General features: G+C 51.2%; 3 protein-coding genes across 3 annotated transcripts; 2 read left to right on the top strand and 1 right to left on the bottom strand.

Moving 5' to 3' along the window:
• Positions 1-10,001: 10,001 nt before the first annotated feature.
• CYTIP (cytohesin 1 interacting protein) lies at positions 10,002-21,478 on the top strand. The gene is made up of 8 exons (XM_035566053.2): positions 10,002-10,242; positions 12,642-12,691; positions 12,919-12,973; positions 15,220-15,322; positions 15,458-15,551; positions 15,856-15,925; positions 19,146-19,212; positions 19,907-21,478. Exons 1-8 carry the CDS (start codon positions 10,078-10,080, stop codon positions 20,377-20,379), a joined length of 1,077 nt encoding a protein of 358 aa, XP_035421946.1. The 5' UTR covers positions 10,002-10,077; the 3' UTR covers positions 20,380-21,478.
• A 7,171-nt stretch (positions 21,479-28,649) lies between these two features.
• ERMN (ermin) lies at positions 28,650-31,925 on the top strand. The gene is made up of 3 exons (XM_035566092.2): positions 28,650-28,896; positions 29,225-29,311; positions 31,513-31,925. Exons 1-3 carry the CDS (start codon positions 28,650-28,652, stop codon positions 31,923-31,925), a joined length of 747 nt encoding a protein of 248 aa, XP_035421985.1.
• Positions 31,926-35,892: 3,967 nt separating this feature from the next.
• On the bottom strand, positions 35,893-51,111 carry GALNT5 (polypeptide N-acetylgalactosaminyltransferase 5). The gene is made up of 11 exons (XM_050711675.1): positions 50,965-51,111; positions 49,754-50,397; positions 45,714-45,880; positions 44,197-44,316; positions 43,619-43,754; positions 43,124-43,243; positions 42,533-42,650; positions 41,653-41,976; positions 39,422-39,502; positions 38,721-38,903; positions 35,893-36,380 (listed from the first exon to the last, which is right to left on the bottom strand). The coding sequence occupies exons 1-11, from the start codon at positions 51,109-51,111 to the stop codon at positions 36,240-36,242; spliced, it is 2,181 nt and encodes a 726-aa protein (XP_050567632.1). The 3' UTR covers positions 35,893-36,239.
• Positions 51,112-69,335: the final 18,224 nt, after the last annotated feature.

The raw sequence follows: 69,335 nt of genomic DNA, 5'->3' as shown, positions 1-69,335 counted from the left end.
TGTTCGAACAGGCAGCACAATTTATGAATGTGCGGGGAGGGGGGAGGGAGGGCAGAGGAGGGTGAAAGCATTAAGAGGTACAATATATTTCTACAGAATATAAGAAATGTGCAATAAATTGTAACCAAAGGCTATGAATGTATTTTTTGGCATAAATAGACTGAATGTATTTTGAATGTAGCTATCACATTTGTGTCTAAATCTGCTGTGGTTTTCAGTCCCCAAAGAGAAATGTGTAGTGTTTTGTCAATCTAAAAAAAAAAAACAGTTTGTCGTCTTTTTTTTTTTTAAAGAAGCATTAATATTTTATCTGGAAGTACTGTAATATTTTAGAACTTGGTATAGCAGTAAAGGGATGAAATTCAGTCTACATATTGTGAAATATCTAATTTAGTGTACATTGCAGCAAGTTATTTTTAAAACTATTGCTCAAGTTACTGCTTGAAATCTCAGCTGCCCCTGGATGTAAATAATTTGTTGAAATGTTGTATTTTGTATGCATATTTTACATACCAATATACTTTCAGAAAGATGTGGAGATTTTAATAAATTAAGCACACACTGTTGCTGTGTTCCCATGAAGTATAAACCTCTGTTTGTTATGTCCATTTTGTGAGGGCTTTGAGGGCTGTTTCAGGTAGCCTGTAGACAGCGAAGGTGTCAAGCATGACCAAAGCTCTCCCGCAGCAGCGTGTGCCCCCAGCCCCGGCTCTGCTGTGCTGTGGTCATGCTGGCCGGGGGTGCCGCTGCCAAGCACGGTGCTCCTGTCCATCTGCAGGAGCTGGGGAAGGCCAAATCCCTGCAGCTCCCGAAGGGGGAATTGGCTCTGTCTGGAGGGGCACCTGCATGCCGTGGGGGCTCCCGCTTGGGAGGGCAGCGGGCAGCAGCAGTGGTGCAGTAATGCTGCTCGCCAGTCCCTCCCGTGCTGCTCCTGCACGTGGCAATGCACGGTGCGTTGCATCAGCCTCTACTCCGTAAAGGAGATGGGCAGCAGGGGAGCCCTGTGGTGAACCAGCGTGCTATGTGTGCCTTGGCACCTCTGGTCTGGGCAGCTGCAGCCTGCTCCATGCCGGAGCAGCCGGCTTGAGATGAGGGGCTGCCTTCTGGCTCCCGCGGGGAGGAGACATGGCCTTGGGCCTTGTGCGTGCTCCTGCACCATGGCACGCTTTGCTCGTCAGCGCTGGCTGGGCTTCACTAAATACAGAGGTCATGGGACCCCATCCTCCCAGCTGTTCAAGTTCTTCAGTTCTGAAGTCCTTGCTTGAAAATCCCTGTTACATAGCCATAACCTGGGGTTTTAAGTCCGGCCGTGTTCCAATTAAAGGCACATCAGCATAAAATCCACCACCCTACTATAAAGCAGTAACGAGATGTTCATGACTCTTGAAGGGTATTGTGGACTTCTGTTGCTTCCTTACAGTGAGCACTGTATTGTAGGCAAGTGCTTGTCAGTTCTGTCCTGCAACAGACAGGAACTCAGGTAAGTGTGTTCTTACTTTTTGGTAACTGCCCGTTTCAAGGATGATTTTTCAAGTGTGACGCTGTCTGTGACGTGTGTTGTGCTTGCTTTGAGGCACACGGCAGCAACCACCTTCAGCCACATAGGGCTTGCTCACAGGTGTGGGTTGCTGTCGCCAGGTGAGTGTGAGCCCGCTGCCTGCCAGCAGAGCCCCGTGGGCAGCCACGGGACAGGCGCAGCTCATCCCGCAGGACAGACGCAGCTCATCCCATGGGACAGGCGGGCGCTCCCGTGTGCGGGCGCTGTGCCCCAGCCTCTGCAGCCACGCTCGGCGTCTGGCTTGGTGCTCAGCATGTCAGCAATGTGTGGGCTTTCACGTGGGGGGGTGTTCAGGACAAACTAGTTGGTATGCTTGGGGTCTAAAAGAGAAAATGCTAATGCTCCATGTCCTTGTCTTCAGGTAAATGGACTGCACTGGAGTCATCAGTGTACACCTGGAGTCAAAGGTGAAGAGCCAGCTCTGCAGATGCATGGAGCTGCAGGTCCACATCCTGCAGAGGATACCTCCCTTTGCTTTCCTCCTGCCTGGGTAACGAGAGTGCAGGCAGAGCCCTGCCGGCAGCTTGGAGCTGGAAGGATGGGCTCTTCAGCAGTGAGTGGCTTCACACGAGCTCTGATCCCAGGAACGCTTCCCACTGCATTCTGAGTGTTTCAGTTAGATTAACGGTGAACTCAGCTGCAAAGCCATGGTGAGATGCTAACCACTGCTCTGTGTCCACGAGGCTGTGACTCTCTTCCAAGATCTGTAGCTGATGTTTCCTGTCCTTGTTGATTACACAGTGAGCTGAATGCACAGCAGTGACTGACTAGAAATCACTGTGATGCAGCATGCAGTGCATAGAGGCTTTGTTTTGTAATGGAAGTTGTTAATGAACGGCTCACCAGGGGAGGTTTAGGTTGGATATAAGGAAAAACTTCTTTACTGAAAGGGTTGTTAGGCATTGGAATAGGCTGCCCAGGGAAGTAGTTGAGGTCTTTAAAAGACGTTTAGATGTAGAGCTTAGTGATATGGTTTAGTGGAGGACTTGTTAGTGTTAGGTCAGAGGTTGGACTAGGTGACCTTGGAGGTCTCTTCCGACCTAGATGATTCTCTGATTCTGTAATGAAGTTTAAAGATTTCAGTCTTTAAGAGGCTGAAGGGTGATGTGTACATGTGCACTAATTCATGTAAGGAACTTGCATGCCTGCGCACAGGAGGAGCAGTTCATGTCTGCACAGCATCTGCCGAGCCCCTGCCAGCCGCTGGGGGTTGGATGCAGGGGTTGTCCCACAGCTATGGGAATGGCATAGTCCCACCAGCAAATGACTCAGGCTTTTGGAAAGCCGAAGCACCTCATTTCATTCTTTCCTGAGCCTGCTGGACTGTGGGAACACAAGAAGTGTGTCAGTTCAGGAGAGCCAGGGAAATGTGTAGGCAGTCCATAAAGAAAGCTAAAAGGAAGAAAAATAGCAAGAAAACAAAAGCAAAAACAGCTAACCAACCAAAACCCAAACCCAACAATCCCCAGTGAAGAGGCCGTAGTGCTATCATGTTGTGAAGGCAGGACCTCTTCCTCTCTCATTGCGTTTGATTACGTCTTAGTTGTTTGGTAGCAATTGCATTTCACTGTTTGTCATTGCGCATGTGTCCTGTGTCTGCAACAGACTGGGTGGGAGGGCACTACTTTACCATCTGCCTCACAGTTTGAGGGCTGTCTTTGGAAGCAAGGGACTCTCTTTTAAGGTTCTGTCACTTAATATTAAAGAATACACTTCAGATACTGCTGTTGTTAATACCATAACGGGAATAGGATCTGGCATCTCACTGGAACCTGGGTTCAAAGTACATGTAAAAGAAACTGAAAGATGCTTGGATTTTTTCCTTGCAGTATTTTTATAAAGTTTTTCTTTGCAAATAACATTCTAAAGCTTTGCAGTGGACTTTAAGTATGCCTGTAATAATTCAATAAGCTCATGTTCCAGACCTGATATGATGTGTCTTACAAATACATTATTCTCCTGCTTCATGCTAATCCTTTCAATAAAGCATCTAAGGGGAAGGAAGGGGTGATTTCTGCACTCCGAGTGGGATGGTTATGAGCTTACTGAAAGATTTGCTTCAAGTTGCTCAGTGCTGGGTATGTTTGCTGTAACTCTAGAAGCCTCCAGAGGTAGAGGAGTACTCTTGAGAAGCACCCATTTCATAGGACTACCAAAACAGTAGCGGCTATGTTTGCCATTTAGAAATTTATTTCCTGTGAAACAGAAAAAAAAAATCATAGGGTAAAAATAAGTGTGTTAGCTTTTCAGGCCCTCTCGTGGATGAACGGTCCACTGCAGCGGGAGTAAAGCAAGTAGAAAAAAAGCCCTGAAAACTACTCTGTGCTGATTTTGTTGTGGTGGTAACATAAAGGACAACAGCAGGTTTGGAGCTTAACGAGATTTACATAATTTGCCTAGGCCTTCTCCCCTAGTGTGGAATGCAATAGCTAAGAAGCTGAATTTTCAGAACTGTGCCATAGGAGGCATTTGGTCTGATGTCTTGGTACTGGCAAAATTATGGGAAAGTTTAATATGAAATTGATACTCAGCTGAGCTAGTGTGTGTGGGGGGCGGGGGGTGGGGGGGGAGGGAATGTAACACTGAAAAAAATGTTTTAAACACAGGTTATTCTGAAGAGTATATAAGGTGGACACATTAAAATTATATTTTAATAAAACAAAACCAGGTGGGGTGCTACAATACAGTGGTACTGAAGTTGTCTGGGGATCTTCCATTGTTATAAGCAGTTATTTACATAGTCATGCAGCTGAATGCCCTGAGAGCTGGTAGAAATGTGAAGCTGTGTCCCCCAGATGTACTCCAGTGATAGGTAGCAGAAATCTTCTTTTACATGACAGCCTTGCTGAGAAACATCTCAACCTGCATTTTACCCCTGATATCATAAATGTGTTGTTCTCAGATACCCAAACACCTGCGCAGTGGTGCACAGCCATTGTGAAATCCTGGTGTGCCCAGGGGTTTATTACAATGGTCAGATGACAGCAAACAATCAAATTTGTCTTTCAGGATTTCTCTAGCATGGATTGACAAAGCTCTTGTTGCTGTCATGGGGAGGACACCAAGGTCATTGTGAAGTTGCACACACACTGTGTATCTTTGATGTGTCATCTTGTGTGAATATAAAAATCTTCCTCTATGTTTTTATACACATACACGTTAACATATATCAGATGGAACCATACAAATCTCTATACTGCATTGAAAAAACTGAGGATTTTGTTTTCCTCCAACTAGTTATTTTCATTAAATATACTGCCAAGTACTTGGTATGTATTTGTTTAAAAATGAACTGTACAGATACTTGGCATACTTCTGGACTGCTGCTCATGCAGCTGAAGCTGCATTCAATTAGATCTGTTTTAAAACACCTTTTTGATTTAATTGATAAATTAAATGAGAGGTGCTGGAAATTTAATGGCTATAAAAAAAGCCACCAAGACTATTACTCAGGATCATTATCTTGCATTTTTGCACGTGTTTGAAAATCTAATGTAAAACCATGGAAACAAAGGTTAGAAATCTAAGCTTTTCAGGACAATTTCAACTCTCAGCAAGAGGGCTGTTCAGGATTTCTTGAAAATCAGCCTTATGTTTCACGAGTATTGTTAGTATTCTGCAAATTTCATGTGTTGGTTAGGAAAGCAGAGAAGAGCATATGGGATGGATTAGCAGCTAAGGGGAGAGGCACATGGGGTGATACCCATTTGGGTATGCAAACCGTTATTCTGAGTCATTGCATGGCTTGCCAGCTCCTTGTCAAGTGGAAAATCTGGTGGCACAAAGGATTAGCCACTTATACAAAATGGCTTTTGTGGTTTTTCTATAATTTAAAGTGTGAAAATTCATAACTTAGAAAACTGTCTTAGAAAAATATAGAGAGAGACTATTTGTTTCAAAACCATGCAGCAGATTTCATGCAGGCCTCAGGATGGTCTATGCATGCTCATCAAACCAGTCTGTATTACTGCAGGTAAAGTCACTCAGCTTAGACTATCTCACAGGGACACCCTCCTGTTGCCTTTTCAGCAAGATCACTTAAGAACCAGTTCTGGTTTTGTGCTATGCATGCAAACCCTTTCCAAGTCTGTGGTGGTCCATCTAATTATCGAAATGCAAAATCAGTCCCTTAACGTCATGTGAGTTTGTTAGTTTCTTTTCACAACAGCTAGAACTTTGCAGTGAATTAGACCAAGGAAGCAGGGTGAAGAATATGGGGGATAGATGTCTGCTGGGAAAGGCCGAGCCTGGATGTGCCTGGGAAAGCCAGGCCAGGCCTGATGAGATGGCACCGAAGAAGCCGCTGGCTCTGCCCTTTCTGTCAGCACAGAGGAACCAGTGCCGTGTGTCTGTCCAGGCCACGTGGAGGTACAAGAGTGTCCCATGTACTCACGGCAAATGATGGGTAGGGTGGAGGGGCTGCTGGTGCGGGTCCCCCGTACCCTGACCTGATGGGAGATTTAATTTGTTTCTCTTCTTGGCTTGTTTGGAGATGAGTCACTTGGTTTCAGAAACGTAAAAGAGGGTTGCCTGAGGAACTGAAATGCACTTTGTTTGTTTTCAAAGGCACTCGGCAGGGTGAGGGTGAGCAGCGAAGAAGGAAGAGGCTTTGAGTCACCACAGTCCCTGCATTACTCAGCCTGCTTTAGGCACTGAGCTGTTGCCATCCCTGGGGCACAGATCACTTTGCTCAGGAAAAATGGGAGAGCTTTCCTCCTGTCATATTTTCCCCTTTTCCCTTCTTCCCTCTCCCCCTCCCCTTTCCCCCCTTCTTCCTTTTCCTTTTTTCTCTCGCCTGAGCAAGCTCCATGGAGAGGAGGTGGGAGATGCCTGCGCTGCCAGCACAGACAGAGCAGTGCTGCACCCTGCTCTGTAAGATGCTGTTTTTTTCAAGGGATGGAGGCTTAAGATGGGAATTTTCCACTATTTTTAAAATTCCAGGGGCACAAATGCATGCCCCTGGAAGGGGAAAGCCCCGGGCCCTTGTCCCCCGACAATGAGCCACTCTGCTCTGGTGAGCGCCCTTCCTTGCTGGCATGGAGGACAGAGCATGGGGTAGCTCGTGAGGTGCAATTGGGATGATAAAGAGGGAGTGGATAAAGAGGGAATGTTGACTGGAAACATGAACTTCCACAGAACTTTGACAGCACTTACAAACTGAAATGGTTTGAACTTGGGCCAGAAAGGTGTTTGTTTTTTTTTTCCCCTCCAGGGCATTTGATTAGTTTGTAAATACCTGCCAAATATAAAAACATTTCAGTGGCCGTGTTTCAAACTGGTTATACTAAATAGTACTAATGGTAACTCAACCACTGGCTGAAGAAATGACGTTTGTCAAGGTCCCCAGGGAGATACAGGTAGGCACCATCCTTCACACAGACATTCAAAATCATGAGGGTTAACTCCACAGAGCATTACAGCTCATTCATCACCAGAAATCAGGACTTCTATGAAATGAAAATAAAAATCCTTTCATTTACCATTGTATCCCAAAGCCTTGTCAGTACTTCTTTAAAAGTGGAAAATATTGTTTTCCTGCCAGCTGTTATCACACACATCACCTGCAAAATATGGGGTTTATCTGGCTTTTGCTAGACTAGAATTTTGGTATTGGGAAACAAAAGTTTTGGTGTGCTGATAGTCTTATCATTCAGGGTTGACATAAAAACCTACCCCTAAAGCCAGGATATGTGCACCATTTAGCTGCAGAAGCCCAAGCACATGGTCCAGGAATCCAAGCTGCAGGGCTGGGAGGCAGCATGACATGTCAGGAAACGTCATCAATGCACTTGTGTCTTTTCTAGTCATCTCTGTTTTTTGGAGCATAGGCAGGAAGTGTCTTGATTGTTCAGTTTTACCTGGAGCTTAATCATGCAACTTCTGCTGGGCCAAGAGGAGCGCTCAGGTTGCTCCAGCTGGCAGGGCTGGTGGAAGGGGCAGACCTCCCTGCATCTCCTGGGAGATGCTCCAATTTTGACAAAAATGACTGGTGCAGCTTAAGGCCATGGCAGCTTTTGCTTTTACTTTTCAAACTAGCCATTGTCTTTAGTAAGCGTAAGATAAATGACAAGATCAGAATTCAGGGTGTGTCAGGCAGGTGGAGGTCTGCCAGGCTGCAGGGGGCCAGCAGGGCCAAGCTTTGGCTGGGGAACCATCGGTGTCACCTGGCGGTGGTGGAGCTGCACCCTGGCAGTGTCCCCCAGCCACATGCTGTAACTACTGCTGCCAGCCTGGTTCTGGGAGAGTTCTGTTTGGTGGAAAAAAACAAACCAGAACAACAACAACCAAACAAACAAAAACACCAGAAAAAAAACTATGCTAGGAGTCAAATTTTACTTATCTTTGAGTTTGAATGGCCCATCCCACCATGCTCATGGTTTTACTTACCCTGAGTTTCTGCTCAGATCCTGGTGTGATTTATACTGCTTCACAGTCCAAAAATGAACTTGTTTACAGCATGAGAGAAGACACAGGTTTCTTTTTTTAAATGTTACTTATTTCAAGAACTCATACTGCTTCTTTCGTAATCCTTTACTTCAAAGGTTTTATTTTTTCTGTGTGTGAACACTCACAGCCGCAGCCGGACACCCATACGTGCTCCTCCTCCGCAGCCACTTGTGAAGGCAGAGCCCTCATAAAGGCGTTAAGACCAGCTCTGAACTGAGATGCTGCGACAGCTCATGCCGGGCTGCACCCAGCTTCCACAGCATCAGCAGCAAGCAGAGATCACTCCAGCACCGCGCTGCTGCACCCCTGCCTGCCTCGTCCCGGGAAGCTGGGTGCCTGAGGTCCGGTACTGCGGTGTTCTAGAGGCACAAGAGATGTCTCTGCTGAGAAAAAGGAGTGCCACTTTTGGATTTGTACTGCTTCTCTGTTTTAAGGGTCAAAACTCCCCTCAAAGATTCAAATGCAAGCTAGAGTTAACTGTGACACACTCAGTTCCTTTGTAAAGTTATTTTCCCTGATATTTGTCCAGCCTTCTCAACTGAAAAATCAGGTTTCCAGGTGAGTCCCATGCAGACGTGCAGCCCACCACTCCTGCTGGTGCTGGCCACCAGCAGCTGGCAGGGGCAGAGGGCTCCCGTCAGCTCCAGAGCGGCCCTGCAGTCGTTAACTGGGGCAGAGAGGGGGCTCTGGGCTCGGCCTCTGGGCTCGCTGCCTGTGGCCGCCAGCTGCTCCTGGGCTGCCTGGAGGGCTGGTGGCCAGCACAGCCAGCGGAGCGAGAGTGCAGCACTGGTGCTCCCAGGCTTCCAGTTCTCCTTTTTAACCACTTCTCTATCGCCAAAGGGAAGCCGAGACAGACCCTGCTCTGTATTTCCTCCCGGGCTTGTCTGTAACACCCAAGGAGCAAGTAACCCACCTGAAGATTATCAGCGCCTCAAGGGTGCTAACAACCAAGCTGAAATGAACTACAGGTTGCAGGATAACTGGAGTGAAAAAACAAAATAGCCTCAAATTCCACAACAGTAATGAATCCTCCCAGATATGTTTGTTGCTGAGATAAAAAACCTTTCAAATAAAGGAATCTTGTGCCAAACCTTGAATTTAAAGCTACTGCACCATGTTCTGGCAGGGGCAGGCATTGCCAAGGTGCCCATTCCACCTTGCTCCAGGGCGGATCGGCAGCACTGCCCCACGCGGCACCCTGCTGGGGCATCGTCACACGGCGTGCGCAAGGAGGGGTGCAGGCATTGCCCCCTTTTTGCTCAGTGTGCAGAGCCTTGCAGGCACAGTGCTTCTGCTGCTGCATCGGTTCACCCGCATGCAGCTCCCATGGCTCTGCCTCGGCCCCCAGCCAGCACTGTAACAGCCAGCGAGGAGCGGTGGCAAGGAGCGCTTCTGGCCGCACTCCTGGCTCCGTGCTTGCCCCTTGGTTCTGGGGCAGCACCTCATGTCCCTGTCCTCTGACCCCATGCTTATGTTGTTGTTTGCTCACAAACCCCTTTTGCCAGGTGAGTCAATGCTCCTTACTGAAGCACGAGCGCTCTGCTAACAACGTTGTGGAGCAAGAGCAGAGCAATGGTTTCAGCTTCTACTTTCAGGCTGTGGCCTTCAGTTCTTGCTTCTCTCCCTGTGGCTGGAAAGTCACATATTGACACGGCTGTCCAGAAAAAACATTATTTTCCTGTCTCTGCCCAAAGGTAATTTGAGCAAAGCAAGGGATGCCAAACAAGTGAAAGAATGAGCAAGCTGAATTCAAGCAAGTGTCTAAAGCAAACAGTTGTTTAAGGACAAGAAAGTAGAAGCTGTTCAGTGAAAATTATTACTGTGTGCAGGAATGGAAAAATTAAGCAGATTTCTGTAGTTGCCAAGCCTAGTTCTTAACTCTGTTCTGAGCACAAAACATGCTGAGCAGCCCTGGTGATCTGCAAGAAGAGATTTATGTAATGTGCACCTAAACCACAAGTCACATGGCCCGCTTTCCGTTTTCATACTTGTTGATCACTCAGAGAGCATATCTGAGCTCCCTCGGACATGCCAGCATTCAGCAATGCCTCTTTAGGCACCCTTCCGCTGGCATGTCTTTAAGAAAGCTCATTCAGCAAAACCATAACGCCAGCGCCGTGGGCTTCGGCGTGGGGCCAGCGTGCGTGTCCCATGGGGAGCCGGGGCTGCAGATGGACAGCAGGCGGCTCCAGCACCTGGCCAGCACGGTGGGCACGCTGCCGCGGGGCCGCAAACAGGTAGGGCACCTCGCAGCCCGGCCGGAGCCCTGGGGGCACGAGCTGGGCTGCCACGGCCCCGGGGTTTGCTGCGCGGTCCCCCTGTGCTGGAGTGGTTGCCGTGGGCTGAACGGGATTTGGGGCTGTAATGAAATCTTTCCTGCAGTGACCTTGCAGGGTGCTCTTGAAAGGAGACGTGGGAGGAGGCTGCCCACAGGTGCCTGGGGGCCAGGAGAGCTTCTGCAGCTGGTATCCTGCCCGGGCTGCCTTTCTTCTCCATTTGCAGCTGTGCTGCAAGGCACAGAGGCTTCTGCTACTGGGGGTACGCTTAAATTTGGGTTTGCTTTGGCATGGTGGCCTGTCTGGGCTTTCCTTTGTTCTGCATCTCTGGCAGGAAGCTCATGTATCGTGAGCTGCTTCCTCCCAGACTTTGGAGTATTTTGCTATGACTATTGTAGCTACTTCGGCTGTCTATTTCACTGTGTTTTTCATGCAGAACAGTAAAATTCTGCAGTTTCCAACCAGAGTCAAACAAAACTCTTTTGCTGCTGCTGCAAATTGCCAGCTGAGCAATTCTAGCTTGTCTGTCTAGTGTGAATACGCTTAAATAGAAAGTGCTTGTAACACATAATTTCAAAGTATTATCAGAAAACCGGAACAAATGTCTGTACACTTAAGGCTTTGCTTTGTACAGTAACAGAAACGCATCTCGTTGTACAAGCCTGGGAAGATAAAGGAGAGCCAGAAGCAGACAAATGCTGGGAACGCTGTCAATGCATTGGTTCAGCCACCACCAGCAGTGACAGGAGCACTTTGCGTGGCGATTGCTCCAGATGTAGAGATAAACAAATGATAATGGCCGTGACGCAACTGTGTGTGTGTTAAAGATAAATTACAGCACGTACATCAGGCATGGGAACTGCTCTGCAGAGACCTCGCCTAGTGGGGCTGAGCAGCCCAGGTTTACGCCTGCAGTTAACTCTCCCACCTTACGCACAGTTTATTATTACTCCTTCCTCTCCTTTTCTCTCTCCAAGTAAATGCATATTTATGAAATGGAGGTTTTATAGGTAGTCTTACAGTGGCATGACTTTATACCATTGAAGCTTGGGATGTTTTATACATCGATAAAGTAATTCCTTATTTGTTGTTCACTAAAAGTGAAAGGAAGAATTAATATTTAGCACTGATCTTTTTTTTTTTTTTGCTCCAGGCCTCTTTAGTCATGGGTCTGCCTTGCCTGAAGCAGGGATGCCAGGTGCTTGTTGCCATGCCCATGCATCAGCTTGGAAATGCTATGTGGCCACCACTAGAAACTGCTGAGAGCTGGCTGCAGTTTTCTTAGCATATGTGTGTGTGTGCTTTCTGCTGTTTCTCATAGGTGTTAAGTTTATAAATGCCCACAGATTTTTAGGGGAAAGGTGTGAAAGAAAGGTGAGGTCTTAGCATAACAGAAACATGATTTAGGCACCATATAGGTAATCGTTACAGTTTTAATGGAAGTGATGGCAATCCCTGGCTTTTAGTCTTGAAGCCTCACTCTTTTAGAGTTAATGTGATGGGAGATCCATCTCTGAAGCCCTACTGAATGCAGGGTTTCTCTTTAGTGGTTGTGCCTCTTCTTCTTCCAGTTTCTACTGTCTTGAGTAGTTACACTGATTTTTTTTTTTTCAAATAAAGTTGGAACTGGCACTGCAGTACTGTCTCCTAGTGAGGATACCTCGATCTTCACTGGAGGAGAACAAATGAATCAATATTATTATGTGCTAAGAGTACCTGTTTTTTTTTTTTTTTATACTCTGTAATGTGTAATGTTAGCACCACAGTAGTGCTTCATTTTGCATTTAGAAGGTTGGAAAAAAATGCAAGAGCTCATTTTTCCAGGGCCTAATTTCCAACATAATAAAAATACACATGAATTCCTTCAACTATGGCCTCATGCAGGCGAGTGCCGTGCTTTGCACCAGAACGTGCTGTGGCCACCTGCGCCTCGCCGAGCTTGCTGCCAGCATTGAAAAGGGCTCTGAGAGCGGTGCTGAGCGCTCTTGCAGTTCTGCACTTGGCTCTGCCTGACGCTCTGAGCATTTATGCTCGCGTTTGACTGATGGCAGTTTTCTATTTTAAAGTGCAAACTTTCATCTGAAGTTGGGGCCCGTTTGCTCACAGTTTCGTCGTGCCGCATGTGTTGCCATTTCAGGAAGCCTCCAGTGGCTGTGCAAAGTGGGGAGATGCTTCTCCTGCCCCCGATTTTGTCCCGGGGCAGGGCTGCGGCCCCTGGGCTCCTGAGTCCTGCCCGCGGTGACTGGTGCAAGCTCAGCACGGCTCTGCGCCCTGCGCCTCCTCCAAAGCACCTGCTTTAGAGAGTGCCCCACGGAACTGCGAACCTACTGACCCTTTTCCTCTCCCATTTCTGGTTCCAGCTCGCTTTAACCAGATCCAGCTCCTTGGGCGACTCCTCCAGGCCACAGAGGTAGGAAGATTCCCTTCTGTAACAGCCACGGCCACTCGCGTGCGCTGGCAGAAGCGCAGCCCGCCAGGCTAGGGCCCAGGGAGCGAGGCAGCCCCGTGGCTGCGGCCGTGAGCGAGGCGTGCTGGTTCCCCTGCCAGCACGGAGCGGGGCAGCGACGGGGACAGGACCCTGCTAGAAAGGGAGTGCACCCCGGGGGCTGTGTGTAATCCTGAGTGTTTTCCTTACAGACACCTTGTTGCTATATTCAAAGATGACAAAGAGACGTTTGGGTTTGAAATACAGGTAAGCCTTAAATGACGAGTCAATTCATTTAAAAATAAAATCTGGTGCAAACTCTTAAGTGTCACATCCTCCAAATTATGTTAATAGAGCAGTGATGCAGAAATGGGGTGCATTTCTGATGTTTTTTTCATAGCGAAGGTCACAGATAAGAGTTTCTGACCTGCCAGAAGTCAGAGCACTGAGAGCAGGAGAAACCTCAAGTGTGCAATGGTAACATGTTCTTTCCTCCCTAGTTGAATATTTTTCAGAGAATTTTGTATGGAAATATTTTTATATAAAAAGAGAGAGATCAAACAGCTCTTTTCCTAAAAAACACCTTGTGCTTGCTGTACAAGGCAGTGTGGTTACTGCCTCAGGGCACAACTGAGGGTGTGAAATAAACCACATGGGAACATCTGCAGAGCATACGAACAACGCATTTTGAAGCACCCTCAAGGAAGCATTAGGCATCTCAGCCGAGCCACACGCCTCTTCTGTGAGAGCAGGAGCTGTTCTGTCCCGGCGGTGCATGAGAACACCTCCCACGCTGCCCCTTTGGTCTCATTTACTGCTGCTGCAGCGCATCTTCAGAGCACTTGCCTTTATCTACACACAAAGGGAAAATACTAACTTCAGTGAAATGAGTGCATTAGGAAAAACCTAACTTTTTAAGATTTGATTCTCTGAATAATGAATGTGGAAGTGTTCAGCTCAGGAACAGTAGAGAGCTTTCAGAAGTGAAGATAATTGAGTCAATTATTGGGCTTTTGTATAAATTGTCAGGGTGGATTTTCATTATATGTGACATTCTGATTAAAATTAATTGTTCTTGGCATATTTCTTCCTGAACGTACATTCAGTGTAAGCATTTCACTAGAAAGTCCAGGCTCCGAAAAGACAGCATCTGTCTGGTACTAAAAATAATCCATTATTTAGAAGTTGCAGTTCCATTACTATAATTTAAATTTAAGCAAACCAGAATAAGATGATGTGAAACTCTAGGTCCACCATCTGCAGGGAATTTATGAGAATTACAGTGGTGGCTGAGTGCCAGAGTTTCTCGCGAACTGCTGCTTCTACTAGTACTTCCCACTCGTGAACTGGAGTCTGGAGGCGAGATGGATGCAGTATGGATCTGTACGTGCCCAGATGTTTGCAGGAAGGCACTCTGAGTCCCATGTCTCTCCCCACTCTGCAGCCACCTAAAACCTAGGTATCTACTCCAAAATAATTGGCCTGCTGTATTTGCTGTATTGCATGTGAAGTCCTTCAAAATCCTCGTGTTTCTCATGGTGTCCTTAGTTTAACTGAAAGTTTTACTGTTGGTCTAAGTCTGAAATCACTGAATTGGTGTAATTTGGCCTGATAAACTTTGAACTCATTCCAGTCTTCATTCCATGTGGACTGAGAAATTTGAGAATCTAACATGACTTCTTATATCTAGGGTAGATTTGGCTGTCATAGGTTTTCAGGAACTTCAGCTTCAGTATTAGAATTTGGTAGAGGATGTGGCTAAATAGTGATATTTGCATGTAACTAAAAAGACATTTCCTGTCATGGTAGGACTTGCTCGGGTTACATCTCTTAGTTTAGCATTTTTCTAAATGAATGTCAGAGTTGATAATCAGATGATGGATTTTGCTTACAGTTATTTAACATACATATAAATGTATAAGTCAAAAATATAAAACACTTTTTAAGGGGAGGGAGGGACATATGTAGATAATGAGTATAAGAGACCAGAAGAGCAAAGGTAGGTTAATCTTTTCAGTTGTTATTGTTAACTGGTCTGTCTGGCAACACTTGATGGCTTAATGTGGCATTCACAATGAGGAGGAGTCAATCATTTGAAAAGCCAAGGCCATGCCCTGCCATGTCGTGACTGGGAACATGAAATATCCTTCCAGTTGTAGGGCAAACCAGAAAGCAATTTGCATCCCTGCTAATAGATGTTCTTGACTGAAGTTACTGAGTTTTTGATAATGAATAATCAACTTGCTTTAAAACTAGGTTTTGCAAAAACAATGTACAGACATCTGTCAGGTGCCTACTGTTCTCTAATCATAAGAAAGCTATTTCCAATTGTTAAGTTACAACATTTTAGTGTTCACACTTATATGATCATATAATCTGCTCAACACAGCCTTACCATTTTAAAAAGGTGTAAAAAGACTATGAAAACAAATTAGGCTGTATGACAGTATCTTAAGTATTAAATTGTTATCATGACTTTAATATTGGTAACACTGTTGCTTTGTTACTTACAGACTATTAGATTTCCAAACCAAAATGATTACTCCTTGGAGGTATGCACTTGTGTCTGCAAAATTCAAGAAGAAAGTCCTGCTCATTTATCTGGCCTTCAAATTGGTAACTATTAGCGTTTTTTTCCCCACTATGGGTGGCCCTATTTTGCTTTTTATCCCCATTAGTTTTATTTTAGAGAAAGTGGAAGGGATACGTATGCTGAAGATGCTCATTACAGCCTCTGCTTATCTCTAACAGGTGATATCCTTGCCAATATCAACGGAGTGAACACTGATGGGTTTAGTCACAAGCAAATAGTAGACTTGATAAAGTCCTCAGGGAACTATTTGAGGTAGGCATCTGTCCTCCAGAGTGTTTTTAGTTTAACAGTCTGTCCCACTGGAAACCAGGAAACCTCGTGTTAACCAGCAGCCCCATACTGTCTCAGACGCATAGGACTGTAACGTGCGTGTCTCTTGACCGCACCGTGTGTTTGCCCATCTGGCACCAACACCACTGTTGCTGAAGTCAGCTGTTGAGGAGAGGTGACAGCACGCGGGGCCTCCCCTGTCCTGCGTGCATCCCCTCCCCGAGGACACCGCGGCACCACGTGCTGCTGTGGGGCCGCCGGTACCCAAAGCACCTCTTCCTTCCAGGCTGGAGACTGTCAACGGGGCCATGTACCTGAGGAAGATGGAGCTCGAGACCAAGCTGCAGCTGCTGAAGGTAACGCAGTGAGCCACTTCTCTGCTGCACAAAGCAGAGCGCTGTTGTGGGTCCGTTGCTCGTGGGGGTGGCCGGGTGGCGTGGCAGGGGAATGGCACCCGCGTGTCCTCCGTGCTGGCACCGCCAGCCACGGCACCTCCAAGGGTGGTGCTGCAGCTGCCAGGTCCCATGGGCACACGGGGACGGACAGTGCCAGGACTGCCCGGACTGACTGTGCTGCAGCCTGGACTGAGCGCGCTGCGGCACTGTCAGGTGCGGCGCTGCGGGACCACGCAGGCCACGGCACCGCGGTGCTGGCTGAGGCAGTCACGCCACGACTGCCCTGGAGGTCTGGTTCCTCATAACATCCCAGCAACTCACACACCTCCAGCACTGGGGGTCCTCCCCGAGCCCCTGGGCATTTTCTGAATGGGTTCGAGTGCTCTCCCTGCCTGGGGTGCTGAGCTTCTCCAGCTCTTTCCCTGCCCTGGTTTAGGGAAGAAAAAAACATTCATCTTGACAGCATTTCATAGCCTTGTTTTGAGTTAGGTCAAATGATGAAAAAATGATAAAAAAAAAAAAAAGTCTGATAGCTTTGAACTCCTCTTAAATTTTGTCAGACTAAAAATTAACTAGTGCTCTAAGTAAACAGTTAAGTTTAAACAACATTTTGAAAATGTCAAAACATTATGTGTAGAAATTTTGGAGTATTCTTTCCCCCCTCAAATATCAAATTGTAAGATTGATGAGGAACCTTGATCTGGTTGGCACTGAATTTATGAGAATATAGCACAGGGCAGGTTGCTTGGTATATGATTTTTATGATGTAGATAATGTAATGGCTACGTGAGGACTGTACAGCGAGGATACAACGAGGAAGGATGAGGCCCTTCAGTACTCATTAAACTAAGATGGGCTATGGAGGATGCTTCTGGAGATATCTGGGCTGGGTTTAGGTGTTACTGCCCCACAGCTGGCTGTTATTTTCTCTCTGAAGGAGGTAAAATTAATCATGGGCTGTGAGATGCTCTCAGCTTTAGGGTGATGGGGGACAAAGGACTGCTGGCAATACTCAAACCTGGTCTGGACCACCAGGAGGTTGGGACACCTTTGTTAGCCCAGAGGGCTGCTCGGTGTCTGGGTGCAGAGCTGCGCTGTGGCATGTGTCGTGCAGGAGGCAGGCAGGGGCTGCCAGCTGCAGGAGGTGGGGCAGGATGCAGGGGGCAGTGCCGCAGGTCCAGGTGCAATGCTGGGCTCATGGGGAGCGCTGTGACCACATCCCCTAGGCCCAAGGCTGGCGGGAGCCACGGCAGCAAGCAGGGATGCTGAGACCACCTGGCTGGACACCAAGTCTGGAGAGGGTGGGGAACATGCCAGAGACTTCATCTCTGTGCCCATGCGAGGGGGGCACCAGGCTATGTGGGCTATCACAAGTGCCACCACAGAGCATTCGCCCTACCAGCCTGATGGAGCTGCCCAGCTGAAACCTCTGAGGGGTACCGGCACTAGGGGGACCTGCTGCAACACCCAGGGAAGTTTGCGAGGACAAAGTGCTGGCTGAAGCAGAGGCACTGCTCTGGCAGTGGCAGCAGTGCCAGCCCTGGTTTGTGCCGTGGTGCTCCCAGTCCCACTCAGCGCCGCTGCTGCCACCCGCCCACTGGTCCCAGCCCCACCGCCATGAGAAGCCGCCCAGGCTTCTCCCTTAGACAGCTTCACGAAATAATGGCACAGTCACAAGACACAGGCTGCCCCTCCCACCCCCCATTCAGAGAATTATAAAAACCAAATCTGCTGTGAAATGCTCTGCTTTCAGGTTTTAGAAAACAGTTGTTTCCCAGAAGTGCCAAATCTCTGCAATGAGAGTTCTTGCAGTGCAGAATTTGGGTGTGGGCCTGGCCCTTGCGTGATCAGGAGAGTGGCGGCAGTGGAAAGAACCTAATTTTGGTTGTGACTGTATCTGATGTCTCACCACGGGATGTGTTCAGCAGCTGGAAGCCATGTAACCGCAGCCAGGGAGCAGCGTGCTGGTGGGTGCCATCGCAGGGCTGGGCCGCTCCACGAGCACACCCTGCGTAAAGGTGCTCAGCAGCTGGGCAGAACGGGCAGCTGGGAGCAGCGAGTGGGTACATGTGCCATGTGCCAGTTAATGAGCTGCTAATGAGGCCTAATTAGGTGGGAGAAACCATCATTGGGAGGTTGCTTTGCTTGGGTCCCAAAGGGGGCAAAGAACGTCTTTGGACAACTCCCCAGCACCTCTGGCCTACAGCGGGGGTGTCGCGGTGCTGGGTGCGGGCACCACCAGCCCTGCTCTGCCACCGTGGTCACCCAGGGGCAGGTGGGGAGCACAGCGGTGTCTCAGGCCCTCCTCGACAGCGGTCATTGCTCCCATATTGCAGGGGAGGCTGTCTGGGTGCTGGATGGGTGGCGGTGCTTTACCCTTGGGATGGTGTGTGTGTGCTTGATTGGTTTTTCTGAAGTGTGGAGCAGGGGAGAAATGTGCAAGGAGTAGCAAGATTGCCCACACAAGCTTAGCCTGGGCAGTTTGCACGTATAAATATGACTTGTCAGGGTGCCTAGCTGCATGTTTGAGGTGCACCGAGTTCATGCAGGTCACTGAGGAAGCACCTACTCCAGGCAGAGGTTAACCTGGCTGGTTTTGAATCAGTTATGCAGCGTTTTATTTGCTTTATCAAAAAATCATCTGCAACAGAGGAAAAAAATTAAGCATTGCTCATTGTTAGGATAGTATGTCAGCACTTGCAGGCTGTAAGGACAGTCGGGGTGATGTGTTCCCAACTGCAGGATCAGGGCATCGCTGACCGCGATGTGCCTGCGTTGCTGGCAGAGCCAGGAGCAAAGGGCACGGGGCCCTGGTAGCAGCCAGCCAGCTCTGGGCTGCGGCAGGTTTCTGACAGAGGTCAGCAGTGCCGCCCCCCTGAGAAACTGGTTTTCTAGGTTTGCTGTCCGAATGCATGCTGCATGCTCTCCAGATTTCAGCCTTCTACTTTTGCAAATCTCATATGTGAAGCGCCTCGGCCAGAGCGCTCAGGGCATGAGGGCAGTTGTGCTTTGTGGGGGAAGTTTGCTAAACTCCAGGACAACTGTTGTCATGCTGGTGAGAAGAGGGCGCACAGCTGCTTCCTGTAGGTGAAGCGTACTGCCTGAGAACCCTCTCTTTTGAAGTGTTTTAAACCTCTGTGGAAGTGTGTGAATGACAGGTAGCCCTCTTTATCCTTCACAGAAAACTCTGCAGCAGAAATGGGTGGAGTTCCGCTCTTTGCACTTACGGGAACAGCGCTTGCTGCATGGTAAGTCGTCTTTTCCGGGTCGGAAACCACAGCACTGCTGAGACCTTCTGTGGAAACTCGGGCTGATCAGTAGCAAGCATTCCTTTAACCTGATTTTCATTTGCTTGCTTTTTCCCCTGTTAATGAGGGCATGGGGCTGGCCCATGGGAAAGCCTTTTTTTCAGTGTCTAATGAATTTGGATGCTGCTTTGCTGATGTAGACTAAAGGCTCTTTTGCCTGAGTTCTAGGAAATGAGTTCATGTGGGCTGCAAAGTTTCTTTTCCATTCTCTTTTTCTGGACTTAAAAACAAACAAACAAAGCCCTCCCCTTATTTACAGGTTGCCCTGGGAGCAACTTTGGTTCTGCATTTCGGGGCAAGGCAGGGGTAGAGAGCCCCACACAGCTGGGAAATGCGGGGTGAGAAGGGATGCTGGGCGTGATCCTCCCCCGTTCCCTCGTGGCGCAGAAACACCACCGCACCCCTCAGGTTGCCCCGGCTGGGAGGGCGGAGGGGAAGGGTGAAACCCATGAGAGACACAGGTGATGGCCTCGGCTGAACAGAGGGACAGGAATGGCCATGCTGACCTCCCTGCAGCGCTGTTTTGGGACAGCTGCTGCGGAGCCCGAGGCCATCTCTGCTTGCATAGGCTTCCAGCTCTCTGGCCTTGAGCAGATGCCTTTGAATAATGCTCCTCCTTGACCTCTGCTTCCAGGAGAGGTGAATGACAATGCTCTGCTGGACACGCTGGAGCTGGAAGAGGCCAACTTATTTGGTGGCTGTGGCACACCGGGACCTGTCTCTCCGATCAAGCCTCGCTTCTCCAGCGAGAGCAGCTCCCGAAGCCGGCTGAGCTCCATGACTGTGGACAGTGAGGACAGCTTCTACCAGAGCAGCGCCTTCGATGATTCTGCTGCAGAGAGCCTGAGCCGCCAGTCCAGCATCGATGATGAGTGCTTCTTCCCCAGGGACGGCGACGGCGCGGCCGGGAGGTCCTCCCTGCGCAGGAACCGCAGCATCAGCCTGGCCAGCAGCGGGTCCATGTCCCCACTCTGGGAGGGAGGTGGCTGCTCGAGTAGCTTTGGGACACTCCCACGGAAGAGCAGGAGATCAAGCGTACGAAAGCATCTTCTGAAATTCATCCCAGGCCTTCACCGGGCACTGGAAGAGGAAGAAAGTCGGGTCTGACACGGCGTGTGCTGTCCATGATGTCTGGGGCTCTGCTCAGGAGCCTGCAGCAGGGCCAGGGAACATGCGCAGCAGCTCACCTGGAGGCTTGCAGCAGGTCAAACTCAAGGCTGCATTTGTTCCTCTCCTCACACAACCTTACGGTGGGACTGATGGTATTTAAAATGCTCTGGGGTTTTTAATTATTTTAATTTTAATTTTTAATCAGAGTGCACTGTGGACTTCTTCATTAACATGAAAAACAACTAACTCCGAGATGTGAAGAACCTTTGCAGAACCTCCTCAGCATACTTTAGTGTTAATAATGTTTTTTAATTGAATGCAAGATTTATAGCTATTTATTTCCTGTTACTGAAGTCAGAGTCCTCAAAGGTGTCTAATAAAGCAAGCACTTCCACTAAAGCCAGTGACAAAGTCCCGTTAGAAACAGGATGGAGCCCAGAGCTTAGGGCAGACCCCAGAGGAGACGTTCTGAGATGAAAACAGGCTGGTGACAATGACCAAATCAGCGAAGGGTACGGTGGGACTCTGTGGAGCCCTGTCAAAGCCACAGAGCTTTTTTGTGCAATTCCTATCATGCTTGCTAGAAACAGCATGCTCTGTGCTGTGTCAGCTCAGTGACAGGTCATTTCAGTGCTGGGTGTCGTCACCATCGCCCCTTGAGATTACTGCGGTCAAATCAGCTTACTGGATTTTTAGCAGGTTGGAGAAAATGCTCGTCAGCATGCAGTGGTCTAAGCACACAGTTCAAGTTAATTTGACCTCTTTAAGGTGAGCGGAGCAGAGGATCTCCCCCAGGGACGATCAGGGCTGGCTCTGGTGTGGGTGCAGGCAGGCGCTGGCCGGGGGCCTCCCTGCGGGCTGTGCTTGGTGCCTGCCCACGCTCGCCTGGGCCGGAGGCAGAGACTGCAGGCAATGAGGGCTCACTTGACAGCTCGTATGAGGTGCTATAATAAATATGGATATAAACGTGAAGAAACAGAGGACTTTTATTTTCCTCTCAGGCAACACAGAAATAGGCTGTTAGGTCAGAGCAAGCAGCCTAATTGTGTTTTCCAGGTACAATTGGAAGAATTTTAAATGTAATTTAAATGCCTTGTGTGCCTCGTTTGTCTGTTGACTGAGAAGAATGTGCAGCTGTTTGCAATTCAGATATTGCTGTGGCAGGATTTCCTGGTCTTTTCAGAAACCTCAGACTGAAACCGATAGCTTTCCGTGGAGACGAACCCCAGATAAAAACAGCCTGTCCCGGTACTCCTGTAATTGATAAACACTGCTCCGTGGGCTGCTGGATGCCTGGCGGGGAGCCCCCGAAGGAGGCACAGCCCCGGCACCTGGGCATGGAGCTGGGCTTGGGGCTGATCCTTGTCAGACGGGTGGGCTGGGGCCTGGATTTGCCATGATTCTCCTCATTGGAGCTCATTTCTGGACACCGAGTTTTTGGCTTGTGAGCTGTTGCCTCAAGAAACAGCTTCGCTGCGCCAGACATGGCGGCAGAGAGAAGAAAGAAAAGCAGAGATTATTTCCACGGGGACAACTTCGAGTTAAAGGCAGATGTATGGGTGTCCAAGTGAAAGCAACCGTGGCCACAATAACCAGAAAATCTGGTGAAGGTTGATTAATACCCCAAAGAGAACAAAGAGATCTGACACTTAAAAAGAGACATCAAACTCAGTCATGTTTTTGCAATTTGGTAAGGCAAATGTTATTATTTTGTAACTCATGCCAAGTAACATGCCTAACTTATTAGTGGAAATATGTCTAACTTAGCTAATCTGTTTACTTATTCTCACTAAGTTATGCCTGAGCTAACTGTACCTGCAAAGTTTTGTGTCCGTATCAGAGTCCGAATGAAATGCTTGAAATACTTATATTTCAACAGGGTCAAGATTCTTCCTTGGTGCATAGCGTTGCTAAGAAACAGACTAGGAATTCCTTAGATATGTTAATTTTCACTTGCAAGTAAATGTATGTTGTTATTTGCTGGACTTCCTGGAAAACACAGGCATCAGCAAAGGGCCCTTGCGAGGTCAAACCAAGAGAGGCAAATGCTCAGAGACCTGCACAGAACAGTATCTTACATGGTTACTCTGCTTTTACCCTAAGCCTAGGATACTGTTTGAGGTCTTTACCAGACCTCAGAGAAAGGGAAGAGAGCTGCCCAGAGCCTGCGTGCTTGCAGAGATGGGTGCTTCCAGCTGCCTGTCGCCATGAGCCACTGGCGGGTCCTGCTCTGCCACAGCAGAGCACACCTCTGTCTGTCTGGCCCAGGACTCGGGGCCCTGGCTGTCGTATGCATTTATGTCTGAAGAAGCAAATATTCCTAGTCTTGTTTGTATGAACGGAGGCTGAAGATTCGCCTACCTGTGCTACAGACGCTTTTTCGTGGGGGTGAAAATCAGTGCCTGCTCAAAGTCAGGCCAGAGCTCTTCGCCTAGAGTGTGGCTGGCTGGGCTCTGCAGGATGACAGCAGTGCAGCAGCCGGGCTGGGTGTGCTTCACTTTCTGCCTCCTGCAACTCCTCAGAAATGAGCTCTGCATTAATGCTGCCTCCTGCCTTGGTTGCAGCTGGTTTATAAAGACTGCAATGGCAGAGGCGGGGGCTGAATAGGGTGCGCTGCTCTCGTACGTCCTTCTCCTCATCTTATATAAAAGGTATTTACAATGCTGTATAAACTCTGCTCCCTAGGGCTGCATCTCTGGTGGAAATCAGGGCAGCTATATGGCCCAGAGCAGTGACTCCTTTTGGTATGGAAAGTTAGTTTGCCTTATCTTGGGAGATACGTGCCTGCTTTTAGCATTGGGAAGGCCCAGTGAGCCTGGGCACCCAACAAGCGTAAGAAAGGCAGTTAGATAAATGATGCTATTCTAGTGGTGGTGAGAGGACACTCGGGTTGCTACAACACGATGTGTGACCACAACACGGTGTTTTGAGGGCCATGAGCTGCAGGGCTGATCAAAAACAGGATGTGGGCGATCGGCAAGCTCTGTGGGGCTCTGCAGTGTGGCTGGAGATCAAAGGTGCCACAGCCTCTTGAGGGGAGGAAGAAACACACAGGCAAACTAAAGAGAGAGCAAAAAGAAGGAGAAAGCTTCTAGAACTGCATTGCTTCTTGCAGGGAGCAGCTGGGAGCAATTCCTGCTGTGCTCCTGGGACGTGCACGGGGATGCTGCAGTGGCGTGGGTTGGGTCCGTGCCGAGGCCAGGGCCAGCACGCCCAGGGGCGCGGGGCAGCACGTGCTGGCTGGGGAGGGTGCGGCGCTGCAAGCCTTTGTGCCAGCCGCAGCTCCTGGGGACGTGCTGGCTCTGAGCACAGCGCTTATGGGGCTGCCTGGTTTCCTGAGAGCCAGGGGACTGACTTTTCTTCTCCCCCGTGGATAAAGGGGACAATCCGAGCTGACAACAGAAAGAATCAAAGAATCACAGAATCAGAATAACGTGAGTTGGAAGGCACCCGCAAGGATCATCGAGTCCAGCTCCTGGTCCACACAGCACCACCCCAAAATCAAACCTGTGTCTGAGAGCGTTGTCCAAATGCTTCTTGAACTCTAGCAGGCTCCCTGGGGAACCTGTTCCAGTGCCCAGCCACCCTCTCAGTGAAGAATCACAGAATGGTTTGGGTTGGAAGGGACCTTAAAGACCATCTAGTTCCAGCCCCCTGCCAACCTCCCACCAGACCAGGTTGCTCAGAGCCCCATCCAACCTGGCCTTGAACACTTCCAGGGATGGGGCATCCTCAGCTTCTCTGGACAGCCTGTGCCAGTGCCTCGTCACCCTCTGAGTGAAGAATTTCTCCCTTATATCTAATCTAAATCTCCCCTCTTTTAGTCTAAAGTCTGCCCCTCCCAGTGCCCGGGTCAGGGTGACCCCTCCCTGAGCCCCGGATCGTGCATAAACCACAGGAAGGACAAGGTCACGTTATCAGCCCCTGGTTTAGCAGTAAATGGGCAGAAGTCCTGCCTGAGGTGACAGTGATGGGAGCGAGCATGCGGTGGCATTTCCAGCAGCAGGGCTGGCACAGCACCTCCGCGCCCCGCACTGCCCGTGCTGCGGTGCTAAGGGGGGAGCCGGTGGGAGCAGGGCGCAGCAAAGTTCCCTCTGGTTACATGGGTTGGTGTCTGCTGCTCAGGCAAGGGCTGTTGTCAGCTCAGTGTGGTTTTTCAAGGGCCTGGCAGTGCCTCGTCTGCTGCTCCTCAGACCTGTTCGCCTCTTCCACGCTCCTGCAGCTCTTCAGTCAGCCATGCCCCTTTTTAGTGACCTTCCCAATTTGCAGTTATCGTGCTTGGCTCTCTTGGCCTGTAATTCATATTGCTGAAGCTTTTTCTACAAAGCCATGAAGCGCATTCTGGCTTCTGCTGGGAAAATTTCAAGTACAGTGGAAAAGCATTCTGGCTTCAAGGCTGTATTGCCCTACAAAAACTCACCCCTCACAGATTACAGGTCCAGTCCTGGAAGCTACTGACAGACGTGAGGCTTTTGCATTTCCCTGTCTCAGACTCGAGTTTCTGCATGCCCTTGGTTTTGTTCCATTTCAGTTCTGCTTGGGGCAGGCACCTCTCATTTCGGTGGCCAGTTCACTGTTTTTCAGGGATGGCTGCATTTCTTCTGCCTTCGTGCATGTGGTTCTGCTCTGGTAATTTCTGCTTTCAGACCAGACATTTCCTTTCTCGTGCAGCTGTTTTAGAAGTGTTCTGTAGCAGCTGGTGGCACCTAGCTCTTGTAGCAGTGAGAAGATCACGGGACGTGCTTAAGCTCCTGCCTGCCTCTGCAACTCAAATAGCAAGCATGCCTTGCACATGCATAAAGCCAAGAATTCATTGTTAATATCACTCAATTCTTAACACTGTAATCCAATGTAATTACTCATCTGGACCCAACTGATACAAAAAGAAGTAGGGTGTCTGCTATGTGTGGTGCCTTTAGCATGTTAGATACTAATTCCTGTTCCCTTTGCAGCCCCTAAGGCCAGCTCTGCCCATCTCCTTTCTTTGGCTGACTGCGGGTGAGCTGTGCACAGCCATGGGGTCTCCACCTGCGCCCATGCATCCCCTGCACCCCTTTGCGTCGTGCCCCATGCCCGCTGCATTCCCCGGCGCTGCCGCACATGCATGCCTGCTTGTTCCTGCTAGGTGCACAACCTGCAGCCGGCCTGGGCCCGGAAAGCTAAGGCAGCACCCGGGGCTGCTGCTGGCAATGTGGGACTACCCTGAGCAAGTGGGGACAGACCTGATGGAAGTGGCCGGGACCACAAGGCAGTGTGGCACCAGACAGTGTTCTGCGTCAGGGGACCTGCAGCTGGAACAGCTTTGGTAAGGTTCGCCTTGTTCATTCAAAAACATTTTTCTTAAAAGGTTAAAGAGGCAGAAATGTGATGACTTCCGTTTTGTGCAAATGAAATGTTTTTGTAGGCTCGAAACATGTTTTTGCCTGGCTCTATTTATAAAGAGCTGCCAGCGGTGGGAGGAACCTGCAGCTTCTTCTCCCTTGTGTCCAGCTCCGACTCCGCCTGCGTGAAAATCGGCTGGGACCACACCGGTGCCTGAGCAGTGCCAGGCCCTTGGCCACCGTGGCAGCCTGGGGACAGGGAAAAGGGTGGGGACAGGGTGGGCAGCTCCTTGCTGCTGGCGTCGCTCTGGCACAGGACCTGTGCCGGCGGTGCCTGTGGCCGGGTGGGATGCTCTCCCACCGTCAGCCATTGCTTTGGTCTCTTCTCACCGGGCTTCCCAGAAAGCAAGCAGTAGTGGTCTGTTTTTCAGGGTGTCAGCACTTGAACTACTCTGCTTGTGCCCATGACCTGCAGGTAGCATGCCCCTGCTTCGCCACTCCTGAACGCATTCCTGTTTGGAAGAGAGGCAAAGAGCTGCTCCTCCTACGGCGTCCCCTCTGACGCTGAGCGGCAGGAGGCAGCCTCATCCAGCCCCGAGGACAGCACACACACGTGTGCCTTCTCACACAGCTCGGCTGGGGACGACTCACACGTTTACGTTTCCTTTCATCCCCTGGTGGGGTGGCAAGTTAGGATTTTGAAATCTTCTGTGGGAGAGGAATCCCAAGGTACTTTTTTCATAAACGTAAGGTATTTATCTAGCTGACAAAATGGAAATGCCTTGCTGCAGGTTGTTGAAAGGATGCACAGCGCTCGGTCTTTGGGTGAACCTCTCCTGGTTTGTGCAGCTGCGGGACACTGGTCTCCAGAGCCACCCTGCCCTGTCCTTTGGGTGGCACTGCATCCCCAGCAGTGACGCTGGGTTACGCAGCTTCTGCTGTGGACCTGCTACAGAGACCTGCTACGGTGCACGTGTTCCTCCCAGGCTGGGAGGTGGGGACACTGCTGCTCCTAGGAATGTGTGACTGGAGCAGAAACTGGGGGGTAGGCGATTAATGATAGATGAGCCTAAAGAACCCTGCAAATACCCTGCAGCACCTGCTTCTTAATATTTCTGATATGAATTTGAGTTACTGTGGCCCTAATGAGGCTCACCTACTTTCAAATTCCTGATGTGCTCTGGTGTCTCTGCAATCACGGGTGTTACTTAAGAAATTTTAGAAAAAAGGAGGACTTGTTGAATGGAAACTTCCTTCTTAAAAGGTCACTCGGAAAATGGTTTATAATAGATTCATGCAAATAGAGCTTCAACCACGAGCCGCTAATTTGGGACGTTGTGAATGGGTGAGAGCTGGTTGTGTCACCAATAGATGGCACCAGGAAGTATCTCAGCATGTTCCCAGAGCTTTTTGCAACAAGAAGAAAGGCAGGTGCTGGGCAGAGGTGGACAGGACCTGTCCCTGTCCTGTCCCCACCGGGATCGGGGGACAGCTGGGCTCCCAGGGCCTGCCCCGACCTGTGGGACACCGTGCTGCTCGTGCTTACAGCACTGCCTCCCGCACTCTGTGGATCAGCCTTGCTGCTCCCCTTGGCAGCGCTGTCCTGAGGTGCTGAGCTGTCTCCCAGCCACCAGACCTTTCTCAATGGTGTTTCCAGACCACAGGAACCCTAGGCACAGGACCTGGCAAATAAGGAATCGCATGCAAGGGCTCTTCAGATTATTTCAGGGCTGTGGAAATAGCTTGGGAAGAACAGAAAATGATCTTTCTGCCCTCCAGCTGTCAGCCTGTGCCACCCCTCTCCTCATGAGGGTACCTGCAACTGGGCGCTGCCAACTGCTTCCAAATGTCATCATCCATTTGTCTTGGACAAATTTTTCCAACAAAGGATTGATTTTTTAAATCAATTACACCAAACTCATTTACAGCACAGTGAAAAGTTGTTGATTAAAAGATGCAAACTCACAGGTGAACAAGAACAGTCAAAGTGTTTTGGCTCTGTTTCTAATCAAGGTCTGATCTCAACAAGAGGATTTCTAAATCCCAAAGCCCAAAGATGTCAAAAATGTTGTATTGTATGAAAACAAAAAATCATTCAGAGCAGGCGATTACGTTCTTATGTAAACCTGGCTTCATTCGGCAGAGTTGAGATGAGTTCAGCTGTGGTCAGGAAATGGCCAGCGCTGTTCACACGACCCTCGCACCCCTGCTAGCTTGTAGGTCCATCTGCTGGTTCACGATGTGTTTATCTTTTTTCTTGCCCCTTTCACGTTCCTTTAAGGAGCATTTCAGCTGCTGTGGCCCAAAGCTGCCTCCTGGAGGCACGTTACGTTCTGCAGCCACTGGGCATCGTGCAGGATGTGCCCGGGCCCAGCCGTGGGCCACACGTGCCCCTCAAACCACGCTGACAGCGCGAATTGAGGCCCTTGTCCGGCCGCAGCCCACGGGGCTTACGGCGCAGGAACCGGGGGCTGCGTTAAGCCGGTTACACGGCGGTGGTAGGAGAGAGGTCACCCTCCGTGGATTAGGAGGCGAGAACAGTCGGTGCTCCTGTTGCAGGGGGAAGCACAAAGGGCCATTGTGTGCAGTATACAAAATCCCTGTGTATTACCGCGGGCTGACATGCTGAAAGACCCGCTCTACATGCCAGCACAAAAGCTGCCTTGCTTCAGATTGTTTGTTTATGTAAATTTCAGCGGTGCATCTAATTATGAGGCCGGAGCAGCCGAGCGCCAGGCGAGGTGCTGATTGGGTCCCAGTGGCGGTGCCGGCGGACAAGCCCCCACCAGCCCGTGGCTGTCACCGCCGGCCCCGTCTCGCCGCCGCACCACAGAGGGGACACGCGGTGACCGCGAGGACATCCCCGGAGCAGCGGCCCAGCCCGGGAGTGGAGCGGGACGGAGCCGGCAGGTGCACGGCCTGAGTGCCCCGGGCACGGTGCTCAGCATGACCGAGGACGTGCCGGTGGTGCCCAGCGTGCCCAAGTGCAACGGGAGCGTGGTTCCTGAGAAGGGACCGCTCCAGGTCATTGGCATCATCGATGACATCGCGAGGTCTGTCGGGACGGGGCCCTACACAAATGCAGACACCAGCCCTGATGCTCCGCTCGCAAAAGGAAATCAGGAGGAAAGTAGAAACTCGCTGGTGGAGGACGTAGTGTGTGGAGATTTTGACGGAGAGAAGCAATGCGAAGGTAAAGTATGATGCTGCCTTTATTTGAGTATTTGGACAGAAAAGCCTCCATTTTATGTATAGCCTTATGAATAATGGCATGTATTATGTGTGTTATTCAAAACTCCAAAGCTACAGTTAGTAGTAACAACAGCTCAGAATAATGGAGAGTCGGGGACAGATTTGAGCTAGAGGTTACAGAGGCTGAAATGAAAAGTATATGACCAAAGAAAAAAAGCAATTTTTTCACTTTGCTCTAAAATTCTGCTGCCAATCTGCAGCCATTAAAACCTAATTATTGGCACTAACTGCTCCATAAGTACATTTCTCATGCTTTATATTTCCTAAAGAAAAGCAAGAGGAAAATGATGCGACGCTACAGCAGGGATCAGTTGATCTCCAGGACACAGGAACCGGTGGCCAGGAGTCAGAGGAAGGTAATGAAGAATGCCGTGTGATGTGACTTGTTCTTCTGAGGCATAGCAATGAGCAGCCTTCAGAGATGATATTATACAGATGTTTATCTTTTTCAAATTCGTTCAAACCCTCATGCTGCAGAAGAGGGTGACTCACTCCCATTTGTAGGATTGCAGCAGCTGCTGCCTCTCCTCCCGTGGTCTGTGCATGACACCTTTACTGTGGGGTCGAAGCACCCTGGGGCCTTGACACACGGGGTCTCCAGCCCTCCTGTCAGGATGGGAGATGCTTTGTCTTCTGCTCCATGCAGGATAACGTTTACCTGCTGATTTGTTGGATGGCTGTAAGTCTGAATTTTGCATCCTCAGAACCCAAACTCTTTCCTTCCCGATTTATGAAGTGTCTAAAATGCCCTGATCCCTAAGTAACTAGCAGAAAATTGTCTGCCCTCTGGAACATCTGTTCCTGTGTCCTTCCACTCGCACCTGGGTGGAAACAGAAAAACATGCTCCAGCCAATCCTGGCCCCCCCTGCCCCTGCACAGAACAGGGCTGTGGGCACGGCACGCTCTCTGTCTCTGTGGGTACGCCAAAATACAGTCAATGTCTATCAGCATATTTAGTTATACCATGCGAAAGGTCACTGAAAAAGGAGGAGTATTTTATGGCCTTGGGGACAGACCTGCATGCTGATGGTGCAGGCTGAAGTCCTCTTGAAGATTTGGGATATCCTCTTGGATGTCCCAAATGCTGGTGGGATGCTCTCCTGGCCACAGCCATCCCGCATCTCTCCCTCCATTGGTGCACCCACCAGGCTGCGATAAGCTGGTGTGTCTATATGTCAGCTGTCACATAAATATTGAACCTCTCCTCACAGAAGAGCAGATTAACAACTCAGAGTAGTTGTCGTGGTGCTGGCAAATCTAAAGTCATTTGAACAGAACTATAAAAGATATATGGTCGTGCCTTGTAAACAGAAACTGGTGCTGCTTTGATTAAGAAAAGAAAAAAAAAGTATGAACATTTGTCCTGTGCAAAATAATATTTCCTAGCAACTGCATGGGCTTTGAGGAGGTGAATCATGATGGTGGCTTTCCCACTCGGAGCTGACATCTACACTCCAGCTGTGCTGCTTTACAAGTGCACAATAAAACCTATTAAACGATCTTGCACAGCCCCCCATCCATCTCAGCCACAAGCACTTTATCTCTAAATTGCAGGCAGCTTTTTAGTACCCAACCAATTTAGTCTAATTAATACTCAGGACTCCACAGGCAAAACGTTGAATAGACTGTTTGTTGTGACACTGGAGCAGAGATGTGCCAAACAGGACAAATACCAGATAGCCATCCAAGTGTCGCCCGCCACCTCTGAAGCAGGGACGTGCGTGTGCCCATGTCCCTGGGAAGGCTGCACGTGGGGTCCCCGCCCCACGGCCACGCAGACGGGTGCAGGAGGGTGAGCTGCAGCTGGGGGTGCCTCCCGTGACACCGCAGCGTGCCTGGGGGCTGTAGCTCTGGTCCCAGGTGGGGTGGGTGGGAGCAGCTCGTCCTGCCGAACCTTCCCGCGGGGCCGAACGTCCTGACTGGGGCATCAGGGGTGCTAGCAGCAGCCAGGAGGTGGCACAGGGTATGGAGCAGGTTATGAAACACCTGAGCAATACCTCTGATGCCCTTCCAGAACAGGGAGTTCAGCTGATGGAAGTGTCAGGGGCTGGTACCTGCCCAGGCCAATAACCAAAGAGCTTTGGGACTGCCCTTCCTTCCAAAGTAGTGAAATGGCTCGTGAGGAGGCGCTGTAGCAGGGCCCCACATGGGAGTACGTGTCAGCTGAGATCTAGGAGGGTGAGCAGAGATGCAGTGCATGCAGACAGACACAATGCCTCTGGTCCTGGGGTGCAGGAGCGGCACGTTGCACGGCCCTCAGGTCTGCACCGCCTCTCGTTAACAGGGGGCTGTAGGGAGGGCTCCCAGGAAGGTGGTACAGGAGGGGCGGTCACTAAAAAATGCAGGGGCAGGTGGCCGTGAACAACGTGTCTGTGAGCGTGCGAAGCCTTGCTGAGATAGGTGCGGGCACGGTGGGATTCAGCCCGGAGGTGTCGCACGCCCAACGCGGGCGGCCTCTGGACGGGTGAGGCGGGAGGAGCGGTGCCAGGCAGCAGGCGGGCGGCACGGGGCGTGCAGGCGGGCAGCCCCCACCCGCACAACTCTGTGTTGCTGCAGGGCCGGGCAGCGGGCAGCCAGCGCTGGGGACAGCGGCCGGCCCCAGCGGGGAGGTGGCGGGGACCCCCGCGGGCACCGCCGAGCAGAGAGGGAACGATGCTGAGGAGGAGGAGGAGGAGGTGGAAGAAGAAGAGGAGGACACCGAGGAGGACGAAGTGCAGGTGATAGAGATGCAGGAGACCAGCGAGGCGTCCCATCGGCAGCAGCAAGAGAGCGGCAAGGAGGTATCGCCCCCCACCAGCCCCGGCTGCAACGCCCAGGCGGAGAAAGCTGGGGAGCAGCCCAGCCTGGGGAAAAAAAATGACATCTCCAGACACAGCTACTCCCGGTACAACACCATCTCCTACCGGAAGATTAGGAAAGGAAACACCAAACAAAGAATTGATGAATTTGAATCCATGATGCACTTATAAACTGAAGTGGAGAATTGCTTACTGAGACAACAGTTCACGTTGTTTTTTGTTTTGTCTCCCTTCCCCCGCCCCCTGACATATTTCTTCATGCAACATGAAGTCACCGCTTTTTGGCTTTTTGTATGATTTCATAAAACATTGTCAAAATGTAACTTCTATGCTTCACTTTGCCAGCAGGCAGAGGCATCCGTAGAACAGGAGAATAATCAGTTCACTAAGTGTAATACCATTTGATTTGAAGTTTACCCTTTATTTTCTATCCTTTTTTTTTTTTTTTTTTTTGTAACCATGTTCAAACTCTGGTATGTCTGGAATGAGCTGGGGCTTCTGTAGCTGCAGGCACACAGGTGATCCATGCCAGCAGCCGTGCTGGTAACGAGTTGGCAGTGCAGCTGGGCAGCACAGGGTGAATAATAAACGCCATGACTGTTTGCAGCTGCAGCACACTCCTTTGCTGTCTGTCCTTGCTGCCATCCGGTGTCTCTTGTGCTGTGCTAGAAAGCACCGTATGCGTTTGCAGCTCCATGTTGTGCTGGTGGGATGGAGGGCTGGCTGCATTCCTGGGTAAGTGCAGCAGGCAGGAATTAAGCAAGCTCTCACCCGAGAAGGCAGTAAGTCTGCTGTGGCTGTCGGAAGGCCAGGGCAGTTCTGGTGCTGCATGGGTGCCGTGCGGTGCAGCACGGACACACACTGGTGCAGCTCACACATGCCACCTGGGCATCCAATAAAACCAGCTGGCACCAGAAATCTGTTCTCCTGAATGCCAGCAGTTTGGATGGTGAGTTTTTGCTCTCATACATTTCTTCTCAATTTCCAGGGTAAGTTTAGATGCAAAATTTAAAGACATTTTTCAAGGCAGGGCAGATTTTTAACACGATTTATTTTTGTCATCTGAACACAGCCTTTCTCCATTTTTAAAAATCTTTGCGTAATTACAGTGCTGTTCATTTAGTCTCTTTCAAACTGTTTTACAGAAAGCTTTGTCTTGAGTTGGAACTAAGCTTTGCAGATGTCATCCCAGAAAGAACTGGGGAAAGTTGAGAGAAGCTTAAAAGGGAGAGGAGGTAAGAATGGGGGTTAGGCTGTGACTTCAGCTCCAGGTCTCCTTTAGCCACAATTGCTTTTTTAAACTATTAGTTTTACATTTCCAGCAGCACTGAATATTGCTTTGATTTTTTTGTTGTTCCACATAAAGGCAATTATTTATTGGCAACGTCAAAATAATAAATGGCAATTCTGTATTGTACAAACAAAACACAGTCCTCATTGTACTATTCAGAATTGTTTATTTGCTCTTTGGCTTGCAAAAATTCAGAGGTTTGCTTGTATAAACTTATACTGCCAGTTTGTTTGCCTGCTCTCCAACAGCTGCCCCGCGCCCCCACCCACTTCTGCTCTCAGCGATTCCTGTAAGGATGACGACACGTTCCTCCTAACGATTAGATTGTTACTGGGCTGTCTGGGAGAGACGGGGCGCGCCGACAGCTCCCCGTGACCTGCCGACGGTCACCTCCCGGCACACAGCCTGCCCTGCAGCGAGGCCAGCTCTGTTCGCTGGGACAACGGGCCAGTTGCAGATGTGCTCAGCCGCAGCTACAGAGTATAATGGGGAAGAAAACGGCAAAGACCCCAGGTGAAACAAAAACCTGAGGGTAAGGCCGGTGCCTGGATGTGTATGGCACAGGGCGGTGCATGCAGGTGTCTGCAGGAGGAGCAGTGGGGGCTTGGGTGGAAGACAGGGGTGGCTGTAGCACAAAAGGCAGACGTCCCTCGAGTTACCGTGTCTGTCCCTGCCGGTCTGCAACATTGGCTTACGCTCCTGGAGCCAGCCAGCGCACTGCTCCCCGCGCTGTCAGGGCCGTGCATGGTGGGGACGCTTGCTGTGCTGACCATAGGGTCAGGCTCCAGCTGAGCATGGCCTCCCACTGAGGCTTGGATGAGTTTTTTGCTTCTGTGGAAAGCAAATCTGATCATCTGAGAGCAATGACCCCCCTCTCCTGCTTGGCTTGGTGGCTGGAAAAGTAAAATGTAAACTCTGGGGATGCTCTGAGGGCCTCTTCTGCAGACAGACCTCCTGCCAAACCCTCAGGGGAGCTGGAAAATGGAAATCAAGGGGCACACAGCAGCAAGTGAGCAGTACTGAGCTGAATGCTCTCCCATGGGTGCTGCCACCCAGCCCACCCCAGGGCACAGCACAGAGCAGGGGCTGCTTCTGCCCAAAGCATGTCTGCAGAGAGCTGGAGCAGGAGCTGTGAGCAGCTGGGGGGAGAGTGTGCTACAGGGCACCTGGGGGGGCACAGGACCCTGGAAACGCCCCTGCTCCACGTAGGGAAATTTTGCACGGAAAACAGAGTGGGGATGGTGAGTAGGGTGACCAGCTCTAGGATGCTGTAACAGCAGGCCCAGACTTGTTCTGAAAATAATTCCTCTCTATTTTCACAGTGCTAGGTTAGGGGATGGCCAGGCACGTGCCCCATGCACCTGTGAGCGTGCCGGGAAAATGCTCTCCTTTCTGAAAATCCGGTTGATGGGGAGATCTGGGTGTTTCTGGGTGTTGTGTAACAGCGCCACCAAGTTCATGGCCAGAAGTCCCTGAAGGCATGCTCAGGTCTGTAAGTAAAAGATACCAGCATCGAAGTGAGCATTTACACAACAGGGGATAAAAGTGCAAGTGACAAGCCTGGAGATGTGATGTGACCATGACATGAGAACACTCGCTGCCTATTCAGTGACAAATGATTGAATGTCAGCAAACAGCATTTAATGAAATTCATGCTCTTGATAAAACATGACTGCACAAACAACATCTGTGTAATTTTTCTGATAGTGACTGCAGGCGAGCAGCACCAAAGGAGGGAGATAAAATCAGGAAGACATTTGGAACAGGAGCCAATTGTGAAAATCTGTTAGGCCAGTCAATATTTTGGCAGACGCAGCCTGTCAAGTGCTGTCAGCATTGATCCTTGACGTGAGAGGTAACATTATGCTGGTGCCACTTGAAAAATCAAAGAAGAGATGTGAGTTGCTTTGTATCAGCCTGCAAATGCTGGATGGTGAAGGCTCGGCCATCGTAAGCAGCAGTGTCAGAGCCAGAGCAGTGCTCAGTCGTGCAGATCCCGAGGTGCAAAGCAGAAGGCCCGTCTTTGGAGAAGCCCATTTGGTACCCGGGGAAGCGGCACCACCTTCCTGTTGGCAACACCGCCGTGTGCGGGTGGCAGCTCCTTGTGGCGAGCCCCTGGGAGCTGTGTGACACGGGGCTGGCGATGTCCTTTCTGTGGCGCTGCAGCGTCACCTATCTCAAAGCTCATGTCTTGTCACATTTGTTCTCCTGTCTAATCCAGACTTTCAAAAACCGTGGATAGCTTTTGGAGATGAAAGTTTCACAGTCAGAACAAAAGCTGCCTGCGACACCAAGTTCAGAGGGACTTGTGGTGTGCGGGGCCTGACGGCCCGGCACGGCCTAGCCACACGAGGGCCGGTGAGGGGCGAACTCCACGGTGCCACACTCCCTGTGCAAGGCCTGCGTGCCTTCATGGCCGCCATTGTATCAGGAGAAGCGCCTGCTGGCTCCCGTGGGTGCCTCTGTCCATCCTGATCATGGCAGGGAGCGGCCATGGGTTACGAAGCGTCCTGCTGGGGGCTACTGCCTGCCCCAGGTCCCGCGGGGCCACCTGCACCATCACCATGCAGGGCTGCGGGTGGAGGGCACTGCCCAGCTGGCTATCAACCCACGCTTGCCTTCCGTTATCAAGAACAGGCTTTTTCAATGCACAATCAATTCCTAAGTGAACTCTGATGCTTATCTGTCAGAGGCAACAGGTCCTGCTGGGCGGGATCCTGCCACCAGGCCCAGCATGGGCATGTCGGATGGATTTTTGTAATGCATTGCTCAATAAGCTTCCATTTCCCCAGGCCGTTGAAAAACAAATGGCCCAATTTACCGTTTACAGACTGGAGAGCCCTGGAATTATTTCTGTTAGCTTATATTGTTGTCTGGAGGTAACTACTGAACGTTTGCTTAGAGTAGGATGGGGGGGGGACCTTCAGGAAATGTTTCCATTTAATAACAGAAAAATTATTTGAGTTTTTGCCAAAGTGTCTCACAGTTGAAGGAAACCCACATTTCAAACGTTGTTAAACCAGATGTGCTACTCTTGATATTTTGATCTCTCAATATGTCGGTTTAAATTACGGATTTCAATTACCATTTGGAAATGAACTTCCAGTTCTGTAATTGCTGTCACAAGTCCCACAGATGCCATTGCTGAATTCACAAGATGAAAGCACGCTGTTTCTGGTTCGATTGTGTTCCCTTCAGTCTGCATAGTAATTGCTAAACTGCCACTTCTGATAAGGATTTGCAAAGTTGCAGGCGCTCACCCTCAGGGCCTGGAGAGATGGATCCACTTCCAGACAGGCGGGCGGCTGGAGGTGCTCTGAAACGAGGTGGTCCGCCTGCAGGGGAGAGGGACGGTAGGTCCTTGGACTCACGCAGCAAATGCTGTTTGAAGCCCAAGAAAGCACATTGCTCTGCTTTTCCACTGAGAGCGCTTGATTCTTTATGATATGCTTTTTTTTTTTTTTTTCCGCATTTCCCTAACACGAGGTCTCTTTGCTGACTCAAAGGAATTTTGGGTGGGATCCAGCACTTACACCTGTTGCTGAGCTACGATTACAGCATACCTTCTGTGCCTCGTGGCTTTTAGCTCCCTGGAAATTGAAGATTAGTTCTCTCCCTGTCCGAGTGGCAATTACCATGCAAAGGAAATCGCTCCAGATGGTATTTGCAATATAGGGAAACGTATGGCAGGAGACGGATTTTTGTGTTTTGGAGTTTCTCTGCTAATGAACTCAAAGCACATTTACTGCAATGAGAAGGACACCAGGTAATTCAGCAGTGAACTTCAAATGCTGGGGTAGTAAATTGGATTATGAAAGAATGAAGAGTTTGAGTGATATCAGTCCTTTTGGTTTTCACATCTGCTCATCTTTATCTACTTAACCCATGTGGCCAGCAAGGCAATACGATGAGTGCTGCTGAAGGTAAGGGATGCTCCATTTCACTTCCTAGCATTGCAATGGTTCTTACAATCATTTGGTTAATACCTAGATGGAATATTCCTGAAAGGACAAGTAAATTGTTGTCTGGGCAAAAATCGGGTCTTTTTGTAAGTGGAAAATATGCTTCCCATCATTAATCTGACACAATCACTGTGGCATCAGAAGGTAAAGCATCGTAATTCCCACATTCCCAATCCCCAGAGGGATTTAAGAGACGTGTGGACATGGCACTAATGGACATGGTGTAGTGATGGGACTTGGCAGGTCAGGTCGGTGGTCGGACTTGATTATCTTGATGGTATTTTCCAACCTAAATGATTCTATCATTCTATGATTCCTCAGCAATTGAGCTTTTTTCCAGATTTCCCACTCTGTGGCCAGTAAGGCTGATGCAAACACACTGACCCTCGCTTGCTGCCACCCTTGGACACAGCTCGGGAGGGATTCTTAGGAGGCGTGGCGTGAACCTGGCCGGGCTGTGGCTCTGTCACTGCTGGGGCAGCAGTGTGCAGGGGCTGGGCTCGGTGGCAGTGACACTGCCCCGCCGCTTTGCTCGTGCAGGGACTGTCCCATGAATGCCAGCACAGAGGTCAGCCAGCTCCGCAACTTGAGATGAATAAAGTGACCGTGCAGAGATGGTAAAACTGCAGCACATCAGAGCCTGGCACATTCACTTGGCTCCTATTTCCAGCTGTGCCTTGCACACCAGCCCAGGTAGGGCGGCAGCGCCAGGTGTCTGGGACCAGAAGACGGGACTGACCCTGGGGAGAGTGGCAGTGCCCATGCCCTCGGGGACCTGCTGCAGCCGGCGATGGGCCAGCCTTGCCGGGGCATGGGCACGGCCGGGTGCTGCCCGCACCCAGCCCCTCTAGAGCAGCTGGGCTTTGGGGGGCACCACAGCTTTCCCCGTGCTGGCTGGGACCTTCGGACATGACTAACGCCAGCTCAGTCTGCAACAGGTGACAACAATTGACTGTGTACCTGTACTGCTGTCTGGACTCCTAAGTGGAGGACAATTTTCTTGTATTTTTCACAAAATATCGTGGCTTTTGTCAGCCTTGATGCTGCAGTGTTTTGGCTTTGAAAGTATTATCTTTTTAGACTAAAGAGGAATGGGATCTTGTCTATAGGATGAGTGTGCTACTTAACAGCTACTCTTCCTTTCCTAAATTAAGTGTTGTAAAGTATGCCATTTTATAGCTTTTTAGGGAGAATGCCACTTACAGAAGGCTGACACAGATACAGCCATGACCTTCTGTCTTTTTGCAGCGCAGGTAGTAAATGTAAGTACCCATTTTCTTCCTTTTCATAAATGTTTTCTGTTAGAAAAACAACACTGTGAACTGAATGCCAATCAATATCAAGTAACATCCATGTAAGTGCTATTGATCACCTCTATGTAAAACCAGGACTTTCTGCTATTGTTGTGCTGCAAATGGCAAAGCCCCGCTGGAGCAAGTGCCTCGGCATAGCAAGTTTCCATCTCGCTCTCTGGCCATGCTGTGCAGTAGCATCAGGCTATGGTTTGTGTTGGGTGGCGAAACCTACAGCAGAGCGCAGGTTTACAGCCAGGCGGTGAAAGGCCGTGTGGGCAGGGGACCAAAGGGGCTACCTTCATCTCTGGGTGACAGCTGGCTTTGGTGAGACCGGCGGGCCCCCAGGCTCTGGGCCCCACGGTGGGCTCATGCCACTCCGTGTGTGTGTGGTGGGACCGCCGCCACCGAGGCCACTTACCAGGTCCGGCCGGGCCGCCGCCAGGCTGCTGTGCTGCCAGACCAGGCTGCTGTGCTGCCAGGCCAGGCTGCTCTCCCAGCCCGCGCACGGCCGCAGCCCCAGCGCTCCCGTGGTGCCTGCTGGGGCGACGCACAGGTCTCTGTGCCGGAGCAGCCGCAGCCAGGTGTAGTTGAATTTCTGGTCCTGTGGGAGGGATGGCAGGGAGCTGTCAGCCTGCGCCCCGCGCTGCCCTGCCGCAGCCCACCCGCTCGATGCTCTCGGCACCCACCGTGGGAGCTGTGCCCCGGGAGAGGACATCTCAGGGACTGGCAGAGCTCAGGAGAGAGCTTGTGCCAGGGCAGCCCGACCCCAGCACGTGTGTGCCCCTCGGCAGTGCCCGCTCCCCCTGGTGCACTGGGGCGAGCGCTCAGCGGGGTGCAGCTGGTGCTACAGCAGCACACTAAGCAACGGTTTGGATGTGTCTGTCCCCATTCTCACGTGCAGGCTCATGGATTTATCTAACCTTCCTGCTAGTTCTGGGGCAGGGAGCTTGTGCCTGGCTACAGCCCCTGCAAGCAGGCAAATCCTGCCCCTCGCTGCTCCCAGCTCCGCTTGGTGCATCTGGGGCAGGAAGGACAGCAAGGTCAGCATCTGCCCTGCAGGCAAGGTGAGGTCAGTGTGGGGAGGTGCTGTTGCGTGCTCAGTACGCAGGGCATCCTTACCTCGTTGTTAACATCACACGTCTGAAGAGCTAGAGTGGTGTTTTCCACAGTGATGCATCTTGCTGTGGCTATGTTAACAAGCTAGAAAATAACAAAATGCAAATTTAGACACAAATTGTCAAGAAAGAGGAGAGGCTGTTACAGTACAGACACTGATTAATACTGCCAACGGAGCGAAGCAGAGGCATTGTGTAGCAGTCCTTGGTGGGGTGTGTAAGTGCACACGTGCTCTGTTACACGTTTTTCTAGCATGAGAAGCCTGAAACCATCCCTTTCTGGGAGCATCCACAGCTGGATGAGACGGGCTTTTTCCTGGGATTCCTTTGGACATAGCTGATGTTCCCATTCTGCAGATGCCCCAAGCACCAGCTGCCCACCATGACCCCTGTCTCGCTGCCACCCCAGGAAGGAGTGCGACCCCCTGGGGACGCCATCCCCCACTGCCACCCTCCTACTGCTGCCACCCCCAGGGACCTGCCTTCCCTCTTCCCCTGGCAGAAAGCAGAGGGATTTCTGCGTTTAGTGCCGCACCTGACGCGCTCGCTGCCCCACCTGCCTGTTTGTCACCTAGGCTGGCTGCCCTGGCACCGTCACCCGTGGGGGAACGCAGCTGTGGTTAGGCCAGGCCTGTCTTTGATTCCTTGCAAATGTAGATTGCTGAAGAATTTCTGAATTAATCCCAGTGAATAAGTAGGCTATTCAGAAAAAAAGTTCTCAAATAAATTTGTTCAGCACAGCTGGAATTTGCAGAGCTAGCTGAAAAACAGATTTTCTGCCCTATTAAATTTTGAGAATGAAGATAAAAGAGCCATTCAGGTGGCCTGAATCAGGACAAAGCAAGGCACCGTTGTGAACATTTTCATGAACACAAAACTGAAAAGTGGAGATTTTGCTTCTGTTGAAACAAAGGTCTCTATACATGGTCTGACCGCTTTGCACTGATTTGACATAAGGTTTTATTGCTCTGAGTGAAAGAGCTGAAAAAGTAGATGTTTTCCAAAAATTCATTTTTTTTGATGTTCTCAAGATTATTATTGCTAATCATTTTTTTTAAAAAGTCACCATTTTTAAAAAAAAGTCAACTATGCTGGTGTTTCACTGAAACCTTTGTTCTAACCCAAATGGTGTTTCCTAAAAGAAAGCATAGGGGGCCAGGTACCAGCGGCCGACGGGCTGCCCTTGCGGGCAGTGCTCAGCACGTGTGTTCGTGGCTGCAGGAGGCAACAACCGAGGCTGCGGGCACGCTGGGACGGACGGCGGCCTCCGAAGGGATGAGCTGCTCATAATGCGCTGATGTGCCCAACCCCAGGGGTTTCCTACTCCTCTTCCATGAGCAGTGAGAGGTCACACTGTGCTTGCAGAGCCACCGCCCGGCGCCTTTACGGTTCGGCCATGGAACCGCAGCATGGACCGCGGCCAGCAGGCAGCCTGGCTGGGCTGCGAGGGATGCCCGTGAGTGGGAGCCTGCACGTCACGCCCTTGGCCTGCAGACAAGCCTGAAGCGTGGCCAAAGGGCTGCTGTGCTTTCCCCGGTTCCCTGAGCAGCCTGTGGAGAGGTTCAAGGCTGCATGCCTTGGCAGGGAGACAGGGGACAGGCAGTGCTTGTTCTCACTGCCTTAGCCGTGCCAGCCCCGTGGTCACTGGGTCCTGGCCACCTCCTCTCTGCGAGAGCCTCTCCTGTGGCTACACTCGGAGACACGGGGCGGGCACGGAAGGCAGCAAGCCCTTTGGTTTTGAACCCTGACATCACTGCAATTTGTCTTACAAACCAGGTATTTAACTTATATTATTGCAATTATAAATAAATTGCAAGCAATCGAGCGTGTTTGCTGAGCAGCACATTTCAGGTTTCAGGATGCTCCAAGCAGCAGCTGATATTCTGCCAAGGGCCAGGCCCGGGCCGGGTTCAGCAGCCACGCTTTGTCCCGGTGTCATTCCCCTCCTGCCTGTGCTGAAGCGGCCCCATGGCATGCAGGGCCCTGGGTGGTGGCAGCAGCCCCGTGCTGTGCCCTGCTGGACCCCAGGCAGGCTCCCAGCAGGAAGTCAGACCCTGGAGCTGGGGCTTTTAGTTCTTCCCAAACACACTATGGGATCCCGACCACCGTAACAGGCTGGGTACTCAAAAGTGCTACCACATGCCAGGCATACAGAGACAGGCGTACCAGGATGCTGCCACATCTCTAGCTGAAAGCACTTTTAAATGAAGAACACCAAGTGGTTTGGGTACGTACCAGCCCGCTGGCTTTCACCAGGGGAGCCTCCAGGTCCGGGTAGACGTTCTCCAGGTACCACCTGAAACTTCTGCACTGAAGCTTCTTTCGCAGCGCGATTTGCTGGGTCAGGTCGCCCACGTCCAGGCGTCTCAGGACCAGGTGGTACGCGTGGCCGTAGAACAGCTCCTTGTACTCGTCCAGCCAGACCTCTGCGACACGGGCCAAGTTCCTCTCCACCGTTCTTATCCGATCTTTCGGGAAGGAGTAAGGGTTGTCATTCCTGAAAATATGCCCAACTCTGGAGCACGGAATAATCTCAATCTCTCCTCCGCACATCCAGACCTGAGGAGCAGAGGTTGCTTTGAGAGAAACACGGGCCCGGGTTGTGCTCTGGCTTTGCGCACGCCAGGAGAGAAGCAGCGAGGGGGCCAGCAGGGGGCTCGCTGGGCTGTGCCCTGCCAGGAGGGACAGGGTCCCCCAAGCACCCAAACCAGACATACGGTAGCTTGGAGAAGAGGAGACTGAGGGGTGACCTGATTAATGTTTATAACTATGTAAAGGGTGAGTGTCAGGAAGACGGAGCCAGGTTCGTCTCGGTGACACCCAATGACAGGACAAGGGGCAATGGGTGCAAGCTGGAACATAGGAGGTTCCGCTTAAGTATGAGACAAAACTTTTTCATAGTGAGGGTAACAGAGCACTGGAACAGGCTGCCCAGGGGGGCTGTGGAGTCTCCTTCTCTGGAGACATTCAAAACCCTTTCTGTGTGACCTGACCTAGCTGTTCCTGCTCCGGCAGGGGGGCTGGACTAGGTGATCTTTCAAGGCCCCTCCCAATCCCTAACATTCTGTGATTCTGTGATTCTGAGATAAGGGACAGGCTGCCGAGAGCAACATACCTTGAATGAAATCTCCATATTTTCACCTCCCCAAACATCCAGTCCTGAGTCGTATGTTCCCAGCTCGAAGAAATACTTCTTGTCGATGGAAAACAGGCCACCCGCCATGACCGGGCACCTGGGAACAGACGAGCAAGGTGGCACATCAGTCGGTCACAAAATACCCGTCCCTTTCACCTTGCTTCTACAAAGGAATCATCAAGAAACTGTCAGTTACTGAATGCTTGGGGATGGTGCTCAAATCTGCACTTACAGCATGGACCATAGGATTTGTCCCTTCAGTGCCCACTGACAAATGCAAGATTAAAAAGATAGTGTTTCGGAGCCTGAACTCTGTAATGGGAATGGGAGGGAAACACGGGGTGGCACAGCACGCAACGGTATGTCCTGGCAGCACCACGATGCACCCACAGGGCTGCAGTAACAGGAAACACTTGGTGGGCTTTGGTGAGGTGAGGTGATCTCCTGCGCTGGGCCACTGCATCCATCGTCCTTACCAGCAAAATGCTTGGCCTGGAAGAAGCCTCTGTTGCTAAATCAGTAACAGCAGAACAGGCTGGTTCACAAACCTCTCAGATTCACTTTCTTTACCTTATTATATCAGTTTCCTTGATTTTATTTTTCTCAATGACCTCTTGTGGAATCTGCCTCCATCCAAAATTCATGGGCCAAGTAAAAATCCCACGTTGAAAGTTATCCACGGTCATGTAGCTAAACACAGAAAAGATGGAGATGACTAATTCTGAGTCACATTCCCGATTGAAATGTCACACTTAATGAGCAAAGAGGAATATCTGTACATAATTAAAACAAGATTCTAACAAATTTCATCAGGAATCCTGCTAAAATTCATGAAAAAGTGAAAAGGTGTGTGCAGTAAATAAAGTGGCCATGGCTGCTGCTAATGTTAATTTGATTGTGTAGAAGTCAGCTATATTCCATATCTCCTGTGAAATACTGTGGAAGGCTGGTTAGAATGTTTGTACGTATGTCTTTTTAAAATTAACATTTTTATGGCCAGGGTAAGAGGTTTTCTCAGGGCAATGGTAGGAATCTCTGGGTTTCCCAGTGCTGTGAGAGTGTTACCTCATGTCCTTGTCGCTGATGACCTCAATAACAGGGCAGGCGACCTTGGCCCGGCTCAGGCGGACCCTCTCCAGCAGCGGCTCCAGCCACCCCACATTGCACTCCACGTGCGAGTCCAGGAAGGTCAGGACGTCACCTGTGGGCAGAAGCCACAGGCACCATCAGGCTCTCACATCCCAGGCACCCCACGGGCTGACGGTGCCACAGCCCCGCACCCCGGCACTTCCCAAAATTTCTCCGGGCAGCAGAGCTACAGCGAGTGGAGCTGCAGATCCGAATGGATGCTTGCTGACACCTTCAGGTGCCAGACAGCCTCTGCCTGGCTGCTGCGTTTGGCACACCAAAATGTCCTCCTCCCAGCCACTTGTGAGCCACCAGCCCCTCAGCTCTGCAGGCTGGTGTCGCTAGGGCAGGGCTGCAGAACGGTGTCTGCTCAGCACGGTGTCTGTCCGTCTGCTCAGCACGGTGTCCAGCCGCCCGCCACGCGAGCTCAGCTCGGGCAGCAAAGCGGGGTGCGGGCAGCCGGGATGCGGCACGGCGGGGAGCTTGTGCAGGCGTGTGGCCGGGCCTCGCCTTACCTTTGGCAACCTGTGCTCCCGCCAGCCTGGCCCGTATCAGACCGTGCCTCTCTTTGAGATGCAGGATCTTCACTTTTGGGAACTGTGACATGTATGCGTCGAGCTTCTCCTTGAGGTACTCTGTGGAGAAGGAGAGAGCGAGGCTGATGTACCTGTCCTATGCCTACTTCCAGCTGTGGGAAGCCGCGGGCAGAGTCTTCCTGGAGGCATCTCCAGGACACATGGGGGTCCAGAGGTTTGGGGCGCAAACTCGGGTAGTTCATCATCCAAAATGGGTATTTAACTGGGTATTTAACTGGGTCAGAGACTCCAAAAAATATTTTTATTTTTAATTGCAGTATAACTGCAATTAAAATTTGGTTGTCAATTTTTTCCCTTTGGCTAAAACAACTTTCTGTGTGTGCGCTTTACAAATTTCTTGGTATTACGCACCACATCTGAAGACCCAGCACGAGGGTGTGCTGTGGCACATCACTGCTTTTCAGGTCACATTTGCCACGGCTTCCCATGCTGTGGGGACAGCTGGTAGAAAACGCTCAGGACAAAGAGGGTGTGAGGAAGGTGGCACGGGGCTGGCATGCGGGGCTGCCTCCGTCCGCCCCCGGCACAAGGTGTGTGGGCAGGGCCCAGCTCCCCCGCGGGCAGTCCCACCCCTGCTTTGTGTCTGCAGGAGGGCGCAGCTGTTTGCCACCCACAGGTTTCGAAAGGCTCCACGAGCAAAGCATTTGCAGACACGTTTGCAGGGGGTCACTGCTGCTGCTATTAGGTGACAGCAATGTAGAGTATGGCTCCCTGTAACTCACTCACGCTAGCAAGGTTTCTGCTGCTTCATTGGCTCATAAGCAGACACCAAGGGAAGCCAGGAGGAAAGTAAAGAGTAAAATTGCAGAGACATTTTGGAGAGGAGATGGTATGAACATGTTTAACAGTTATTTAAAAAATGAGCAAACAGAGCCCCTTTCCTTGTCTCTCACATGTATTGCCTTGTTGCATTATGGACTCTTTTGGAAAACGTTATGTGCTGCCATGAGCCTTGCTGTTGAGACAGCACCTTCACTGAAGAACCAGCAGTTGAAAAATTACATCATTTTAAAAACTGTAAGGGCTGAAGACAGCAGGGAGCCAAAGTATTACAAAGCAGAGGTTCGATATGATGTGAAATGTCTGTGACTACACAAGTGAAGTCACTGTGCATGCAGACCGGGACACATCCTGAACGCTTTTATCACAACCACCCCCGCATCTGAGCAACCCTGGACATGTGCGCCCGCCACCAGCACTGAAAACCACGTGCACCCATCTGGAAACTGTGCAGAGAAGGCCGAGAACATCTTTATAAACGCACATGCCCTCGAGCCAGGACACCTTGTGTGTGTGCAGGCTGCGTAAGCACTTCAATACATCGAAAGGAGAAAATGCGATTTCTTCCTGCAATTCAGAATTGAATTACAGAGAACAAATTGTATTTTGGCCTCAAGTTATATTAGTTTCATAAAGGTAGAAGCAGCTTCGCCTACCTTTCGTGCTGAAGTCGTCCACCAAAATGATTTCCTCGACCAGGTGGGGAGGCGACCGGCTGAGGACGCTGTGAACGGAGCGCAGGAGGGTGGACCACACCTCGTCCACGAAGCACATGATGATGGTGGTGGTCGGGAGGTCGTCATGGACCCGCTGCTCGGAGCACCTGCAACGGCAGCACAGCTGCTGTGCCCTGAACGCCTCCGGGCTGAGCACTGCTGGGAAATGTGCAGGGAGGGGGAAGTGGGAAACGTGGAACAGGGGGGCTCGGTCCGCCACGGGGCTGGGTCAGGAGAGCAGGGGGCAGCCCTGCGGGGACGGGATGCACTGACCCTTTCTTTCCAGCAGGGACCTCTCTTTTCCTCCCCACCCCCAGATGACAACATCTCCTACCCACAAGCAATAGGAAGGCGCTGGGGAGTGAGGCCGGTCCCAGCTCTGCACCCTGGTCTTGGGGACACCTGCGGGGAAAGGACCCCTGTGCACAGGGTGCCCTGCTGTGATGCTCTGAGCACCTGCAGGCGTGGGACCCCGGGCTTCAGGAGGTTGCCTTGTCTGGGAAAAGTCAGCAGCACGCTCAGAGTGCAGGGAATGGCCATTTCCATGAGGGGCCACTCGGCAGGGCAACTTGTGGAGCTGGCAGATGGTGAGGAAGGGTCTTGCGGCACAACCTCCGCACCTAACTGCCGTGCAGGACGGGAAGATGCCCCAAAATCCGCCTGTTGTGTACCGGTATTGGCGGGTCTGCTCCCCCAGCACCCTGCATCTCATGGCCCAGCACCCACACCTCCCCGGGAACACCCAGCGCCACCGGCCGTGCCCCAGCCCTGCCCAGGGGCTCCGAGCAGCACCCACATTCCTCGCAAACCGCCCGCAGCACACGTCCCGGGGGCTGAGGGAGCGATAACATCTCTCCCCTGCCTGTGAGTTTGTCATTTTCTTCTGTGACAGCCCAAAACGCAAGGGCTGGGTCAGGCCTGTGTCTGCAGTGCTTGAACAAAAGGTCGATGAGCAGCTTTTCTCATCGCTATTTGCAATTCAAGCACCGCTTCGCTGCCTGCCTGCGGGGAGCTGGGCTCCTGCAGCAATCCATCTCCAAGGGCATCTCGAGGCGCCCGGGACACCTCAAAGAAGAGCTGCTCGCCCCCGAATGCGCCGCTTTATCCAGAATATTCATGACGTACTGGGACTTGCTTTCTCTCATCCATAAGCTGAGGTCTGATAACAGGTTTTCCTCTCTTTCTTCCAGAGCAGACCTCCTGCAGGCAGGACAGGCACCAGCCTGCCTGCAGATGCAGAAAACGAATTTATCAATGATGAATCAAAGCTCCTGTTCACTCTGTTATCAACAGTGGACAGCAAACAGGGCCATATACACATATATATATATACATATGTATACATGTGGGACTGTACGGAGAAGTGACTTCTTCCTCTCGTCTGGATGAAGGGGCCCCCGGGTTCGGCTGGTGCCAGCCCAGATGCTGACACCAGGGCACCACACAGCCCAGCACACGCGGTGCTTTGAAGAAAACTCAGAGGTGTTGGCTAACCAGGAGTGCTCTGGGTAAGTGAAAATAGACCCCAAATTACAGACCCCTCACAAGGCAGCTTCCCCAGCACCTGGCCCTTGCCTCCAAGGGGCAGCCGTGCAGGATGTGGGATGGGGCCAAGGCAGCACGTGGCGGAGGGAAGTGGCTGCAACAGGCTGAAGCAGCTCTTTGAGGCAACCTCAAAGTGAGGAGTGCCTTTTCTCCCTCATTACACAAAAAATAGGGCTTCTAGGCAGAGTAGTGGGTTCATTACTGTTGACCCACAGCTAAAGCTATTTCACAATGTTCTATATGAGTTTGGGCTCTGTTTCTTTGCTAATTACATGAATACACATACATAAATACATATATTACATATGTATGTATAATGCTTAATATATATAACTACTATTAAGCAGAAGTCAAATTCTGTTGGAACTCCACCCCCAGAGAGGCTTCTAAAGAAAAACAGTCCATAGCCTCTATGTTTGGCTAACTTCATCCTTGAAGTCAATCGAGTGCAGGCTCTTAGGTCGCTGAAGTTGCTCTGGAAGATCTTTACGTTGGGTCTCCTGCTCCCGAGCCTGGCAGAAGCCTGGCACTGCAGCCCTGCTCTGCCCCACCTGCCCAGCGCAGCCAGCATGCCACGCTTGCTGGCACCCAGGGCTGACTCACTAAACTGTACAGTGGCTTGCAGCACTTTTTTTTTTTTTTTGCCAAGCCATGAAATCTGGGTCCCTATCTAAAGCCAGATAAATCGATTGTTCCAGGGAAACTACCGTGGTAGCCTGGGAGAAGCCTGGGGCATACAGGGAACTGTGCTGCCAGCACTTGAGCTGAGGCAGGGTGCAGGGCTCCTGAACCAGGCTCTGCATCGAGTGCTCTGCCTGCAAACGTCACAGCTGCCCTGGGACATTTAACCCAGGCTGCGTGGCTTTTGCATCTTGCCCCTCCGTGGATGGGACTCTGCCTGCATGCATCGCTGCAGAGAGACAGCGCTCAGCATGCACCAGTGCTGGTCAGTAATGCTCAGCAAGATCGAGACAGACTGCGGTGAGCTGGCCTTCACGTCCGGCTTTCCCTGTGCCAACAGGCTGCATGCTCAGAGCCTGCATGGCTCCTGCCAGCGCTGGGTTGCCCGCGGGTGCTCCCCACGTCACCATCTGTAGGGTGCAGCCTGACCCCATGTGGCAGCACACATCCCGGAGCCAGGGTGCTGGGACCAGCCCCTGTTTGGCTAAGGTGTTATCCCGGATACCCCAGCGGCTACACCTTCCTTCCCGGCAGGTGCCTGATTCATCGGAGGCGGGTGGGTGCTCCTGGAAGGCAGGTGTTCTGCTCTACAGCTCTCCAGGGCTCATCTTTCACGTCTGGTTTTGAGTCACGTCAGCTCTTTTTCTGTATGCAGCTGGCTCCCATAGCTGGCATCTTCTGCACGCTGGAAAGGTGCTGCAGCTCCTTCCCTGCCTTGCTCCTGCCTCTCCGGGACTTCACCTTGGCTCACAAAGCGAGTAACGACAGCGACACAGGAACACCTGCGTACTGTCCTGTGTGATGCGGAACGGGTCACAGCACAAAGCCCATGCCACTGCTCCCATAGTGGGGGCAGGAGGATTCACCTGAATTTGCACCTGTTCTAGACCTTGTCTGCAGTTATTCAGGCACACCTGCTCTAGAAAAGAGCCCCGTGAATGTCTGCCCCTTCTGTTGGCAAGGTACTGCCCACATCTTGCTTTGCTTTTGTATGTGGACTACAGCAGGGGGTTGGTTTGTTTTTCAAAGTGCAATACTGACATTTGCAGACTCAGCCACGCATTGCAGGGGGATGGCTGTGAAGCAATTGCTTACCAAATCACAATTCTGCCCCCAGGTCCCGAGCTCAGACAGTGCACACCCACGTGGTGCTGGGCAGCACAAGAGTAAAAGTGCCAGCGATGCTGGTGGGAAAAAGGAGCGATCCCACGGACATCCCAGCGCTGTCTCAGCTGCAGGCAGCCACGTGCCGTGTCCTTGTCTCAGCATTCATCAGGTGGCTTTGCCCAGGAGCCCCCTCCATGCCCTTTAGGTGGGTGAGGCCAGCGGGGTAGCTCCAGGGGGGAGAGGGACAGGCAGCGGCAGCTCCAGGCATGAGAGCACCAGTGCTCCCGGGCAGGGAGAGCTTCAGCTGCCCGGGCACATTGGTGGCGTGCAGAAGTGGTTGAGGAACCAAACGTACGGAGAGCAATACAAAGCAGTGCTCGGTGCTACACCCAATAAGGCAAATAAAACATTTTAAGGCACAAAAAGGCCCGAGCCCCTCATGTGCCCCAACCTCTTTGTAGAGCAGGGAATAGCTGAGCTAGGAATTTTACCCAGCCTTACTGTTAGTAAGGAGCTCCTCTCACCTGGGAACACAGAGCCCTCTCACTGCTGGCATGCCCGCAGCCAAGGCCTCGGTGCGCCCGCTGCCCTCCCCGGGAGCCCCCCGGCAGCGCGGCGCAGCCCCTGCGCAGGGAAGCACATCTTACCCGGCAGGCCTGGTGTCCGCCACGGCTCGGTCTACAGGGATCAGATCGCTGAGGTAGACGTTAAAGTTTCCTTCTTTCCACCTGCTTTTAGCTTCCTCTTGCTTGTCGTCAGGGACTGCCACAGGATGCCCAAACTGCCCGGGAGCCTGGGGGTCTCTGGGGGCCAGCGTTGCATCCACGGCCAAGACCCTGTGTGTCCCGGGGCTGCGCCCCGGCCGGGCTGCGCGGCTGCTGCTGCCCGCCACCCCCTGCCTGCCCCGCTCCGCGGGCCCCCCGGCAGCTCCTGCTGCCCCTGCACCTGCTGCCCCAGGGGAGCCGCGGGCTGGGGAGCGCGGTGCTGCGGCCCTGCCGGTGGTGCTGGGGGCGAGGGTGCTGCCGCGCCTCGTGGCAGCGAGCTCCGCTGCTCCGCGCGGCCCGGGGCTCCGCGAGAAGTTTCCCGCGGCGTCAGACGCGAGGCTCGGGGTTGCTGCGCTGCTGCTGGGTTTTGCCCCCGCTTTGCTGATGAGGACGAAGCGTTTTTCGGGGGGCGCCGCCGCCTCTCCCGCTCGGGCTCCCTGGTGCCCGGGCGCGGCTCCCCGTCCCGCTGCCCGGGAAGGCAGCCGCGGTGGGCTGCCGGGGGGGGCCAGGCTCCCGTGCGCGGCTCCCTGCGGCGCGGCCGCCCCAGCCCCGGCTTGCTCCGCGGGCTCAGGCGCTGGCAGGCCCGGGCTCCGGGCCTCGTCCCACGGTCCCCCGGCGCTTGCCGTGGACGGCGGTGCCCCGGGCAGTCGGGCCGCGCTTGCAGCCGCGCTCGCCGCCGTGCCCGCTGCCGCCCTCGCAGCCTGTGCCGGGGCTCTGCTCGCCGCCGGTGCCACGTCGCTCCGCGCGGCCGCCGCAGCCGGGGGCCGCCCGTCCCGTCGGGGCGCGGCCGGCTCGAGGAAGCCCCCCGCCCGGCCCGGCCCCGGCCCCGCTCCCCGGCCCGGCGCAGCGGAGGGCTGCGGGCCCCGCGGACCGCCCGGGGGGGGCCCCGCCGTGCCGCTCGCCGCCTGCCGGGCTGCGCCCCCGGCCGGGCTCCCCGCCGCCGCCGCCGCCGCCGTCGTCGCGCTCTCCGCGGCTCGGCCCCCTCCCGGCCCCCGCGGCGCCGCCGCCCGGGGGGGGCCGGGGTCCCGCCGCCCGCCGCCCGCCGGCCCCGGGGGGCCCCGCCAGAGCCGGCCCCGCTCCCGCTGCCCCCGTACCGCCGCCGCCAGCGCCCGCTGCCCGGCGGCGTCGCCGAAGGAGAGCCGGAGCGCTGCCATGTCAAAGAGCAGCCACACGACAGAGGCCACGAAGACGAAGGCCAGCGCTCTCCCGCTGCCGCGGAAAAGCTTCCGGAGCTTGTGCATCCTCACCGCGATCCCCGTCCGCCCGGGCGGCGCCGGGGCCGCTGGCCCGAGGGGGGGGCGGTGCAGTCCCCGGCCCGGCCCTGCCTTGCCCTGCCCGGCCCGGCTCGGCCCGGCCCGGCCCGGCCCGGCCCGGCGGGGGGAGCCTCAGCCCCGGCCGCCCGCCGGCCGCTGCCTGCGTGGCATCCTGCGGCCGGCCCGGGGCAGGGAGAGCGGCCCCGCAGCGCGCCCCGCGCCCCGGCCCGGCTGCTGCACACGTTGCCCGGACAGAAAGGAAGGTGGCGGGGCAGATTTCTTTTTTTTTTTTTTTTTTTTTTTTTTCTCCCCTCTCTCCACCCAGCCCTCAAAGCCTGCGCTGTAACTCAACACCTCCTCGCATAAGGAAACTATTTCAGGCCATTACCCAGCAAACTTTCTGCCGGGCTCTTACCTCCCGGGTCCTCCCGGCTGTTAACCATTTAGGCAGGGCTTTGCCCGAGCCGGAGCTCTCCTCCCGGCCTGCGGCTCCCCGCCGCCCCCCGCAGCCCGGCCGCACGGCGCTACCCCCGCCGAGCCCCGCTCCCCGCAGCGCTCCCGCAGCACGCACGGGACCGGCTCGCGGGGGATGCGCAAAGCGGCTCAGTGCCGGCTCAGCTCACGGGGTTTCTGCGGGTGAAGAAGAGGAATAGGATGCAAGGTGTCTATTGTAGGTACTGCAGCCGGTGCACAGCGGGTGACGGGGCAGCCCGGGTGGGAATACGGATGTGACCAGGGCTCTGCCTGGCGGTGACACGGCACGGTCCTGGAGCAGCGCTGGTGTGTGTTTTACGTGGCAGTTGTCGCTGCAGCACGTAGGTTAAGCCTCTGCTGAACATGTGGGTGTTCGTCCCACGCCGCTTTAATTCCAGGGCACGCGAGCCACAACTGCACGGCGCTGGCTCGGGCAGCTGGCACAGAAGCCGTGCTTGCTGAGCCTGGGCTAAAAAAAGGGTTGGGGAAGCACCTGCCTTGCTCCTGCCCTGGGCAGCGGGTGAGGACACGGTGGGCTTCCTGGAGCTCTATAAGCACCCCCAGGGCAGTGCTGCTGGTCTGCACGGCCGTGGTTATGGATTATGGCACAGCATGGTTACGGTTGTGGGCACGCCTGGGTGCGGTGTCCCCTCGTGTCCCCTGCTGCCCAGGCCCCCAGGCTGCGTGTGGACAAAACCCACTGAATCGTCAGCAGAAGCTGTTCTGCAGAGATGGTCGCGCAGGGTGGCTTGCATGGGCCCAGGGTGTTCAGGAGATGTTCCGCATGGGGTCGGGATGCGTCCATCGACACGCGCAGGGCAGCCAGCGAGCGGGGACAACGCTGGGCGGTCGCTGTCATGGCAGGTGCAGCCTGTAGGCACGGTCAGCTTAAAGAGCTGAGACCACTTGTGGTGTATGGGCACCGCTTGTGGTGTATGGGCACCGCTTGCAAAAACTCAGGATATGGGTACGGATGTGGAAGAGGGAAAAGCTCAAGTCAATATTTTGCAGCTCTCTTAAAATCTGGTATTAACAAATTTAAAAGCAATGCACAGTGTCCCAAATCACAAAACAACATATTTTTAAAGCATTTTTTAAGTCTTCAACCCACTGTAGTGCATATATGAATACTGAAAGAAATAAATAAGTGGAAAAAAATTGCATTCCTATTCATACTTAAGAAAAAATAGTAGTTTCAAAGCCCAGCCTGTGTTTACATTGTGAGATCTGAGGCATACCTTTTTGAAATAAATGGCAATTCTGTTGTTCTTCCAAGGCTTTTCTTTGTAAAGCAAGCTCACTCAGACGTGCCAGGCAGATCTGATTTCAGCAGGATTTGTTTGTGCGGGTGGCACACATTTAAGGACTTTCAGGAAGAGGGAGTGAAGGATAAGGTTGCAAAGGGATTGTTAAAAGGGAAAAAATGAGTAGCTGTCTGAGACTAGGATAGCTCTGAGTCAAGATTAAACTCAAATAATACCTTCAGTTTAGAAGTAAAGATTTAAGAGAGACCACAGACTGTGGTTTCCTTTACCATGCTGGCACCAGTTCTTTGTTTTTATTCTGGTTTCTTCCCTCGCTGCTTCTGTCTGCGTGTCCCAGCGGCAGGAGTGCTCGGGGTCCTGCTGTGGTGCGATGTCCCTGCGGGGCCATGTGTCCCCTCTGACCCTGCGGGGTGCTCTGTGATGGGAAGGGAAGGGACGGGACGGGACGGGACGGGACAGGACGGAAGGGAAAAGCTTCCCTAACCCCTGGGCTTGTCCCCGCGATGTCCGACCCGTGGGAAGGGGAGGTCTGTAATGTTTCCCCAAGCTTCGGCTTCAGTTTGTGAGTTACGACAAAGTTGTCACTGGTTGGGTATGGTCAGGCATTCCCACTGTTAGCTCTACGCCTTGGCTTTCCTCCTTGGCAAATATAAACGTTCCAGATACTTGAACAGATTCCTTGACACAAGACAGCTGCTTCTGTAGGGAGAAATTATTTAATCAAGGCTACTCCATCATTAAAATAATCTAAAGTGTCAGACTGAAAAGCACAGAAGCAAGCTAACTTGAAGATGAAAACTCTACATTTTTTTTCCAGCCAGAGGTGTGCCAGAAGGTGAGGTAACATTACAATACGTCGCTCTGGCTCTCTGTATAATATTTTCTTAACGTATTAAAAAATACTGTCCGAAGAGCAGCTGGGGAGGAATGATCCCATACTAAAGACAGGCTGGCTTGGTAACTTGTCTTTCTGCTCTGGAGCATAAGAGACCAAACATAGCTGAAGACAACACCTTGGTCCACAAATGGCAAGACTAGACCCCTGTGGTTAATCATACCATGCAGAATACAAGGGCCCTTTTGGCTGAAAATAGCAGAAAATAGTGCAAATGGATAGTTCTGAAAGCCATCAGGCTCTTCCTCTTGCCATAAGGCAGGATCTGCTATATCTTAATTACTTGATGACTTAATCACTTCTGACATGGATATGGACACGGGCATTGCACTAAGCAAGCCATGCTGAGAACCACCTTCGTTTAAAGAAACCCTGCTCTGTGCACAGAAGGGGACAGCAGCAGTATAGATGTACATAAGCATGAACGCCAGTAGAAGAAGGGAAAACTTTGCATTTAAGGATCTTACTGAGAAATTGGTGTATATATCCTATCATCACTTTTGCTACATTTGAAGGTTAAATTTTGTACACATTTCTCAGCGGTGGTGCATGAGATGGGTCCGTCTTCTCCTCCCAGCACCCCAGGCATCTCGGTCGTTAAAGCCACCTGAGCGCTCTGGCTCTTTCCATCTAGCTCACGCCATATCTTCGTATGTGTTCCCAGTTACGAATAATGTTTTCATTTCTGAAATACAATTGTGCCTACCAAATGATAATCAACTCACCGTAATAACTTTATTTGTGAATGGTTTGTTCATTAAGATATTGAGTTCCATAAGCTATTAATTATACTAATTAAGAATGTGTGATAAATCTTTCTCTGTGTCCGTGCACCTTCTCTGAGGTCTGCTAGCTTTTGCATCTGCTGATCAACCTTAACTGAATTTGACAGAGCAGTACTTATCTTGAACACCTTAGGTACTCAAGTGGAGGACAGACAGCCCCAGCTCAGCACCCCGCTGAACGAAAAGGTGAATGCTCACACACACTATTAGGCATCAGAGAATCCACACTGGTGGGCTGGTAGGAAGGTCTCAGCGGCAGGATCTGCTGCAGCAGACTTACCTTGTTCGGTGGGGTACTGGACATCTGGGAGCACAGGGGCTGGGAGAACCACGTGGCGGAGCTACTTGGTTTGCTTTGCTTTCTGCTTTCTCTGGCCAGGCGCTGAGCGTGTTTTGGCAGGGGCGCCGGACTGGGATCCAGGCAGTGACTAACGGGGCAGGAATCCACGCGGGGGACGTGCAGGCGATGAGCTGACCTGGCCGTGCTCCCCGCGGGATGGGGCAGGGGCTCCCCCAGCTCGGGGGAGGCGGGCACGGGGCACGGGTGGCTGATGTGATACTTGTCCTGCGGTCTGTGGCTTGTAATGCAGTCCTTCCCAAACACATCGGAGCTTCTGCCTACCAAACAGTTGTTACTGCTGGGTGGAAATGCTTCTCTCCTTTCGATATTAAAGGGCGGGCTGTATTTACAGGCAGCGCTGCAGAGAGGCTTCAGGCATCACAGCCTGCAGAGAGCACAAAGCCATCGAGCGCCTATCGGGATGGCGCAGCGTCTGCTTTCCGTCCGCGCAGCATCACTGCGTCCAGAAACTTGAACCCGTGAAGTTTTCCATAGCGAGCAGTGGAACAAGTTAGCCCTGGAATGAAGAGCGAGCGGATGATTCGTGCGTCAGCAAATGTTTGTGCTACAGAAACAAGCATCTGCCCTCTGCATCGCCGAGAGCCTGTTCCTAGACAAAATTCACAGCCCTTTATTAAATAATGTATAATAAAGTGTAACACAGTGTTACTGTAATGAAGTAGCAGGCATGCGCAGTACCTAAACACAGATGTGTCCTACAGTAAGTTGGCAAATCACAGGTAAGTGTCAAAACTTGAGCCAAGTCTCTGGTTCTCCTCTGTGTGCCAAAAAGGAGTTTCACCCTTCTCTGTGGATTTTGCTAGTGGTCCAGTCTGTAAGTTACCACACTGTAACACCTGTGGTGAGTGGGGTCCTGCTCAGCGGTATCTTATATCTCTTATTAAGGAAATTCAGGAAGAAAAACATAGGAAACATTAAACTTGGAGTATGCTTGTAATTTATGTGGAATGCTGGGATGCTGGTGATTTTCCTGAAATCCCAACACAAAATAGTTAGTCCTACAGTCAGACAAGAATAGAAGCTTTGGCTCTGGAAGGAAAGTTTATGGTCTTGTTCTGCAGTAAAGCTGCCAAGCTGTAGATGTAGAGAACTAGCAAATATTGGAAAACTATGTGTTGGAGGCTTAAACATCTGAAGATTAAGACACTAAACTTTACATTTCTGTTTTTAAAGATGTCTTGATTTTTAAGCTGACCCCATTATTCTGGGGACAGGGTGATTTTTGATGTGTGATCGTAGAGAAGCTCTATTTTTAGATGTCTGTCTGAACAGCTTTCCCCAAAACGGAGCTGGTTATGTAATAAAAGATTAGAACAGCCATTTAGTTTGCTTTTTTTTTTTTTGGTATAAATAGTGACTTACTTTCACAGTGGCTCTCCTGGGCCACGCACGGGTGCGTGTGCTGCTGTGCAGCGTGGATGCTGGGATGCCAGCGAGGGCGGTCGGGGCTCCCGCACGCGCGGGAGGGAGCGCGCCCCAGCGCCTGCGCCGGGATTGGGAATGGAAATAGCAGCGGGTCTCTGTAATTTGCATAGAGGTCATGTTTTGCTAATATGTGTCTTGTAGAAGCAGACAGCATGTAAAAGAGGATGGTTAAAACCTGACCCAGAGATGTTTTTAAATTTCAAATTATGCATAAAGTATGCATTAAATTAATTAGGGAATTCATTAAGAAGAGAAGAGTAAAGAAACTAGTTAGCAGTGTGCAACATTTAGTAATGTAAGCCGTTTTCTATAATTGTTATATATAATTTGTCTCATAACATTATCCTTTGATAGATTATTGCAGCATAATATGATATATGTAGCTTATTAACAGTTTCATTAATTACTATTAGAGCAAAGACACTCTGAAATCTGGCACACACAGGAACAAATGTTGAAGCAGATGGTTGAAATTAGTGAAACGCAATCGGTTGCTGAACCCTTTTACCTAATTACGTTATTACATCAAAATAGTTAAAGGAAATTTGTCAAGTTGTCGGCGAAGCGCTGGGGACGCTCGGAGGTGCCGTCGCGGCGTGGGACCCCCCGGGCAGGTCGGTGGTTGACAGTGTTTGACTCTGCTGGGCCGGGGAGGCGAGGAGGCGTGAGCAGCAGGGATGGGAACGGCTGGTGCCTAGCTCAGGAAGGTGCCAACACGCCTGATGGAGAAACGGTGCTCGACCTGCGGCAGGCACCAAAGGCAGAGGCGATTTGCTGTCCTGACATCTCTCTGCGAAGAAAACCAGACAGATAGCACCGTGCAGGTACCAGCTGCTTCGACAGCAGCAGGGCCCTGGCAGGGCGATTTGCTGATTCTAAGAAAGAAAGACTTCGGCTTCCACATCTGGCCTTCCTACAGCAAGGAGAGCTTACGTTTGGAGGCCAGCAGAAACACTGCACCGAAGTGGAAGCATTGTTTGCTGTGCTTGGTGGTACACATGCTTTCCTTCCCGGTGCTGGGCAGCTTTCAGGGCATTCTTCTGGTGCCAGGCAGCGTTGCGTCTTTCCTTGTCTACCTGACTAAACCCGAAGAAATATGGAGTACACAACCTTTCTGCGTCCTCAGCCCAGCTGGCCCTCCTGCTAACAGCCCAGGTCAGTGCCCTTCCTCTCCTCCCGCAGCTGAAGTGGTACCCAGGGCATCACCATCCCGTGCTTCTCCCGCGTCAGGGCTGGCCTAACGAGCACAGCTTTCTAGAGGGGGAGGGCTTCCCTTTGCAGAGGATTTTGAGATTTCAATGTCTTTGAGCTCAAATTATTATCAAAAGTGTCCAGCTTTGCAAGAAAATTCCGGAAAAAAAAAAAACCTTTAGAATAACTTCAAAATATATTAATTTAACTATTACTTTTAGGCGTTTTCATGAAGCAGAATACAAGAGAAATTATTTTCAGAATTATTAAAGGAGGAAATTTAGAAAAGAAGCAATGTTGCAACAACATTGGCATAAGCATGTTAATTTCATTAGGGCTGGTTTTCCTTTTTTCTCTAAATTAAATTTTAGCAACATGCAGCAGTTCCTGGAGGACGGGGCAAATGGGTGCTCTCTGATGAGAAGCTTCCACCCAAGACTTTCTGACAAGCCCTGCTGCCAGGGCCATCCTACCTCTTACCTCCACCCATCAGTGCTGCAAAGGCCCTGTCCTCAGCTTTGCTCTGCGATGAAGGCACTCCTCATCTGACATCCCCGCTCCCACCCCTCCATCTCACCCACCACAACATTTCCCTGCACTGTTCCCTCCCCAGCAGCTGCCAGCAGCCCCCTGCCCACTTGGCACATCTTTTTCTCCCTCTTTGCTTCCAAATATTGAAATCTGCATGGTCTACCCCAAAATATTGCTGCAATACAGCGTGGCTGCAGGCAGCCCCCAGGCCGGGGCGCACAGCGCGTAGCCCAACCGTTTCTTCATGGTGCTGCTCGCTCTGTATTTCAAGGATGACAGCCCCACCATGAATACATTAGCAGGCGAGCTCAACCTTTTATTCTGATCCTAATTAATGCATGAAGGGATCCAGATTTTTGTAAATATATACTTCTGTATGTGCTCAGCTCACAAGGTAGGGTGTTCAAAGCCTGTTCAAAATAATTATTTAATATTTGAGGTACTTGACTGCTCTCCTAAGTTATACATTATTTTCTCTGCCTCCTGCCTGAAGGGCTAAAACCGTTAATAAACGTATCACAAGTGCTGGCTAATATATGATGAATTATAGGTGTGCAATCATGTATACCTTTGTTTGCATGTGGAAGTGGACATTAGCACCAAAGGCAACGCTCCTCTAATATTTGCATGAACAGGACCAGGCACACACATGTTGGTGAATAGCAAATACTGGGGGACCGAGACATGGCTGACCTATGCAGCCGCCGGGAATTGAGACAAATGTCTTCAAACATGGTTTAGGAGACGTTTGTCTGGCTGCAGTCACACTTCTGCCTCGTCAAGTCGCTCCTGTATTTCATTCCATGGGCAGCGACCTGAATTGAATGGAGGTGCAGCCTCACCGTTGGTCTCCTGCCTGCCCTGTGTCTCGGTCAGCCGCAGGAGCCAAGTTTTGCTTTGGGAGGTTCTGCTTCCACCGATTGATTTTTCTCCTGTCCTCTGAGTGATGTTGGATAAAATTTGCAAAATCGTTTAAGTAACTTAGGAAGTAAAGTCTTCTGGAAGTTTCTGCAGGTGGGAGAGAAAGGCCCAGCTGTTCCCTTAATATGTGTAGCAGCACGTCACCCCAATACACCGCTGCGGTGTCTCCTTTGAGCTAAGCTTCATCTGTCCTGGAAGACACTAGGCAGTGCATGCTATGTGTCCTCAATTGCTCGTGCAATATGTTAATATTTTAAAAATATTCTAAATGTTACAAGAGCTAATAGCAGGAAATGCCTGTTCCTTATGTAATATTTTAACGAGAGTGGTCACAGGAATGGATCGATCTAAAAAACCTGCCATGAAATCTGGGGTAACCAGGTGGTCATTGTACTTGACAGTCCTGTCCTGAGAATGAGTGACGATGTTTTGGTAGTTTGATGGCCATGAAACGATATGTCATGTAAAGATAGTCAGCATGATCGCCATAAGGCAGTCTGTCATTGTCTTGCTGAGCGATTCGCATGCATGATGCATAAGAAAGTAAAAATAATCAGTAATCTATTGCTAGCTGGGGAAAGTAATCAGTAATATGTAATGTACTGTTTAGACTTGCCAATCAAAATAGTTTCCTAAGCAATTTCAAAAGCCCATAGGTTGTTTGAAAATGCACTCCTGATCTTGTTTCTGCTGCATCCAAAATAAAATCTCGTGTCCCCACTGCACATGGGTGCCTGTAGCAAGGAGCTGGGACACCAGGCCACCTCTGCTGACCCTGCATAGAAAGGAAGAAGCAAATAACCAGGGCCTGATATTTTAAAGTTGTTTTAATGCAGTAGGGATAGTAAACTGAGAAACTGGTCCTTCCTACTGAGGGTGATCAGAGCGAGATCTTCCATATCTGTACACGCAGGGAAACTGATGCAAAACCACTGCAACGAGTTTTTTTTTGGCAGCCAGCAAGGCTGATGACTGGGCAGGCAGCCGTGCCCGTTGGTGCTGGTGTGAGCTGCCTCAGGGCAGGGGCTGCCCACAGGACACCCGTTTGCATCAGCCTGAGAGACTGGCACCAGCCCTGGGCCTTCTTGGGAGAACATCTTTGGTGGACTATCAACAGAGCCCGGATTTAAGGGCTTACGCTGAAAATACTGTTTATCGTAGAGTAACACGATGCATTTACCTCGTTTCCATTGCAGGATCAGGAGCCTAGAGGGACCAGCAGGAATCCCCCGGCACATCTGATGCTGCTCTGGGCAAGGGAGGTACGCTCACTTTTAGCGAGGAACATGGGCAGTGTTTTCAGAAAACAGCTGCTGCAAGAACAAACGCGATTGTCCGAGTGCCTCGTCGAGAAACGTATTTCTCCTCTAGCCACAGGGTGGTGCTTTTGCCCTCTTTATAGCCTGGCAGTACAGCAAAAATAGCTCGGGAACTGTTGACGAAAGTCTTTAATTTTAGAAGAATCATTAGGGATCAAAGCAGTTGTCCTTAGGCTCCGCAGAGCCCCCCGCCGCGCGGTGCGGTACCGGGCCGAGGCGCTTGCCCGGGCTGTGCCGGCAGGCCGGGGCTCGGCAGGGCTCGCAGGCCGCAGTCCGCCTGGCGCTGGGTGCTGGTCACCGGGGTGCTGGTCACCGCCGTGCAGGCTTTCTGTGCAAACAACAAGTAAAGCGACTCCGAATCCTCGCAGCCTGCTCCATGTGGGAAAGTCTGTCGGGATTTCCTGGTGACTCAGCCCAGGTGAGCCGTGCTCTGCAAACACATAAATGAAATACATTTTCCGTTTGTTTTATTGGATGTCCCAGAATGTTTTGTAACACGGCTCTAATTGCCTATTTATTTTCCACAGGACACTGGAGTACCTACACCAGCGCTGTCATTTCCTATTCAGCTCCAGAGGAGTTTCAGGCACCGAGGCACAAGCCCAGCAATCCCGTGCCTTGTCCTTTGGCAGCAGCGTGCGGTGCTGCACTGGAGCAAGAGCCGCTTGTGGCCGTGCTCAGACTCGCTCAGCACGGGGTGCAAGGACTCCCTGAGAGCCTGGCTGCTCCATGGCCACAGGGACAAGTCCTGGTGGGAGCAGACCCCCACGGTGTGCCCCTTCCCCGCCATGACCACCAGCCCTGAGCCAGCCCCACATCAGGTCAGCAAGGGAAGGGCTGTGCTACAGCAAAAAACAAGTTCCCAGGTCGTGGCTGGGCATGCTTCCAACAGTTGGCTTGCTCTGTCCAAAAATGTAAAATAGAGTGGAAATGACACTGCTTTCCTCTTTTCCCGTGTCCCAAGTTTAGCTAGCTTTAATTTTTTTCTAAGAGTTTAGTATAAATTTGTTTTAATTTTACAACACCTCTGGCTCCATCAGGAGACAGACTGGGGGGCTCTCCTGGGTAAGTACTACTACCACTTTTCAGTGGGTTAAAATGAATCAGACTTTTTGCAAAAGTTACTTTCAAGAGAGATCTGAGAGCTAAAACTATGTGCTTCTGTGTGTGTGGAGCCATAATAGCCTATTCCAATGCACAGACAAATGTCTTTGACTGACCCTCCACATGTCACCAACTAATATGCTACCTGCACTTAATGCCCTGACCTGTTAATCACCCCATTATTTTGCTGAATTGCACATATTGTAGATGGAACTGGTGGCTTTGGAAATGATAATCAATCATCTGTCCAGCATGCTATTTGTTCAAATCTTCCTGATGTTCATGTCTGAAGAATTATTCCCATCCTACAGAGGTCTGCCAGTGTGGAAGGAGCTGATGACCCCAGGGACAGATTTTTAAGAATGCTTTAAAGGATCTTGGAACACAAGACCTGTTGCAAGGCATATTCACTACAGCGTGGAGATGAGCTTGAAAATCCTTGTTGAGGCCTGTCCCAAGGACTAGCAAATCACACAGTTGTGACTGAGGAACGGTTGTCCTTAGCAGGCAAGTACGCAGACACCACCGATGGAGTTTTGTGAGTCAGAAGAGGTTGTGCCTCAGAGCTGGGCAGCCCTTGGAAAGCCCCATCCTATGCAGACAGATTTCTTGAAGGCTGAAGATGTGCAAGGTGCCTGACACGTGGGAGATGTCCAGCTCCTGGCACCACGGCGGCTCATGTCACACATGCCCTTGCTACAAGGTGTGCTGCCGCATACAGACACCTCTGTCCAGTCCCCAGGCTTCCTGAAAGCTCAGAAACTCCTGTCTGTTGATATGCGGCCAGGTGCAGTGGCCACCTTGGGTGAAATCAAGCGTTTTAGCTGGCTGGGCTTGGAGCTTTTTCTGAGTACTCTTGCGTTTTAGCCCAGTTTTTAAACTAAAAGGAAAGAAGAGTCAGGCTAAGAACGTATGGCTTAATGATATATTTGGAGATGGTCATTTGTTCTATTTTCCACCTGAATAAATTTAAAGGCACAGCTGAAATTAAAATGTCAAATCTCCATTTGAAATGTAATCTACTGTCATATGGATGCTATCGAATCTGTTAATAATTAGAACCTGGCACCTCAGTTTAAGCGCAGCCACTAATTCAAAGTCATGGTATTTAACTTACTTCACAGCAATGCTGGAAATAAGGACACTGAATTGTTGACACCAGATCTTTCATATATATTTAAACAGATTTGTTTACCTTTTTCTTAATTAAAGCAAATGAGATGTAGGCACCTTGCTGCTTTCTATGCTTTTGGATTTTTTTTTTCTTTAAACATAGTGTTACCTCCATAATAAAACTGCATATATTGTAATGGATTTGGAAGAAATGAAAAGAAACTGAAGTACTTAAGAGCAGTTTTCCCTTTTTCTTTCCCTCTAGGTTCCTGACTTTAATGTGATTGTTCTCATACAGAAGCCTCTGGATGCTATGGGAAGAGCTGGCTCCGGGCGAAGGCCAGCATGCCAGCTAGAGGAGCCTCGCATCGCATCAGGTGTGTGTGATTTTCTCCGGTTTTCCAGGAGAACCATGAGAGCATTTCTGGAAAATATCTCCACTAACAAAGCATTCAGCAACAGACTGCAAAAACACAAACAATTTGTGAACTACTTCAACCACAGAGGTGGGAGACAAGCAAATGATTCCACATTATTCTGCAAAAAGTCCATCAAAATCATAATGAGCATAATTCACAATAAATTTGAGCCCTGTTCAGAACCTTGAAACTGGTAATTGTATGATCGCTCAGTTTTTTAAAAAGCCCATTGTGAATTGGGTACTTTAAATAAAACCATAAGCAATGTAAAGTCATTATCTTAAAAATGCAGCTGTGCTGCTGTGAGTCTTCTCTGCAGAAGCATTTCGGGTTAGCTGGGATGGGTGAAGGCATCTCCAGTAGGTTTGCAAACTCATTGTCATGCTGAAGGTAGCCTCAGATGAGAAGGAGAGAGAAAATGCAAGGCTGTAAGTACAAAACATGAAAAAACCTTAAGCGCTTAATTTCTCCCAGAGCATCAGAAGGTATGTGGGAGGAGAGAGTGGGAGTGTGTGGACTGAGTCACTGAACATAATTTTATGTGTTTGGGTATTTTTTTAATTATCCACACTGGCAATTTTCAGGAAATCTCCCACCTTTGTACTACTCCTAATGCTTCCCTGTCAGTGCCCATAACGATGCTCGCGTCAATGAGAGGTATGGGTTAGCCCTGCTGTTTTTACTAGCATACTTTTACAGAAAATACTCAGCAGCCCACCTCCTCTCCTGGCCCGATACATGGGTTGATCACAACCATGATGGCAAGGCTGGGGAAGAGATTTACCCTTCAGTAATCTGTGCCTGTGCTTTCCCAGAAATGTACTTACAAGGTGAAATTATGGAACAAATATCCAATTTATTAATCACAGATACCTTTCTCTAAGCAGGTTGCTATATTTAATATCAGTCTGCATTTACAGGTGGTCTAATGCTGCAACCATGCATGTAGGACGTGAAATGAAGGCTTCAGTCTCCATGTAACAGCAGCATGGATAACGGTACTGTTCTGTGCCTGGAAGAAAGCACTGCACATTTTTGTCATCCCAGCTACAGGTGGGAAAACCCTAGCAAACTCTCCAGTTACAGGTGTTATGGAATTACTAACAGAGCCTTTTAGCAAAGCTGCCTCCTAGGCAGCAGAAGCATTTCTGTATTCAGTGTGCTGAAAATTATTACAGCCAACACTTCCCTTTGCTTTCCCTAGCACACAGCTTTGCCTTGTCTTGCAAGGACCAGATCTCAGGCTAGGATATCCTTGACTGATCCCATGAAGATGTACAAGGGGCTGGAGCACCTGTCAGGGGGTGTAGGGATAGGACAAGTGGAATGGTTTTAAACTAAAAAAGGGTAGATTTAGATTAGATATGAGGAAGAAATTCTTTACTCAGAGAGTGGTGAGGCACTGGGACAGGTTGCCCACAGAAGCTGTGGATGCCCCATCCCTGGAGGTGTTTAAGGCCAGGTTGGATGGGACTTTGGGCAACCTGGTCTAGTGGGAGGTGTCCCTGCCAGCAGAGCCACCCCACAACTGCTGCCGGGGAGGGGCGGCCGATTTCTGCAGTGCCATCTCACGCTGCCCCTTCTAAGCTTCTGTCCAGAATCTGACGAGGTGCAATTTTCCTTCGCCTAGTTTTCCTGTTAACCATTTCCCTGAGGGGAGATAGCCAGTGGGAGCAGCGGAGGAAAGGAGCAGGTGAATCAGCAGCTTCAACAGTGGCAGCACAGAAGAGCTTCTGACTTCAGAGGGCTGATCTGCAGAGGATAAATGATGCTTTTGTTTAAAACCATCATTTTAAAAGCTAGAGAATTAGTTCTTTTGGGTTGCAAAGACAAACTCTTTACATTTAGGAAATATCAGGGTTACTTTGCTTCTTGGTGAGGGACAACCAAGGCATATGTAATTAATTTCAGGGCTGGGGAAGAGGAAAAATCTAGATCCTAGTTAGGATCTGGAAGGCTGGGTAGAGGCTGGAAGGCAGTTGGCACAGATAAGCAGCATGGAGGACTATTAGCTCCAAATCCATCTCCTTCAGGGCATTTAGGAGGTCTGGCAGCAAGGTCTGACTTGGTGAGGCACACAAAGCATCTAAAAATGCGGGTGAAAAATCAGTATCATAGTATGATCTTTAAAAAAAGTGCTTGATTTCTGAGATAAGCTCATGGGCTTGAGGGTGGTGATGTGACCTGAACGTTTTGGTGCCCATGCTGTGTTTCCCCGGAGGTCCCAGCTGGTCGGTAGAGCTGCCATGCAGCCGGTTAAACCTCGGGTTTGTATGGCAGCTCTAGCTGAGGAACTGTGGTTTTGCTACCGGTTTCTTGGGTTGAGCTCAGCTCTAACCACATTTGCTTATCTTCCCTTTGCTGCATTGCCCTGGTGCCTGCGGGAAGGCACGTGGCCACCGGCTGAGCGCAGCCTGCAGCCGGGACGGGGAACCAGCCCTGGGGCAGGGGGCTGGCCGCCCGTCGGAGCCGCTGCCAGCAGCGCCCCAGCGTGAGACCAGCGCAGCATATGGTGAGTAGGTACGGCAGCATCTGAGCGGGGTGGTGGGCAGCGAAGCGGGACCATATATGATCATCCCATGAGCTCGGAGAGGAAGGATTCCAGGCCCAGAATATCAGTGCAATGCTGTCCTGAGCTTGTGCACATATGGCAAGAAGATACACAATTATGAGTCATTTAGAAATGTAATAAAAATAGGTTCTGCTACTGTGTAAAGAAAATAACAGGTACTAATTAATCCGGGTGCTCTTTATGGCGTGTGGAGCGGCAGCGGGAGCAGTGCCTGCAGCACGCGGCCCCGTGCCTGCGGGCAGAGCGAGGGGCCGGCGGCCACGTGTCGAGGGGACCGGCAGCAAGGCTAGGAAACCCTGCTCGGTTGTGGCTGGGTGAGTCCTCAGATATTTTCTAATGCTATTTGTAATGCATATGCAATTGAGCAGGCACTCTTTTTTATTTCTATTCCAAAGGAATTAAAATAATTTTAGAAATGACACTATAACTATTTTCCTGCCTCAGGGACCATTTGTTTTAAAATCATTAAAGATTTTTATATGACACCGCACTGACATTTGGTGTGAATAAATTAAGGGAATTAGTATAAAACTGCGTTCTTTCTTCATAGACTTCCCAGCGCATATTTGCATGCATGTGCTTTCTGTAAGGCCATCCTGTGCAAAGGCAATGGTTTGCATGTGTCCATGTAGGAACAAGAGCACAGCATCAGGGCAGCCCTGCAGCTGCAAGTGCAGTGTGGGATTGTCTGTGCTTAGCTGTCCTCTGGACCTTTGCCCTTCATGGCAGCCAAACCCAGCAGTGCTCTGTTGTACTGTGGGAATACAGAAGAGTAAAGCAGTGCTAGCGGAGGGAAGGTCCAAAACTGAGGCCATTTCACTAATTGTTATCCCCTACCTCCAGCTCAGCCAGCCCTGACCTGATTCTGGAGCCAAAGCATCTCCATGTGGGTTTTGTTCACCACCACACAGCCTTGGTGCCAGCTGTGAAGGATGTATTGTCCTGCACGCAAGCCTGCGCTCAGGAGAGTGCTGCCAGCGCAGCGGGGTCGAGTGCTGGGAGGACCTAGGGCGGGCTGGCGTGGCAGTCTGCCACGGGGCTAAGCACCCGAAGTATTTACAGCAGGAATAAAGTAGTATTGGCACCTTGTAGAGGGGGAAGTGGGACATGTGGGGGTTAAGGTCAAGAGCACCTGCCAGCCTGGACTTTAGACACGGAAATCACCTCGGAGGTGTTGGCACTGTGATGTGGTCTGTCAGCAGCCGTCAGAGTTTGCCTGGGCAGAACCTGGAGAAGGAACCAGGCCCGGGGAAACCTCCGATGTCCCGCACACCCGGGCGGCTGCGTGGGCGCCAAGCCCGGAGCCAGGCACTGGGGACGGCGCCTGCGGGCCCTGCCCCTTGCTCCAACAGTGAGGGAGGCAGGGCTGGCCCTGCCATGCGTCCCCTGGGAGGCGTAATTTCTCCCCAGTGCATTCCTGGCTGCTTGTAGGTCTGGTGTGTCAGGGTGGAAGACCCCAGGGGGGCCATCAGCTGCTGGAATAAGGTACACGTCATGCACACCTCATGTACGCCAGAGAGAAAATCGCTTGTAGACAAACACCGTATCATTAGAGCTTGCAAGGAACAGTGTGATGCTATGATCTGAATGCAACCTGAATTCAAACTTCAAATAAAAACTAGTAAAAACTTTGATTTTTTATTTTTTTACTATTTTGAAAGAACGCTCAGAGCTCATCGTGTTTAACTCCTGGGATGAGCACTTCTAGATACAGCCCATGGGGCTGCTTCTGTGCCTGTAACTGCGTCTAACTCCAGCTCTGCCTGGGTTTTCTAAAAGGGCTTACTGCTTTATTTCCTACAACCCTGTAATTTTAGACAGCAGTGTAATTGCCACCTGCACATTATTGAAACCAGTAAGGGAAATTAAAGGCATCAGAAAGTATGTTAAAAGACGACACACTTTTTTGTGTTTTAACCCCACCACGCGATATGTAAGCAAATTACACGATTCCATTACTGCTTCTCTCTGTGGCCGGCTGCGGTTGGAAGGCTGCTGGGCGGCAGCACTGCACAAGCCTCCTGCTCGCCCCCGTGCTAACCGCAGCCGAGGGCCTGGGGCAAGGGCCAGGAGGTGCTGCTGCTGCCACTGCTGCTCAGAGCCAGGAGGAGAGGATGGGCTGGCCGAGGCTCCAGCTGAGCAGTGCGTGGCATCCCAATCCCTGCCGCAGCACCCTGGACCCCCTCGCATCCCTCAGCACTACGCCTTTCTCTCTCCACCCCTCCACATCACCCCTCCAAAAACGCCCTGCTGTCTCACAGCCTCCCCTTCACGGAGCTCACTGCTGTGCCCCAGCACAGCTCTGTAAATGCTTGGAAATGTGGGAAGAGAGAACCCGTACCTCAATTTTTGTTTCCAATAGCAGCTGGAAAAGAGACTGCATTTCACATGGAGAGGAGCAGACTGTTCCCACTGAAATCAATGGCAAGTTTCTCAGGCCCATCAGCATACATACATACATAAAGCACATACATAAAGCGAAATCACTTAATGAAATACCTGAGTGTGCAGCGCCATTAAGGACAGATTAATGCAATAGCCTCAACGTGGGGCTATACCATGAAACCCCTGGGGAAATGAAGTTAATACAGGCGGCGGCTGCCCTTCTGCTAGGAGCAGCATCATGTGGGGCCGTCGCAGCTGTGCTCCCATCTCTGCCAGATGCAGGTGGGAGCCCAGGCGGGACCCACAGGGCTGCCTTCACCCGTCCGGCACGGATGGCTTCTGCTTGGGTTTCTCGTGGGTTTCCCATGTTCCCACCCCTCTATCCATCTCAAACCATCTGTGGGTTTGCCTTTGCTTATCTATAGCAGGCAATAGAGAACCTGTTTAACTTTCCATCCACATGAAGCATACCACAATAACCAGCCTGGTGGTGGCTGCTCTCCTGGGATTCTGGATGCTCTGGGTTGCCCGTCGTGGTACCCTTGCCATGCCTCGGATATTCAAAGTGTACTCAGATGGGTTCAAAGGATAACAGGTGTAAAAACAAGGGCATCTGAAGGCAACCAATTTTTCTGACAAAGACCAGGGAGACAAGAGGACCTCAGACCTGGTCACAGTTGTCTTCTTCCAGCACCACCAGCCACATTTCCCCCAGACTGGAATTTGGCAGAAGCAGCAAGAAGACTGGCAGCACGGGGAGAGCTGTCTTACAGAGGCACTTGCAACTGCTTGCTCTGGGGATAACCAGAAAACAGACGCCTGCCCTCTGCGAGTGTCTCGGGCATCGAGTCCCCCCCTGAGCACCCCCTGTGGCCGCTCTCCCCCTGCTCCCCAGCCCCTGCCCGTGGCAGGGTTTGCCCGGCAGAGGCTCTGCAGGCTGCCGGGCTGGGAACCACTCCCCTGAGTGCAGGGAATGTGCTGCAAGGCCCAGGGGCACAGCGAGCACCCTGTGAGGCAGGCTGGGCGCTGGAGCCAGGCGCTCTCCTTCCGACCGCTTTACCGGGCTTTTGGTGGGTACCGCGCTGTTTTGTCAAAACAATCTCCTACAGACTAGGTCTAGCTAAAGTGGATTAGTTTAAATCAGGCATTTATCCTTTCTAAATGTCAGGGGAAGGCACTTTCAGCTTTCTGAGGGGAAGGAGCAGTCTGGGCTGTGTTGGTGGGGTCCCCACTCACACCTGTTGCTCTTGCCAGCCCCATCAGCAGCCCTGGTTGCAGGTGGGACCACTGCCCCACCCTGGCACATGGCATGTGAAATGTGAGGTTTTCCACGAGCAGGGATTTGGGGTTTGGTCTCTCCGGTGCCCTGGGGGCTGCTGCAGGACAGGAGGTGTGGGTTTGGGGCAGCACCGCCTCCTCCAAGGTCACCCTGCCTCATTCAGGCGGCACTGT

The sequence above is a fragment of the Cygnus atratus genome, chromosome 6 (assembly GCF_013377495.2).
Source record: "Cygnus atratus isolate AKBS03 ecotype Queensland, Australia chromosome 6, CAtr_DNAZoo_HiC_assembly, whole genome shotgun sequence".
NCBI lineage: Eukaryota > Metazoa > Chordata > Aves > Anseriformes > Anatidae > Cygnus > Cygnus atratus.
Note: the sequence above shows the minus strand (reverse complement) of the source record. Positions and strands in the feature narration are given on the sequence as shown.

Bases quoted from the DNA above. Each gene is read 5' to 3' on its own strand.
- CYTIP (XM_035566053.2), top strand. From the start codon at position 10,078: ATGTCTTTAAGAAAGCTCATTCAGCAAAACCATAACGCCAGCGCCGTG. The intron at 10,243-12,641 runs GTAGGGCACCTC...TTCTGGTTCCAG, and splicing joins TGCCGCGGGGCCGCAAACAG to CTCGCTTTAACCAGATCCAG. The intron at 12,974-15,219 runs GTAAGCCTTAAA...TGTTACTTACAG, and splicing joins CGTTTGGGTTTGAAATACAG to ACTATTAGATTTCCAAACCA.
- ERMN (XM_035566092.2), top strand. From the start codon at position 28,650: ATGACCGAGGACGTGCCGGTGGTGCCCAGCGTGCCCAAGTGCAACGGG. The intron at 28,897-29,224 runs GTAAAGTATGAT...TATTTCCTAAAG, and splicing joins CGGAGAGAAGCAATGCGAAG to AAAAGCAAGAGGAAAATGAT. The intron at 29,312-31,512 runs GTAATGAAGAAT...GTGTTGCTGCAG, and splicing joins TGGCCAGGAGTCAGAGGAAG to GGCCGGGCAGCGGGCAGCCA.
- GALNT5 (XM_050711675.1), bottom strand. From the start codon at position 51,111: ATGCACAAGCTCCGGAAGCTTTTCCGCGGCAGCGGGAGAGCGCTGGCC. The intron at 42,651-43,123 runs GTAAAGAAAGTG...GTCTGTTCCCAG, and splicing joins AAGGAAACTGATATAATAAG to GTGCCCGGTCATGGCGGGTG. The intron at 39,503-41,652 runs GTACGTACCCAA...GTTATTTTCTAG, and splicing joins TGGTGAAAGCCAGCGGGCTG to CTTGTTAACATAGCCACAGC.